The sequence below is a fragment of the Mytilus edulis genome, chromosome 4 (assembly GCF_963676685.1).
Source record: "Mytilus edulis chromosome 4, xbMytEdul2.2, whole genome shotgun sequence".
NCBI lineage: Eukaryota > Metazoa > Mollusca > Bivalvia > Mytilida > Mytilidae > Mytilus > Mytilus edulis.
The window spans coordinates 35,796,441-35,868,529 of NC_092347.1; the positions used below are offsets into that span (position 1 = coordinate 35,796,441).

The 72,089-nt window shown below is 31.2% G+C and overlaps 2 protein-coding genes across 2 annotated transcripts; both read right to left on the bottom strand.

The window, feature by feature from the left end:
- Positions 1-1,662: 1,662 nt before the first annotated feature.
- Positions 1,663-35,779, bottom strand: LOC139521351 (ATP-dependent RNA helicase DHX58-like). Its single transcript, XM_071314829.1, has 17 exons — positions 35,629-35,779; positions 33,836-33,964; positions 29,900-30,256; positions 28,509-28,574; positions 24,929-24,969; positions 23,298-23,424; positions 18,285-18,452; positions 16,465-16,632; positions 15,012-15,100; positions 14,276-14,524; positions 13,438-13,600; positions 8,667-8,765; positions 7,024-7,193; positions 6,225-6,366; positions 4,897-5,139; positions 4,023-4,190; positions 1,663-2,758 (listed from the first exon to the last, which is right to left on the bottom strand). The coding sequence occupies exons 1-17, from the start codon at positions 35,726-35,728 to the stop codon at positions 2,139-2,141; spliced, it is 3,099 nt and encodes a 1,032-aa protein (XP_071170930.1). The 5' UTR covers positions 35,729-35,779; the 3' UTR covers positions 1,663-2,138.
- A 4,515-nt stretch (positions 35,780-40,294) lies between these two features.
- LOC139519619 (interferon-induced helicase C domain-containing protein 1-like) lies at positions 40,295-62,720 on the bottom strand. Its single transcript, XM_071311812.1, has 16 exons — positions 62,549-62,720; positions 61,132-61,260; positions 59,189-59,536; positions 58,156-58,212; positions 56,704-56,744; positions 56,187-56,319; positions 55,294-55,461; positions 54,754-54,842; positions 53,974-54,222; positions 52,875-53,037; positions 49,894-49,992; positions 47,747-47,907; positions 46,998-47,139; positions 45,781-46,017; positions 42,920-43,087; positions 40,295-42,121 (listed from the first exon to the last, which is right to left on the bottom strand). Exons 1-16 carry the CDS (start codon positions 62,646-62,648, stop codon positions 41,487-41,489), a joined length of 2,919 nt encoding a protein of 972 aa, XP_071167913.1. The 5' UTR covers positions 62,649-62,720; the 3' UTR covers positions 40,295-41,486.
- Positions 62,721-72,089: the final 9,369 nt, after the last annotated feature.

Below are 72,089 nucleotides of genomic sequence, written 5' to 3' on the forward strand. Positions count from 1 at the left end.
AATCCGGTTCCTTACCTGGAAGAAGAAGAAGAAGAAGAAGAAGAAGAAGAAGTATTTTCCTAGCGCTAACAGTATTGAAGACTTGCTCGTTTTGAGAATCACTAGTCTTAATTTCACACGTTAAGATAGTCGGTAAGATAAATTCGTTACATAGTGTGTTAGTGACGTAATACGGTATATATGGGGTCAGTAAATTCCATATGGGGATTCGAGCTTCGCTCTCACCCCATATGGAATTTACTGACCCCATATATACCGTATTAGGTCACTAGCACACTATGTAACTAATAATATGTCTTGCATGTACCGTATACAATTGGATGATATAATACAATTATTGGAAAATGCAAATGTTAAACTGCCCTAAAACATTAGCACATGAACTGTAAAACATAGAAAAGGGAACAAGGCCAATAACCTCCAAAGATATGAGATCTGCAAATGTTAATACAACTGCATGCCAAACATCATCGACTTATAAGTACCATTAAAGTTTCATCTTGTCATAAGCTGACCGAATCAACCTTAACAGACTAACTAACTGTTTCATAGTCAACATACTGTGAGGGGACCAGGACAAATGATCTCCATTAAAATGCTATGTACTAAAGCTACCACTAGTGCTTCCATAAGTCGAAGACGAACTGACAAAGTCACAGAGGTGGGGATCTCAGGTGATAAAGAAGGTTGAGTAGATACTGCTTCTCGTGCTGCTGATGTAAGACACACATATGGTGTCAAATTCGAGCAAAAAAAGACATAATTGTGGTTGGGACAATTGGAATATATCCGCGTATCTGTGAAACAAATATTCTTATGGTTATCCAACTTGAGACGGAATCGGTTAAAATTCAAAGGGACCACAACTTTACAGCTTGAACTATTGTTATAATAGGTATCTAGTAAACAGCAAATAATTCATAGAAAGGGCAAGCTTTGGAAAATCGTATCAACTGTTATGTATACTCATTATGCAGGTGCAGCGAGAATGCACTACATAGAAATGGAAAGTTGGAAACTAAAATCATCTCTTTTGTTGTAAAGTTTATTTGCCCCAAATGACCCTTTGTGTGACGTTCTAGATGATAGTGAAGATGTGAAGTAAACAGAAGTTGTCCTGTTTGAACTGGTACACATTAGTCATGTTATAGCTTGCTGTTCGGTGTGAGTCAAGGCTCCGAGTTAAAGGCTGTGCTTTTACCATAATTATTTACCTTTTACATATTGACTTTGATGGAGTGTTGCCTCTTTGGAACTTATCGCATATTTTCTTATTTCTATATAAAGTAAGAATATAAACCAGAATTGATACTCCCCTAATAACAGACCAGTATACTGTTGACCTTGCAACTCTCAAATCAGAACACCTAGCAGTCACTTTTGGAATTTGATCAAAGGGAGCATAGCATAGAAAAAACAACATCGTCTGTAAAACTAGATATAAAAATCAACAAAAACCCAAATCACAAATCTTAAATGAAATCAAGTGTTCTAAAACCATCAGCATAAGAAGATCAAATCAGATTAATAAAAAAAAAATATCTTTTATTATTTTAAGGGCATATAACACTGTATTGTTATTTAAGGTTTATACATACAACTTTAGCCTTATAGGCAGAATTGCAATAAGCTATACTGTGGTTAGAAAAAATGTAAAAACAATTTTACTATTATATAATTTATTTATTTTTCTTAACAAATCACTTTGTGACATAACAAAAATATTCTTCTACATTACAACATCAATCTAATACATTTAATGATTCATGCTATTGACTTAATTCTTAATTGCTGCTAAAGATGAAAATATGCATAGAATAAGGCTAATAAACATGTAACAATGAAATCTTTGGAATGATTATTTTTACAAAAATGATGTTATGAGAACAAAATGAGAATTAGGGGTGCTAAAAATCAAATCTAATTTGTACTTTATTACTATTTTTTTATTTCCTTTAAATCATGTATTTGATTCAAAGCAATCAATAACACTAACTGGGCCAGATATTCTAGGATTTTTTTAAAACCTATACTGGGTGGCTTCCACCAAGACCATGAGGGCTGATCGCTAAAAGATGATCAGTTTTTGTTTGAAGCATCATAAAAATGTGAACATGCACAAATTGTATGATGTAAAGCTATGACACTTCTGGTGTTGTCAACTTTGGGAAAATTATTGCCAAATCTTTGTGATTAATTTCATCAATAATATATGGAACAAATTTCCAGTTTTTGTATTTTCTTAGTTTATCACCTTCCTTACATAAAAATGCATCAATCTTTAAAAGAGGCACTTCTAAATCGTGTATTAAAAATGTTTTCCCCAGCTTTTGTGGGCATTTTTTACAATAAATAATGGATTTTCTAATCATCTGATTTATTTTTTCTTCTTTAATATCCTCCTTTTTGACTCTATCTAAAAATTCCCTCTCAGCGGCCACATGATGATTTTGTTTATAAAGTTTTATATTGTCTCCATTTATCTCAGTTTCTTTGCATGTTGCACATACAAGCTTGAAGAAGCCTCTCTTTTTCTGACTCTGTAATTCTCTCAGTTTTCTTTCTTGCTCTTCCTGGTGTTGTAAGTCATTTTTTTGCTCTGTTAATATCATTTTCCTTATTTCCTCTTTTCCTTTCTGTTTCAATTCATCAAGTGCTCTATGCATTACAGCAGCTTTCTCCATACTGACAAGGTCCCTTCTTAGAACAGATTGATCGCTTATATAAATAGCCTGACCTCCTGCTTTCCTCGTACGACCTATAAAAGTATGAATGTCATCCTTAACCATTCATTTTAAGTATTGCAAATAACATTTCAAACAGTTTAAAAAAAATAATTGAACTTGTTTTAACGATCAAATTCATCTTATGTGTTTATGTATTTAGTGTTTACTTTCAATAAAGTCTACAACTGTCCTTGTAAATATGAAATTGTAAGAGTCTTTTAATATTAATATTAAATATACATATTTTCTTTGAAATTGTATACCATGAATCAACATCTATTCAAGAAAATAATAGTTCAAGTTTAAACAGACAATAATCACTTTTTTAATTTTTAATTTTATATAAGTAAACAAATTGACAAAGCTATGGCAAATCAAAGTACTGAAGTACTGATCGAATTTGGCGTCGGTATAGACGAAATAGTTACGATTGTCATACTTGGGTAAGCCTGCTACGGATGATTCCGACAACAAAATTAGGCGTGTTATACACTATTGTGTAGAAAAATCCATTTAGATTTACGGCATAACCAGTTTTAGTGGGATTGACAACCGAGAAATAGGCATATAACGGAATTTCGTGACAGGCTGACATTTAAAAAAAAAATGCAAGTTAAGTACCTTATGTTATATTAAGGTATATAGGAAAAAAAATTCTGAGACAAGTACCTGTACCTATATATACATATTTCTCACGACAAAACATTTTCATATTATCTATTTATGTTCTTAAAAAATATTTTCATGAGTATTCATTGGAGAAATGAATTGAAAACAAGCGATTAGGAATGCTATTTTGCAATCGATAATATTCGTGTATTTATACGAAATACGTAAGTTTATCAGTCAAAAGCGCAAAAGAAATTTCTGCGGCAACATAACACCCGTTTGACCTCTGAAGGTAATAATAAAATTAACGGTACCAATTTTCCTGCACCAGATGCGCATTTCGACAATACATGTCTCTTCAGTGATGCTCGTGGCCAAAATATTTGAAATCCAAAGCTTATATAAAAGATGAGGAGCTATAATCCAAAAGGTCCAAAAAGTATAGCCAAATCCGTGAAAGGAATCAGAGCTTTGCATGAGGGAGATACATTCCTTAATTTATAATAATTTCTATCATTTTGTAACAGTAAAGGAAACATTCGATGTAAAAATGACTTGTAATGTCAAACTATTTATAACTGTTATATACATGTGGTAGTAATCAAATTCCAAAATGTCTTCTATTTCATGCAAGCTACTTTTAATGTTAAAATTTTTTTATACTATTATAACAATTCATTGAATAACCTCTCATTTGTATAATGCTGATTTCATTTCCTGAGTAATTATACTTCATAACACTATTACACTCTGGAACATCAATGCCCTCACTTCCAACTGAAGTGGCAACCAATAACTTTATCTTGTGGCTTCTAAAGTCTTCCAATAACTCCTTCTTCTCATTTTCAGACAGCCCTAAAATTAGTTTCTTGTTATCAATTACAATATCTCAAATCATGCTCATATATTATTTTTACAGTTATGACATATGAATTATTAAACCATCCCTGGAATCTTTTTGATAATAGATGTATTGCTTTACTACAGCATAATGCTGTAAACTTCAAACAATCTATGTTTAATTGTAAATATCAACAGTGTTTGATGCAATGCAGGCAAGTTTTCAGTTAAGCAATATATTAATAGGTTGCATGTGTGGATCATGACAAAATCACTTATTCTTGGTTTAAGAGAAACTTGAATATTCAGTTTTCTTAGATATGTAAAGTCACATGAAGTATTGGTCAATTTCATTGAAAAATAAATGTTCTTGAAGTGATGGACAGAGTGATGATGTGTTCAGATCGTTAGACATGATTCATAGATATCAAATTATCTACGAAATTGCAAAGTGTAACTTTCAATTTTAACAAAATGAAATTTGTTTTAGTTCAAAATAAACAAATTTCAATAGGGATTGTGACTGGTCCTTGTATTCACTTTTTTTTTAAAAATATTGTATTTGAAATTGATCTGATTTTTTTTTATAAATATATAGAAGCTATTAATGCATTGATTAATTGCATACCATTAGATTTAATAATACGCAATTTATTTTGATTAAAACTGATATATAGGTTTGTAGTATTGCAACAAATCTTTTATTGTTTATCCAACTTACCATCACTTGTTTCAGAAGATTTGGAGCCAATGAATGGTTTAACAGGTATATCTATTCCCTCTAGTTTTTCATTAAGATATTCTGCTAGGGACTTCGCAGTTGCCCTGGTCTGAACAAATATCATTCCAAGTGAATCTTTTCCTGATTCAGTGGTACAGTAGAGCTCTTGAAGTTTTTCCTCAATAAGACGTAGGTTTGGATTCGGTCTGATACTTTTTTGATTCTCAAATTTCTGTATAAGATCTAAAAATGTAGGATATTCAATACAAATTGATTTCATATTGATTTTGAAAACATCACAGTAACATAGCAAAACTAAGGTTTATCATTGTTTGTAGTTATATTATTTCTATTAGGGAAAATCTATTTGAAAATTCAACGTCTTCTATTAAAATTGGCTCTAAATTGACTTCTTCTGATGGAATTTTCTTATATACAAAACCATATTTAGGACAACATATGTTTCTTAATCTTTGTCTTAATTTTTTTAGAAACCTATAAATACAATCTGCCTTTTATTGCACTTTTGTTTTTGCTTTTCTTTAATCACATCCCCCCTCGAAGTTGCGCTGTGCAGTTTAACTTAGTCCTAACAAGAGGTCTCATGGCTAAAGTCAATGTATATTAATTAAAAAGCTATGAGCGAATAAGAGTTTGAAAATAAATCTATTCAATAGGGGTACAATCTGAAGATTTTGATTTCTTTCTCAGTAAAATCCAGATACACTTGCTTTAAATTTTTCTCCATCTTTAAAAGATTTCAAGATAAAAAAAACTGTGAAATCACTAAAAATGAACATTTCCTAAATGGGTTGTCAGAAATTAAACAAATTCCATGGTAGATAGACCTTTAACTTTTTGCTATAACTGCTTTAGGTTTTGAGATATGAGATAACACTTTTTTCTCTTTACCATCAGAAGTTATCTTTTTTTTATGCATAAGATTTAAAGATACAATTTTTAAATTAAATTATATAAAGAAAATTAAGGACATGATAGTTTAGTTCAAACAGTATCATTAATGAATTATTTAAAGAAGGAAGTAGTACAGTGTTACATGAAATTCAATATGGAATTTGGAAACAAGTTTGGAAAAACTTTAATAAAAAAGGAATTTTTGGGTAGCATTTAAACTAGTAGTTTCAGAGAAGATTTACAAAAACTTATGATGACAGACAGACAGACAACAACTACCGATACCAAATGATGAATATTGGCCAGATGTGCTAAAAAATTTACAAATCTTTTAAGATTTAAAACATGACCTTTAAATAGAGAGACATTATTGATGATCATTCACTAGTAAGAAAAGTAAAAGTTTGTGTTACCTTTTCCAAAATTGAGCAGTTTTCTCTCTATAGGTATCAATTCATCTGGCTGCTGATTCTCCTCAACGTATTTTCTTTTCAGAAACTGGACAACATGTTCAACATTCATCAGATAATTTATATCTAGGGCTTCATGGAGTATCTGAAAAAAGTATGTTTAACTTTCAACAAGACCAATAATAATGAGACTAGACCTGTTTAATTGTTTGCAATTGATTGAGATAAAATGTATATTGGAATATATCTCATAATTACCAGAACAAATATTGAAATCTTTACTTTATCAAAGCATGTGAAGAAAAGTTTGACACACAATTTCCTTGCACAATATGTGTTATAAATTTTCACACTATCAGCCAACAGAAAATGGTTACACAGCAGATTTTAAAATTGCATACTCACTACTACTCAACATTGTCAAGCTGCAAACTAAATATTAAATCACTCCCTTTTATGGGAGCCATGACAAATTTGACAAAATCTTTCTTGTACAATCAGTGTTTGACAAACGTTTTCTTTCTTTCGGACGTCAAAAGGATAGAGTCACGCCCTTGCTAGACCTGCTTACGCCTTTGACAACTCGAGTAATACTAAGTTTGTTTTATTTTTTACAAAAATTTGTTGTTTATTTTATAGTAAAAATAATATTGCTCATACTATACAAATAAAACATAATGCACATTGGGAACAAGTATTCTATTGTCACATAGTTGCAGGGGGCATAAATGCAAACTACTGTTATTTTAATTCACTGTAGATAAAGTAAAATTATTTGAGAACTCAATGTAGAAATGCTTACACCGAGGTGGATAAGACAGCATATCATTTCTCGTCCAGTGTCCTGTGGCAGTGTTGTGTCACACATAATCTGATTCCTCAGTTTAATGATTGATTCGAGATATGTCTTGGAGAGGAATTCTCCCCCTGGCAAATTTTGACGGGTATCCAATATGTTCAATACTCCTTTTCCTATATTATATAAAACCAATCAATGATTTTTAAGTGAGTAGATCTGTTCTCCCGTTTAGTTGAACAACTTATTTCTAATAAGTGTATTTCAAATCAAATAAATTAGTTAATATTTTTAGCATTACTTAAGATTTACCTATAGCAATCTATTAATCTTAAAAGGCTTATCACATCCTGATTTTAAAAAAAGCCTTATTTTTAACAGTAATCAATCTAGCAATACATCACATGGCTTTTATTTAAAATAGTTTAAAATATAACTATTCATAAATTGAGAATGGAAATGGGGAATGTGTCAAAGAGACAACAACCAAACCAAAAGAGAAGAAAATAGTCCAAGTCCACCAATGGTTCTTAAACACAACGAAAAAAATTACACAACCGGTTTTCAGCGGGCTTCAGCTGGCCCCTAAACAAAAATGTGTACTATTTCAATGAAAGTAGACGTCATTCTAAACTACAAAACATATAAATGAACTAAAATTGAAATAAAACATACAAGACTAACAAAGGACAGAGGCTCCTGACTTGGGACAGGCTTAAAAATACGGCGAGTAAAACGTTTTGTGAGATCTCAGTCATGCCCCTATACCTTTAGCCAATGTAGAATTAAAAAAACACATTGTACTACGCATCATAGTAAAACTCAGCTTAAAAGAAGTCATAGTCCGATGTCAGATTAGGAAACAGAAGAAATTAAGCAAAATGGTAATGATACATAAATTGACAAAGGACTCCAAGCAGACTTACTAACATGCCAGAGCTCAATTAAACTAATTAAAAAATTATGTTTTCAGCATAAAAAATCGATCACAAGCACTAATGTTATGGGTTCAGTATCATGTATTATTATACAGTTATTAACACTTAAGTTATGGTCCTACATCTTCTATTTATATGTTGGCATTGTACAACGTTATGCTCTTGTCAGCATCACTTATGATGTCTTTTCACTTAATCCGTTCGAGGTAAGCTTCTCACCATATTAGTCAAATGAACGTGGTTATTTAGTAGTTGATTTTTTTTTATTTTAATTAGTTTTTAGCATCTGTAAGTATTCTTATATCGTTACTTAGTGGTTTTTTTTTATGTGTTCGCGTTTTAGGGATCTGATGAATAAAACACTTTCCAACTTATTTGTTGTTTGTTCTCATGTTGTGTTGTTATGTACACCATTGGCACAGGGAAAGTTGACTATTCTCAAACATTTTAAACCACCCACATTCTTTAAGTCAGGAATCTGCAATTCAGTGATTGCCGTTGATTTCTGTTTGTCACATTTATTAGTATACATTAGGCCATTGGTTTTCTCTTTGAAATTTGCTCACATTTTGTCATCACAAATCCTTTTATAGCTTACTTAACAATATAACATAATGATACAAGTATTTAAAATAAATAACTGACATAATCTGTATCAATTTCATATATCTATAGAAAGAAGCAACTGATAAAACATATAATATATATCACCTTTCATAGTTCCTTCATATAGTATCTCTACTTTTTTCATTTCTTCTTCAATGATTGTTCTACAAGGGTCATCATAATAAACTTCCATTCTTACATACTCTAATAAAATAGAATTAAATGACAAAATTAGTGATTTGTTATGAGGAGGTAACAAGGATTTACTATCAGAGACCTTAGTCATACTAATCTTGAAATATTTCCTCTCTTAATTTTGGTGGCCGAGTGGTCTAAGTACAAATGTAATATCACTAGCCTGTCAATGCTGAGGTTGTGAGTTCAAATCCTGCACGTACAGGTGTTCCCGATACAATCTTTATTGACTAGGATTGTCAGTATACCTATAGAAGGTAGGTGGTTCTCTTCGGATTCCTTCAGCAATTAAAACTGACCGCCACAAAAAAGCACAAAAGTGTTCAAAATGGCGGAAAACACCTATTAATCAATACATTTCTTTTCTTATTCATTGTTTTATGAATTGTTTAAATCACTGGAACTAAGTATTAACAGTTCTGTAGTTGCCACCGTCAATTGGCGATTTGAAACTCACAAATGAAGTAGCGGAGACAGTAAACGAAAAGCGATAATCAAATAAAAACGGACGATGACAACTCATCAACTAAATATGCACAGATACAGATTTGCTCTCAGACAAAGGTGAGTGCGACAGAGTGTTTGTGTTTAAAAGTATGTATTACATTTTGATGTTTGTTTTCATAAATGTAATATATTTTGATGTTTGTGTTGATAAACATAATATCTTTTAATGTTTGTGTTGATAAATTTAATATCTGTTTGATGATAAAAACAAAAAGAGAGTAGGTATTTGTGTCCATTTTTTGGCCTCAAAAATAAAGTTTTCAAAACTATTTCAAATTTTTACATAAAAAAATACAATCAAGACATTATAATCAAGAAATGTAAATAACATACAAAGGATTTTAATGTAATGATTTGATGAACAAAGAAAACTTCTGAATTCAGACACAATTTGCCATAGATCTGTATTTCTTTTGAAGAAGCATCATACACAGTCAAGAAATATCAAAATAATTTAGAAAAACATGATTTCGCTCAGTATACAGATGTTTCTGGCATGTGCACATACATTTCCAATAAAAAATTAACAGAGGAAAATATAAGAATTTGTAAATGATTATAAATGTCTTCAGCATTTGTTGCCATAGTAACATGATATCTGTGAATCATGTTTTTATTTGCAAAACAACTTGTACGTAAAATGTCAGATAGTTAGAAAATTTAAGAATATGCATGGTAATTTTTTAATATGCATTATTATGTAGCCAAAATAATGGCCTTAAAGCCCCTCTAATGCTAATAACTTTTTCAAGAAACATATGGTTGACAAATGTCTCTTTTTATGTGCTATCACTTCAATAAATCAACTTCTATTGTTGGGACTGTAAAAACGCAGTGAATGAAGTAATTCAAAAAGGTGAAAACAGAGACATATAATACAAGAGATTCACAACTCGGCGATTTAACGTAACTTCTCGCGGCCACTAGGAAATCCTAGTGTGATTTTAAAAAAAGTATTCATAGTACTCGAAGTTATGATAAATGTTTAAAATAACATCATAAACTGTTACGAAAAAGATCTGCTTTCAGTGTTAACATTATCATAATCAAATTATGTAACAATATAAATTGGGTTCCTATCTAGTTACTTTATTTTAATTTATTTGTTTATAACTGATTTAAGTTTTGTGTTATTGATATAGGATAATTAACAGTTGATAAATTGTATCACAAAGTATTTACCCTCCCAGAGTCAAGACTGTTTCAAAAAGTAACATTCCCGAAATAGAAAATTAAATAATATATCTTAAAAATAGTTTTGATTTATTTGTTTATTTATCGTTTATCATGATCGGCTTAGCCATAAACATTTGATTAATCATTGTGCTTATTGTTAATTGGGCTGGCATTGAGTTAATTTTAGAATTTTCGGTCAGTGTATGTTTTCTAAATGTGTTTTTGACAGTTTCATTATAGGTTTGCATTGAGTTGTGTTTTCTTTAATTACTAGTAGATATACTTTGCATTGAGTTGTGTTTTCTTTAATTACTAGTAGATATACTTCTAGAAGAATACTCTGATAACGAACTCTTTGTTGATAGCGAATATGACGAATGCATAAGTGAGAGATGCATCTATACATGTATATGTGTATCTTCTGTGCAACTAAAATCTGAAAAATTAACGTGGGTTTTATGGTCACACACAAAAGCAACATTGAAGATACTACTTAAAAAGTATTATATATCTCGGATTGGGTGTAGACACAGTCATATAATACAATTGTATATATGTCTTTGGCGTAGGAAAATATTTTATAACCTTATTTCCACGGGCTAATAATTTTTTTTCCCTTGACTGTGGAAAGGGAATGGCAGTTTTAAAGTAAGATTATTTAAGGTGGTAACAAAATCTTTAATTATCTCGTATATTTGTGTAGATTGGTAAAGTAACTGACACCAGTTTAATTCCTTTTACAGTTTCCAGATACATATCCTCACTACGGTTTAATTCCAGAAAATATTTGTCTTCATATAAATATGGTTCATGTTGTGAATGAGAAGCGTAGTCTGAAACGATAACAGATAAATTCAGCTCATTCATAATATGACGATCAGCAGTAAAAGGTTTCCTTTTTGCATGAAAATTTTATTTCTTTTGTTAATTAAATTACTGCCTTTCTTCAAATTACTGGCTTCCCAAAAATTAAAAAAAAACACCAAATAACTACAGATCGAATAGCACAAAATAAACAACCTTGCCCTATACAGGATGAACAATGCATAGGTTGCCCAACAAAATGCATGCTATAAATTTCGTAAAGCACAACAATTAAGGACTGAATTAAAGAAATTTGTCCATGAACAATTTCAATATTTAGCCAGTTTAAAATAAAAAAAAATAAAAAAAAAAAATATCTAATTTGATTTCTGTCTGATAATCTCAATTACACTTTGAAAAGACCAATGAAAACTATTCTGGAGTAATATAACTCCATCAAAATTTCCAAATTTTCGAATTTTACGAAACAGATTGAAGTACTAGCATAACTGGCTTTATGTATCAATAACACAATAATAGTCACCTGTGTTGATATTTTTTAGAAATAAAATAGGGTGTAAAAGTTTACGGAAGTGGTCTTATTTTCACGACAAAAATATTTGGAGTAATATAACAAGATAAAATTGTATATTTATTCGCATATTTCCAAGTTTTATGAGAAAGAATGGTAGTACCAGCATAATAAGAAAATACTAGTCACTTTTGTTGATATTTAAAAAAAAAAAATTACTATTGGATCAAATTTTACGAAATTAGTCTTATTTTTACGACATAACACTTGGAAGCATTATAGCCTTGTACTATTAAATATTTATTCACATATTTCTAAGTTTTATAAAACAAATTGGGAGATTATATAAGTTCTACGGCAAAAGGAGGTGAAGTACAGTCATTGGACAGCATTGAGTTCCCACTCAAAAAATGTCCTATCTTTTCAAATAAAATCAATATTTTCCCAAAAAATATTACCAATTAACTGCATGATTGATTTATATGAAATATATACCATAAGATGTAGAAATGTCTGAAGTTTTATTGTTTATTTGATGATGATACTATTCATGCTCATTTTAGTTTTCTGACAAGTTGAACTCAAAGAAAAATATTTCGTGAAAAGTTTGCTATGTATTCTAATCAAATTAAAATCGTAAAACTTTTCATTTGTGTTTAACCCATCAGATAATGACCACGAACCTCGCAAAAATTATAACCAAAAATCAATTTAACTTCAGACATTTCTACATCTTTTGGTATCTACTTTATAAAAATCGCTTATACAGTTACTGAGTAATATTTGTTTGAAAAATATCGATTTTGATTGAAATGATAGGACATTTGTTGAGTGGGAACTCACTTTTGTCCAATGACTGTAGAATATACCAAGTTTTGAATTTGTTTGTCTTTGATTACACTCGTTATTTCAACACATTATATTAGTAGTCCATTTTCATATTACCGACTTTTGACACGTAATGTTTTTTCGACTGGTTACCTCCCCTATGGGAGGACAACCTGGTACTCGGTCAAGCAAGAGCAACGTAACTAAGTAAATTCAAGATTTAAATCGGTACAATTTTGAGGGAAAGTTAACTGTTTAAATGCTTTCTTTACATGTCTAAATCATCGGAAAAAAGTAAATTTTCCCCAAAATTGCAGCGATCGTATACTGATTTTTCTTTTGTTTGTTTGCACGTAATTGACCGAGTACCAGGACGTCCTACCACAGAGTAGGGAACCGATTGAATAAGTGTAGAACCGGAAGTTAAAAGTCTACTACATGTTGTTAGAATTGTATTTTTCGTATCTTTTGAATATACAAGTACTTACATGCTTAAGTTGTGAAATGTATCGGCGTTATCGATTTGAAAAATTGATAGGCAAAGAATCTTCTGCACAACAATGGTTGATTTCCACATCATGCCAATCAAAAGAAATCGGTTTTCCGGTAGCCGATACATTTCATTTGCTGTTACTTAGATTCTACTAGAGTCTTGTATTATATGTCTCTGGTGGAAATGGCATGGCTACATAAAAACTGCAGTTTCTTGACATATTTTCAGGTGGTTACTCATAAAAGCTTAATCATATAGAGCATAAAACATGTCTATGACTAATGCAGGTCTGAAAATAGATTAGATTCCACTCATAACTTTTTATCTTTTACATAAAGTACCTTCTGTGGGAATTGCCACACATTTCTTCATTTCTTCTTTATTTTCCTCCACTGTGGAGATTTCATGCACATCTAAGTTACTGAAGATTTTGATCATATGAGTTATGGCACCATCTTCTGTGGTAGCTGCCCCAACTCCTATAGATGCGGTCAATCCAACAATCTTAATTAGACACAAAATATTATCTTTAACTGTAACAACTCTTACTTCTAGAGGGCCAGTTAATGTCAAAATTCAAGTATACTTTAACATTATTGGTTAAAAAAAAGTCTGCGAGAAATACTCTTTTTACATGGAAAGGATTCATCATAGACTTGGTTTCTAACTCCTCTTATTTAACTGTAAAATCAGAAACTATTGCGGGGTTTTGATTAAAGCAAATAACGGGACTGGATGAGTATCCAAATTAAAAAGAGATCACATTCTGAGATCTGACACATATATCTGTATGCAAAATCACAATAATTAATTTCACATTTTTGTCCATTTTTCAGACATCATATTGAAATGCGTGCACTTTGTTTCTGAGTTGATAGTATCAAGTTTAAAAGGTTCACTAATGTGCCAATTATGACAAGTTACTGTAATTGTCTAGCACCAATCTTGTTTTCTATATATTCAAAATTTTCAGTCCCTTGTCAAATAATAGTATATAAAATCATCATAGATACCAGGATACAGTTTTGTATTTACGCCAGACGCGTGTTTCGTCTACACAAGACTCATCATTCATGGTCTTTGAAAATCGGCAAAATATGAAATACTTGTAACACTGGCTGTATAATGAATCAAATTGAAAATCAAGTTATTGTACATGATATTACTGCAAACACTTACCTGTGGTAAAGGAATATCATCACAATTATGCTTAATTTTTAAATATTTTCTCATTAGGTTGTTGTAGGGTTCCCCTTTAGTTGTGTGATGGCACTCATCTAAGATCAAAAGTGTGAATTGTGGTATTCTTGTATCTCCTTTTTCTATGTTGTTAATAAGAATTTGTGGGGTGAAGAAAAAAACATCATTCATTTCCATCAGTTTCTTCAGAGGAATAGTTGACTTTTCATTTTTGTTTATAATATAAACCTGTAAAAATATAGAAGTCAAGAGTTTAAAACAAGTACCATATGTTGTTAAAACCCGCAAACATATTTAGGAATTGTGTTGTGCAAGGTAAATTTACAATAAACGCTGATTCGTTACAACAGTTTTCTGCTCAATATATTAAATACTACAGTGAATTGACATGTTTTGGAAACAGTACAAATGAAAGACTGTTTCATTTTTGTTATCAATTTTAATACTTTCCTGCTGATATATCATAAATGCATCACACAACTTGACAACATTTTATAGATATTCAAGACACTTGTAAGCAAATATTTTACCTTTAATCGAGTTTTAAATCCATTGCCTTCCAAGAATGGCTGAAATTGATGTATTCAAAGTGCATTGTTTCTATAACTCCATCGGTCCTTTGAAACCCTCGTTATATTCAAATTCATTGCAATTTTTTTTTATCTTAAATTAATTGATTGTTTTTAGATTTTCAGATAAAATACTATTAACTTGCCCTTTTGTCTGCAAGATGATGTTTAAATAATGTATACTGCTGTAATACTAATGGATTGGTTCTGGCCATAAATGCAACTTTTGGTGATTCTGTAACAGACAAGATTTAAATCAGTGTCATATGTGTACAGTTTTTACAAATGAAAAGCCTTAAATTTACCATTTAATATCACTTTAAAAATAATAAAAAATTCTAAAAGAATACGAGGCGCTCCCGAGTCTCTATCACTCTTAAGTGAAAGAATGCGAGTCTGCTAATCGAAATCTTTAAATGCACAAACTAATTATTTATTGTTTTACATTTTTAATCTTGCTGCAAAAGCATAATCATTAAAAAATGACAAAATCTTCCAAAAAACAGTTAACATTTGTTTTCAGTTTTGCAAGGCCATGTGTCTCAACTGCTATTGCTGTTGATAGAGTTAATGTTTTTATTTTGATAAACAAGCATTATGTAATTTATCTGTAAAATATGGGAAACATTTTTGTAAATCAATCTTTTGCTTTCAGATCTTCTCTTTATCTCGTAATCATAAAAAAAAAGCTTCAGTCAAAGTTCCATTTAATTCTATCAAGTTTCAACAAAGTTATTGATCTCTTAAAAAATAATCCAAAGTTATATCTAAAGGTTGACTGCAAAAATAGTGTTTTTGTCAGTAAATAAAAAATACAAAAATTCCTTTTTTTCGCTCTGTTTATTTGTCTTTTTGTAGTAAAAGTTCCAATTTCTAAATTTTATACAATTCCAGTAAGGTCTGACAAAGTTATTGATGCTTTGAAAAATTACAACACAGACTACACCTAAATGTTAACACCACCAATGACAATAGAATTTGAAATTATATGCCACACTATCGAAACAAAATGTTGCAAGTTCGACAAAAATCAATTATATTTTTTCTCAATTTATAGTTGCCATTTTGACATTGTTTTACATATTGTTTTAATGTTGTGTTTTAAATCAAATTTATGTGTTCAGTGTATATTTACTTGTTCTGTTAGTATTTCCTTTTTTTTATCGAATTAAAGCCATTTCAATAGATATTTCGTAGTGTAACTTTTTATGATGCAATGATTTACTACTGTTTCAGATTAGGGTGAAGGTTGGCGCCTCTTAAAACCCGCTGCATTTGTTTGCACCTGTCTTAAGTCAAGACCTGTTGTTCAGTGGTTTGTCGTTTGTTGATACGGTTCATTTGTGTTTTTCGTTTCTCGATTTTTATATAGATTAGACAGTTAGTTCACCTGTATGAATGGTTTTTACCATCCACATTTAGGGCACTTTATAGCTTGCTGTTCGGTGTGAGCCAAGGCTCCATTATGAAGACTGTACTTTAACCTTTAATGGTTTACATTTTACAAATTGTGACTTGGATGGAGAGTTGTCACATTGGCACTCGTATCACATCTTCTTGTATCTATTTCAACTGATCTAACTGACAATTTTACACTACCTTTACTGTTTAGATGTTCCTGTACTATATGCAGAGCCACCCATGTTTTACCAGAACCAGTATCAGCACATATCACAGTGTTTTTACCAGTCAAAGCTTTCTCAGCTAATTCAAGTTGATAATCGCGTAACTTAATCTCCTTTGGCTGAGAAAATATTTTTTCAGAAACTGAAAAAAATATATATACAAATGCACCACTTTGTTTTATTGAATATAGAGAAACATTATATTATAAGTCACAACAGTTAATTTTAATTTACATATACAATTAAGTTAAAGTCAATACAATTGTCTTATAAAATAAAAGAGAAATACCTGATATGATCTTTATTCTGTATGATAATATAAGGAGTAAATACGATAAAATGAACACTTCATCATAGCATTTTCTCACGGGAAGTCTGACTTTAAGTAAAAGTCGGGGAGTTTAGGATTTTTAAAGATTGGAAAGGTAAAATTTTGTTCGAAGTTGTGTATATAGTTCATATAGCTTTTCTAATATCTGATGTAATTGCTAGATTATATGCCTATATCTATACAGTCAGATTCACATTGTGATATTCCAACGTCTTCATTTAAACCAAAGGTATTATACTTTGTTGGACACCAAAATTCGTAGATAGAGAAACTCATGAAAAACATGAAAATTGGTACTCAACGAATTTAATTATTTTCACAGTATTTCGACTAATAATTGTTTAATGTTTTTTTCATCAGAATCAATACATCAGTCAAGATTGACGAAAATAAGGTATCATTTCCCAATAAAAGAACACATTCCATTTATAGATTGAAATACATCAAGTCCATGACCATTTATACTTAGTAAGGGGGCTCGCGGGTATAAATCATTTTTTTTTAATATAGGATTTCGCTATATTTTTCTATAAATGAACTTTATCTTAATAGAAAAATGAAATAAAAAAATGGGGTCACCGTTCATTAAAGCTCAAAATCTGCCTCCGAAAGAAGCATATATATTTTTGTTATTGTCCTTTTTTTCTGTTGAACTAATAGGAGAAATAGAGGTAATATCGAAATAAAATAAGAACTAAATTACAGAAATCGCTTAAATTTTACAATTATTTAGTAAATGTACAGCTTATTTGAAAACAATAATAAACAATATAGGTCACCGATGAGTTATAAAAAGATATTTCAATTTTAATGCCCAAAAATGGCAGTTTTGCACCAAAGGGAGATAATTTGAAACTTTTCCAATGATATAAACATTATAAAGGTCATCTGTGGCCAAACTGAATCGATTTGTTTGGGTGATTTTTGTACCATATCATAAGGTAATAACTAATAGTGTAATAAATAAAATTTGTAATGAAAAAACAAATGTTTATTTTTTTGCTGAAATTTTTATACCCGCGAGCCTCCTAAAGTAAAATAAGGAAAACAACTTGTAAATTTTAAATATACATTTCCTTTATGATAATAATAAAAAAAAGTTTCAGGCAGAGCTTCATTAAATTATATCGAATTATGACAAAGTAATTGATTCCTTAAGAAAGTTAACCCCAAACTGTATCTAATAGTTTACTGCAAACAATGTCTTTTATCAGTAGAATATGAAAAATGCAAAGAACGAATATTTCAATTTTTTCTCTGAATACAGTCTTTTGGTCATAACAAACAAATATCAAAGCTTCTACAATTCTAAGACAAAGATAATCATTTTTTAAAACCTTTAACACACAGACTGAACTTAAAGGTTGATGCCACCAAGGACAACTGTTTTTTTTTTCGTAACAAATTGTTATAAGCTAGACAAAAAAGTATGATGATTGATCCAACTGACAATGTAAAACTACCTTTACTGTTTAAATGTTTTTGTACTGAATGTAGAGCCACCTTGGGTTTTCCAGAACCAGTATCAGCATATGTCCCAGTGTTTTCACCAGTCAAAGCTTTATTTTCCAATTCAAGTTGAAAATTACATAACATGACCTCTTTTGGCTTAGAAAACTCTTTTTCAGAAACTAAAAAAGAAAACTATATAAATGCACCTCCTTTTTTACATTGTCAGCACATAGTTATGTTGTATAATATGCCACAAAAGGTAATTTTATTATATATATATATATATATAATAAGTTAAAGTCAATACAATTTAGTCATTTCGCCAAATGAACATTGTTACCTCTCATCAGATAAACTCTAAATGCTTTAGTGTTTGAGATATAAGTCAAAAACTGCATTTTACCACTATGTTATATTTTTAGCTATAGCGCCCATCTTTTTTGACGAAAAATAAAACACAGACTTTATTCTAGATACCCTAATGATCGTTCACTTTAAGTTTGGTTGGAATTGGTTCAGTAGTTTCAGAGGAGAAGATTTTTAAAGTTTGAAAACATGATAAACAAATTGTATAAAATTGTCCCTAAAGGCCAATAACTCCATATGGGGTCAATTGACAGTTTTGGTCATTAATCTTATTTGTAGATCTTACTTTGCTGACATTTTTGCTGTTTATCTTTATCATTAATTGTATTCAGGATAATTACCCAAAACTGCAAAATTTCCTTAAAATTACAAATTTAGTGACAGCAATCAAACAATGGGTTATTTGATTAATCTGAAAATTTCAGGGCTGATAGAAACTCACATAATGATCACTTTTACCTCATATCAGATTTGCTCTGTAGATGCTTTGTTTTTTGAGACATAAGCCAAAAACTGCATTTTACCCCTATGTTCTATTTTTAGCCATGGTGGCTAAACTGACGAAACTAAAAACAAAACACAAACTTTATTCTAGATACCCTAATGATCATTCAGATAAAGTTTAGTTGGAATTGGTTCAGTAGTTTGAGGAGAAGATGTTTGAAATTGTTTACACCAGACAGAAGACGACGGACGACGACAGACGACGACGACAGACGCCAAGTGATGGCTAACGTTCCGGTGAGCTAAAAAAGAATGTCAAATATGTTTTTTTCCGTATGAATACATTAGGAGTAAATATGATAGAATGAACACTTCATCATAACATATTCACACCAGAAGTCTGACTTTCAACGACATTAATTAATTTTTCATGAGAATAAAAAGGTTTAACGTCGGGGAGGTTTTTTTTAAAGATTAGATAGGTAAAATCTTGTCTGACTTGTATATATTTTATTGTTTGTTTGCTGATATTCGATGTATTCGGTAGTTTGTATGCCCTTATACATGCAGTCAGGCCAACATGGTGATCTTTCTATGTCTTCATTCGACCAACAGTTGTAATACTTCTCTAAACATCTTGATTATTGGAGCGAAACATGAAAGACAAGAAAATTGGTACCCTACGATTAAATGTACTTTAAAAGTATCGGGACTGAAAAAATCAATTTGTTTTAATGTTTTGTTTCATTAGACTCAAAACATCAGCCGAATTGGCGAGAACAAGAAAATTTCTGTTAAAAAATTGAAGAAAAACCATTCTGTTAAGTATTGTGATATTTTGTTTAACAAAAGGATTAAAAATTGAAAATTTAAAAAAAATGGTTAATTTAATTTTATTATCCCAATGTAGTCAATCAGATATAATGTTCAAGGTTTCATCACAGTTTTAGAGTTTAAAAAGTCATTGCATAAAATTTGTTACTGCTGTTGAAAAGAATAAAAATCATTTACTTTCTCCTTGACAACATATGTATAAAAAAGATGTGGACTGATTGCCAATGAGACTCTCCACAAGCGACCAAATGACACAGACATTAACAACCATGTACTTTTCGGCGATAAAGTGTATCGACAAGTAGTATGTATTCATATGGGCATTAACTGCGCCCATTTAATAGCAGATTTATTCCTGTATTGATATAAATCTCAGTTTATGACAAAATAAAGGCATAAGCAGTATACTGGTATTCAAAAGTCAAAAATCATTTGAGAGAAAACAAATCCGTGTTACAAACTAAAACCGAGGGAAATACTTCAACTACAAGAGGAAATGAACAAAACAACAAAAAACAAACAACAATGCAAAATACATAGAAACCCACTATTAAGTAACAACTGCCATATACCTAACTTGGTACAGGACATTTCAAGGGAAAAAAAAACGGTGGGAAGAACATGGTTTTGTGGCTAGCCAAACCTTGCACTATATTGCAATGTTAAATATATAGTTAAAATGACAACATTACATGACAGCAATACAGTTAATAAATACAAACACACTCAGGACATGGAAATGCCTAAATAATATAATAGTACATTTCGACATGTTCATCACAGAATAACAACGAATACATAAAATAAAATATGACAATACACAAAAACAGCATACTATAAACAGGGAAATTTTCACGGCAGTTGCATTTTCGCTATTTTCACAGTAAGAATTGAAACGCGAAAATAAAACGACCTTGAATCTTTCAAGGAAATCCAAGCACAAACAGGAAGACAATACGTGATGGTTTGTCAATTGGATATGTAGGTTTCCAATTGAATAGATCAGTTTTAAAGACGACATATTTATACCGCTAAACATAACTTTATTTTCAAAGAAAAGACAATGTTAGAAATCAAAATATTATCTCATGTAGCAAGTGTATCTCAAGTGGACATTACGGATATTGCTAATTAAACAACTATTGTTGCATTGATGTAAATGACACCTGTCAATCAGTTTTAAAATGATTACCCTTTATATTACTTAACAGATCAATCAGATAAAAAGATTTACTAATAAGCAGTAATTCTAACAGCATTTAATTCACTCAAATAAGGTCATATCATTATATTTATTGTGAATATGTTTTTACAAGAAAACAAAATATTTGAAGCAGACCAATATATTTAATCTAAACAGACAATAAAATGCTTCGCTGAGCGCAGCCTGAATACGACCGCAGAGGTCGAACCCTGAACAGTTGGGTCAAATTTGGACAGAGTATTCGAGCTTGATACTGTCTGAATTTGGATTGTGATAAAATTTTTGACATAATATAGGTTTCTGACACAAAATAAATGTGGTCAAAGATCTATCAAATCTATTACGCAATACTGTGCAATTGAAAATTTCTTCTTGAAACTTTTCAAAAATTTTATTTTTGGAAAAATATGAAACCCCTTAAAAATTTGGGAACCTCCACCAACTTTGTGAATCCCCCTTTGGAAAAATACCCTCAAACTCAATCCCAGCCTTTCTGTTGAAGTATGGAACCGTGTACAATTTTAGAGAGATCCATACACTTATACACACGTTATTGTCTGGAAACTAGATAAATGCTTGTTTTGGCCCCGTTTTTGTCCCTTATTCCTGTCTGTTTTGGACAATTATCCCCAAACTCAATCCCAGCATTCCCTTTATGATATGGAACCTTGTGGTACAATGTCAGAGGGGTCCATACACTTATTAATTTAGGGATTTCTTTACAATAAATTACTAAAAACCTCTTTCATAGATTCAAATATTTGATTAGTAAATTTGTTTGTAACTGTTTGTAACTGTAGAAAACTTAAAAATGGTAATTCACATCCTAAATTTAACTATGATAATATTGTACTGATATTGTACTAAAAGCGCGGAAATAACATGTGATCCGTGAAAACTTATCGAACCTTTAAACGAACTTATGTTTTTTTTTTTTTTTTTTTTTTTTTTTTTTTTTTTTTTTTTTTTTTTTAAATTATTCATACTTTATTGAAAACTTTCACATTTGTTAGTTTGATACAGAAAGTACCGGTACCTTATCCCGGCCTCGTTAAACATTAGATTGTATATTTAGAAAAATTGTTAGTAATTGTTAGTACTCAAAATTACAAAATATATATACAGTATATTATTGTGTATCAATTATTTCAATATTGATCAATAAAGTGAGAATTTTATTTAAGAGAGAATGTGAGAAGAGAAGAGAAGAGAAAATAATAAATAATTAAAACACAAATACAAAACAAAAAACAAAAAATAAAAACTAGAGAAAAAAAAATAATAACGAACTTATTAGTAAAGGTTATCGTATCAATGTTGTAATAAGATCTTTGAATATAGTTTACATTGGCACAAATATCGATTTTGTCATCAGCAATTTGAAACATTTTTTTTTCTTTAAAGAGATTCACTCCTAACTATCCTGCCTGTCCTTACTTTAATTTTTGGCATTTCACAAGTCATGTCTCCTTTAACTGTCCATGGCGTTAATATACTAAATCCATGGGATGTGTTAAAGTCGATTTTAGTCTTTGATGCATGATTCTTTAATTATTAATGTTGGGCTTTTAACTAGATTTCAGTAACTGCAAGTATTCTCAAATCGTACTTTCGTTTAATTTGACCCGTTGATACTATTTGTTATGCTTTTTTTTGTGTTATATATCTCGTCTCTTTAGTTTGAATATATGCCACCTTTGATAATTGTTTGGTGTGACTAAAAAAGTCACTTTTGTCCTCGTTGTATGAAAAACAAAATTATTTATTTTGTAAAACATATTTCTGTTCTCCATTTATACTCTATACCTTACAACAAAATTATTTTCTTTTACCTGTGTACATTATTCTATTTGGTCGCATTTTTTTCAATGATGAGGTTGTCTTTTTGATCACAAAGGATAATGTTCTATAGCATAATTGTGCTTATTGCAATAAACGTCTTTATCTTATCTTATCTTGTCTTTATGAAATTGTTTAAGACTTTTGGTGTCCTTTATAGCTTGCTGTTTGGTGTCAGCCAAAGTTCCGTGTAGAAAACCGTACTTTGACATATAATGGTTCACTATTACAAATTGTGACTTGGATGGAGAGTGTTTGCATTGGCACTCATACCACATCTTCTTATATCTAACTATTGATAATTTAAAAAAACCAGATTGCAATGATGGATTGCTACCTTCTTTCATATATTTTTCTTCCCCATAATCAGGTTCAGGTTTATCTCCACCTTCAGCGAGACCTATCGCGCTCAATTGTTCTGATAGTCCCTCTTCATCAGTATTGTGCTGTACTGGTGTCACAACCTATTAGACAATAACAAGTACTTTCTTTTGTTTTTTTACAACTATCGTTTTCTTCTAGTGTTGATTCAAATGATGAAATCATCTTTAGTAAAGCTTTTAATGAAGACAAGGAACAAATAGCAATTTCATACTACAATATTAGATTTAGTTTTCTTTAATCAAATCAGGTTTCTGTTTTACTAATTGTTCATAAAAAGAATTGAGTCAAAATGATGAGCTAATTTCCTAATGCTTGTAGATAAAAAGTGTGTTTTGGTTTGCTTGTTTTGCTTGTATAAATGTTTGATCAAGCATTGTTATTAAGATTGACATCTGTATACATTATATTTAAATGTTATTGGACAAAATCCTGCCTATCTTTTGACTGCAGATGTCATTCTTAAGTATAATGCTTGAATTGACATTTGTAAATGTCTGTACCAACTGAGTAATCATTTACTTTTGTTGTTAGTATCAGTTTCCGTCCATTGGTTAGTGTCTAGTTGATTTCAAAAAGCATCCGCTATGATTCATGCTTCGGCAATCAGTTGTGTGTTCTGATTTCCTGTTAGGCTGTGTGATACTGAAGGTGTTATGTTCAAATTGTTTTTTTAAATTTTCTACATGTTTGTTTTACATCAATTGACAAAAAATACACATTAACCTCTTAAAATCACTCAATATTAACATGACACTTATGCGGTCTATTTGTGAGCTACCATTATACAATAAACCACCTTTACAATCTACAGAAGGCTTCTTAAAGATAGCAATAAAATAAAACCAGGTTGGCAAATCTTTTTATAATTTTTCTATATAGGCACTACTCCTTGTAAGTTTAACAAGATTTTACAATACAAAATACTACTGAAATTCAAGTATAAACAAAGTTAGTCAGTGAATCGTGAAATATAAGTCAAACTAGTCCATTTTTACATTGAAACTTAGGGTGATATTTATACTTAAGTGCCTCAAACTAGTTCAGATCAATTTTTATTTCTATTGTGAACAAAAATCAATGATGTATGAAAAGTATGTCTTGTTGTCATTCTCTGCAATTACTATAATATATCAGATGAGATTAACCTAACCCTTTGATGCTTAAGTTTTGATGAAATGAAATTTTAAACATTAACATAAATGATCACAAAGCAAAAAAGTCATTGTAACCTACTAAAGACATGAAACACAAATCATTTATAAAATACAAATCCAAGCCAAAACAAAGTTTCCTCTCTGTTGTTGTTTGGTAGAAATCGAAACATACAGAGAATATGCACTTACGAGAAAGACATGTTCTAAGTGTTGTTGGGGTTAGTGTTGCTCAGTCAAAAGTTTTCTATGCTGTGTTTTGTGGACTGTTGGGTTTTTTTTTTTGCTCATTGTTTTTGTTTTTTTTTGCTCATTGTTTGTTTTTTTGCCATCGCATTGTCAGTATTGTCAATATGTTTTTGACCTTTGGGATCTTTCCATTCTCTTTCATATAATATACCACTATATAAATTGGAATAAGATAAACACATACCCTTTTTACAGCTGTTGGGTCATCAGAGATTCTAGTATGAACTGAAAAATAAATTAATGAGATATTAAGAAAAGCATATAACTTTCATGAAAATAATCTTCGTGATGTTAGAGGGTTGTGAACTTGACCGTGCCCTTCTTATAAGGAAATAATTATATTGATATGAACTGCAATTAATATTTTAACTTTTTATGGTCCCTACAGTATACCCAATGATAGATATTTTCAACAATGACTGCATTTATCTTGAAAAAAAAACATTCTCTTGTAAACAGTAAATTAGAATAATACTGAATTCCCAAGAAAATTCAAAAAGGAAAGTGCCTAATCAAATTGAAAAATCAAAAGCTCAAACACATCAAACGAATGGATAACAACTGTCATATTTCTTACATGGTACAGACATTTTATTATGTAGAATCAATAAAATAAACCAATTTAATCTAGATTTTCATGACAAAATAAATAAAAATCCACCAGAACTTCCTACACTAAATTTTACATTATGGGCCATGATTTTATAATACAACATAATACTTTTCATAATGAGCTAAATGAACAATTGGATGACTTCTCCTTTCCTATTGTAAATTTTCATATCTTTGATGCTAAAATTGCATCGGATATTCTTTTGAAATATACATATTTAAACTATGAAAATTAACACATAATACAGCCACATTTCAGGTTTCATTGATTTTAAGTCTTAACTTTTTTAAACCATTTTACAACTGGAAACCAGAAATAATAAACCTAAATATTTTACTAAATTTAATATTAATAGATGTAAAGGAATTTATTGCGGAAATACAATGATACTCAAAGCATGGAAGTATTAGGCCGTGTTCACATTGACCTAAATTTGGTGTTGTGTTAGTGTAACTCACACGTAAACTAAACACAATTGCGTTCCATTGAAAAAACTCAATGTTTACATGTAGTTTAAATCATGTTTTACCTACACACAGTCGATAGTCAATGTAGGCCTTGTGTAGGTTAAGTGTACACAAAACTAGGCATTTAGGACATTAGTTTTATCGTGTATATATTTAAGGAGGAAACTATTTTTGAGTAAAATTGATATTTTTGATAATTATAAGTTGTCTCCTTTACAGATTTTTTTTGTTAAAAAAAATTAACGTACTTTATTAATCCCTAATCAAGACTCAAAGCAGCATCATTGCCGAACCCATAAGGCAGCAACCAATTGATTTTCGGGGGAGGGGGGGCTATTATAGAGTATAAAACATAAAGGCAAGGGGGGTGGGGTGGTGAGCTATGGATTTTGTTTTGGAAACTAAAAAAGTTTCCAGTTTTTGGCCCTGAAAAAAATTTGTTTGTTTTACCCTCATCTGCCACTATATATAATGCTAAAATTGATTTCGACTTCTCACCAAAATTTGTCCTGAAAAAAATCAATAGCTCACGCCCCCCTCCCCCACCACAAAAAATGGAGTAAATAATTGTTGCCTAATTCATTTGAAAAGGTCTTCCCGAATTGACTTGACGTACACAGAAATATTCGCCACTGGTCATTACTCAAAAAACGATTCACGAATAAATGCATGACTAAAACAAGTGTGAGGTAAATGATATGTTTGTCTAGTATCTCAGATCCATTAAATAACACGTAAAATAAATATAAAAAAAAAGCTACCCTATTCCTTTACCAGATACTCCTTGGAGAAGAAATACCATTTGAAACGAACAGAAAAGATAAAAATGTAGTGATCCCTAATATCTCAATCCTTTTTTTTCGGCTGTAAGCACGCTGTTGCAGCTAACGTTTTCTAATGCGTTATCGAGACTTCTCTTGTATATTCAAACTACTGCAAATTATAAAAATGGCTTTCTTAAAGTAGCAACCACTAAACTTAAAAAAAGGGGGAGAGTTATTTTTTTTTTTATCTGAGTCAGATTTTTTTTCGCGCGTACGTTTTTATTCCTTTTTTTTCGATGCTGGTTATCAAATACTTTTTTTTCAATATTTAACACTATAATTTATGGGGACACTCTTGATTCAGAACATTTTTTTTTATCATCTGTATGACCATTTTTTTTTATCAAATTGGAGATCGGAATATTTCCATTCCCATCCTCCGCCCCCCCTTTTGAAGTCAATTGGTTGTTCCCTTACCGCTAGAAAAAATTTCCAAAAATTTTGAATTCAGTTCTACGTAATGAACATTTAAATGACATATAGTTTACAAGTGGGAACAAATCTTATGTACAGGTAGCTAAACAAGGTGTATAGATGTGAACAAATGTAATGTGAAACCAGTGTACACTACACTAAACTTATTGTAAACATGTTTACTCTACACGGCGTTTGGTGTGAACACGGCCTTATATTGACAGGAACTCCAAAAGCGGACTTCAAACGTTTATTCTGCGATGCCGCAAAATCGTTAAGTATTTGATAATTAACTCGACATGTCTTATGGATACATGGGTTCCGATCAAATTTTTTGAACCCCGTGAATGATCGTAATTACGGAACATACCGAAATAACCGGATGTGTACTAAATTGTCAAGGAAATGACATTTACTGGGTGAATGACAAATATGTCAGTTTTACGGGTTTTGCTGCTAAAAGCAAATAAAAAGAAAAGAAAAGAAATCCCCACGACTGTTTTCATCAAATAAAAAAACATACAAAAAAAAACATAAACAGTTATAGTAGAAATTAATATAAAATGTTAATTGATGCACCAAAACAAAACCTATATAGTCAGTTAAGTCAAGGAACCTTAAATGGGCTATGTCACAGATTTTGCTAAAAATTCAATACAACCTTAACTCCTTGAAAAATTTGAAAATAAAAAAACACCGCATTTTTCTAATTTTTATATCTGAAATTTTACTGATTATTTTTTTCAAAATTGGTTAACTTTGGATACAAAGCCCTTACAATTGACGACAATTCTTCTTAAAATTTCTAGTTAAATCATAGAATCATCAAATTTCTGACAACTAGTTTTTTCTTAAAATCTTTATGTTTTTGATACATCAGTTTCCGTTTTACTGATATAAAATAATCATTTGGTGGCCAACTTCGTTGTTTGTCTCATAATCAATGTGTTACTTTGTTTAAAGTGAAAAACATGAACGATTTACGTTTTATGGCTTACAAAGCGATGACTTAACGATTATTTTGATTTTTTGATTTTTTTCGTTTTTTCTATATCGTACTTTTTTTTTAGTGCATATCATTATTTTAATGAGATAAATGCATTTGTTTCAGTTATAGTTTAACAAGCCAAAGTTATGTTCCAAAGTTGATCAAAATCTGTTACAAAGCCTATGTCCTTTAACTTGTCCTCAAAATAAAAATTGATTTGAAGTTGACCTTAAATAAAAATGAATTTGAAGTTGCACTTATATATTAATTAATTTGAAGAATGGATCATTTATAATATAAGCCAAAAAAACACAAAAAATAAATATTTAAGAAATAAATGTTACAAACTATGCAAAAAATTCCAAATTATGACAATGTATGTGACTGCAACTTTAAGATTACTGTAGTGGTCGATGGAAGTTGTGTATATCATATAACATGTGCAATAGACTTCTTACTTTCAAAGATAGGTACATCTTGATTATTCTGTGAACCAACTGTAACACCAGTTCTCTCAAGTTCTTCTGAAATCCAAGAATATCAAATTTCAGGGACTTTCATAGTTTTATACAGGATATTCATACAATGGAGGGCGATGTTTTTTAAGCCTCCTCATAAGATGTGTAATATAATTTCAAACTGTTTTGCTTTGGCAATTTCTGTAGTTACTATTCAAGGAGTATGTATAACTAGGAAATAATTTAAAGTTAGGGTTTTTCCCCCATAAATTACTTAAAACTTTAACTTAATTCATTCACAGAAACGAAGATTTGGTAAATATACCTCACATCAAAATTCAAATTTAAAGTCATGTGGCCTATAGAGCAAGCATTTTTAGAAACAGTCAATATGAACTTATTGATCGTTTAAAAAAACTTATTTCAAATTATTATAAAACTTTACCACCCTAGTAGGTGTTATTGGTACTAACATAGATTTTGTTTTAGATAAATTAATCATTTAACTAACCCTTGCTAACTATATTAAGTATGTACTGTTAAAAAGTTATGAATATGCATAGTCTCACATCCTGTTTTCTATCTACTTAAAGGTTTGTCATTGCAATGTCATGCCTTTTCAAGCTATTTATTTTGTAGATATTTATTTGAAGTTGGTTTTTAAACTTTTACAAATCTACAAAATTTGAGTTACAAAATTGATCAGAAATATAGTCGTCATTTTAAAAATAGTTTTGTGAATGAAGAACATGACAAACAATGGTTAAATTTTTGCCTATCCCAAGTCAGGAATACATCATTCATTGATTGTTATTGTTTTCTGTCTATCTTATTTGTTTTCCATTAGTTGTTTTGTCATAAATCATGTATTTACGTTTCCTGTTTAATTTGTTTCCTGTTTGGTCATGTGAGGCATTTTTAGAGCTGACTATAGGGTATTGATTGTTGAATTGCAAACGGTGACCTACATTTGCTCACATCCATGTCAATTTAACACTGCTGGGTAGATGTTTCATTGTAAATTATATCATGCCACATTATTTATATAAGGAAGGTTAGTAACTCAAAGAAACTATGAAATTTTGTAGATTATCCTGCTGGTAATCCTTTTCATTTTAAGTTTCTCTTTATCTATAAAAGTTTTGAAGACATTTAAGGGACAAGAACTCCAAAATGGGTTGTTTGATTTTTCTTTAACAGTAAAGCCAATTTTCAAATTATTTAGCTTTGTGGGAGGATTTTCGAAATATCATTAACTGGCCAACAAAATTAGGACGGGAACCAATTGATGGAATTAGCTCACCTGACCATTAGGGTCAGGTTTTCTGAAAAAGATTCAATCCATTGGCTTTAAAATCTGAATAAATTTTAATAAGACTTCCTAACAGTACCTGGTGTTGCTCCTGGGTCCATCTTAGCTTTTAAATCTTCTCTTCCTGATTCTTTTAAAGCTTCCAAAAACAGACCTGGCCAGTCATCCCTTCGTCTTTGCATTAAGAAAAATAATTCTTGAAATGCGTAAAATTTGCCATTAGAATTACATTCTGATCTTAGTGCCTCCGTGTCACTCAATTCAAGGCATTCATTGCGGTACAAAAATCCACAGATTTCTGACATGTCCAATGGTGCTATCCTTTCAAGGAGGTCTCCCTTCATATAACAAATTAAAAATTCATAGTAATCCTGACAAAATTTTTCTCCCCTGTCTGGATATTCTTTATTAATACGATTAATGAATCTTTGATAACCTGAAATTAGATCATAAAAGGTGATATCGTAACTTTATCATCATTCTCATGATAGTTACACATTATTTATGATATTTAATAAACAGAAAATCTTACTCATATAAACATATGTTTTTGAGAATCTAACAACACATCAACTTTAATGGAAGAACAATAAACTTCTGATGCAGTGGTAATTATGTCTATAGTTATTTTTAAATATGTATTTCATAACTAAAAAACTGTTTTCATAGATCCAAAGATTTATTTTGGAAGATTGGCCTCACCTTAAATTAATTTCAAACGGGATCCTAATTATTACTGTGATGATCTTTACAGAGCATGGAAATTTATGCCCTAGTCACACTAGACCACGATCGCACCACGCTCACTGCGATCTAAAATAAATTCAGATCATGGTGAGGTCGCGATAAGAGCGGCATGAAAAGTAGATGTTCGTTGTTATCACGATGCTACTAAGTCCTCATTACGCTTCTATAACGATCCCGATACGATTATACAACGTTCTCACCATGCTTATTCTGTGAACTCACTACGATTATCACGATCTTACTACGCTCATCATGTTCTCAATACGACCATACCACGATTTATCCGATTGAAACACGATCTTATCACGCTTCTTTTGCAATTATAGCACGCTCTTAAGCTGGGATCTTACATTCCCGATTTTTACTGCCATCCTTGACAGGACTATTCCCGATTTAAATTTATCAAAAGTCTGATCAAGATCCTGTGAATCGTGGATGGAAATTCAAACTTTAATTAAAATTTGTAAAAAGAAATATTCAATCCCGACAACAATCAGATATTGTTCAGGAAGCGTCGATATTCAACCTTTAACCAAGCGAACTTGTTCCGATAATCCCGTTCCCAGTCCGATTCTAATCCGATTTGCATCTTTCGCTTTGTAAAATCGTCCCGACAGCGTCCCGAATCTACCGAATTTAATCCGACAGAGATCAGACAGTGACCAGACAGTTAACCGACACTGACAGAAAACTATCGCCATAATCGGGATGATCAGGAACTGTCGGAACGTACTCCTATCACGGTCCGCTGTACCGTATTGCAAACAGCTTTGTCTTGACTCAGTCGTATTGTGTTCTGTAATTGTCGGGACTCTGACGTGGGTATCATTGCCGAATTTCGTATTAATAACGGGACTTTTCTGAACGGTTTCGGCAAAGACGGTTCGCATTCGACAAGATCTGGATGCAATCTGGACTCAATCGGCAGGAAAAACAGCAATGACAACTCCAGATCATGCCCGTTCCACAGGACGCCATCAAGAAAACACAGAACATTGTTAGGATTTTGATCCGATACAGCAGAATCTGTCACGACAAAGTCACGATTGTAATCCGACTAGACAAATTCAGCTGGGTTTCCTGAATTTTACGGGACGCACCTAACTGTCGCAGGTGCATGGCCGACCTCTCCGGACCATTCCCGATCCGTAGAAATCTGTAACAAACGTATACGACTGCGTTCAGACAATGATAGGACATTCCAGAAAATTGAGGATAGTAATCCGAATTTTTCACTTTTCGTGTCTTATCGCTGTTTGATCTCAAACGGGAGTTATAATCGGCAAGGTGTGAACCCCGCATTACCACGATCATTCTACGACCGTTCCACGTTCATACCGCGATCTAACTACGCTCTCAGCAATAACGTCAACATCATGTTCCATATAAATACTGTTCCCGTCCTTCTAATTGTTATTAGTACGTAGAATTATCGAAAACAACACAGGCATGCCACCAAAATATACCAAAACTCGTGGGCGTGGTGGTAGGGGTAAAGGTAGAGTCAGAGGGGCCTCGCATTTCTGATCCATCAAATTCAAATGACGATATTTTATTGAACAATAGTGGGACTAATACAGATGTGTCAAGCATGGTTGATCTGTTGGAAATTAGGGACATGAGGTACATACAGACAAACACATCCTGGAGAGCTTTTATATATTTTATGTGACAATGACAATGAGCATGGCTAGAACTCGAAATGGTCTTTGTATGAACGTAGTCAGGTCGTAAGACGCGTGACGAGGACAGCATGAGCGTTCTAGAATCGTACTAAGGTTTTGAACAGCGAAGTATAAACGTAGTATTGTCGTTGTTGAAGCGGTGTTGGGTCGCGGGGAGAACGTGACGGTCGTAGCGAGGTCGTAGTAACGTCGCTGTGAGATCGTAGTGCAATCTCGCCGACTAGATTCGCGCTTTCGCTACGTTTTCGCTACGCTTTCGCTACGAGGGTACAGCGACCTTTGCGATCTTACCACGACCTAACTGCGCTCTCGCTACGCTTCTACTACGACCTAATTTCGCCACGACCGCACAACGATTGATGTGAACATGTTTAAAATTGGCCACGCTCATTACGATCATGAAGACTTCACCATGACCTTCCTGCGATTTACGCGATCGTACTACGATATTCAAAATTTGCATTTTTTCAGAGATCGTAGTGTGATCGTGGCCTAGTGTGACTGCGGTATTAGATACGATTTGGTTAAACTTATCAATCATTTAAATAAAATCATTCTAAAAGGTAACCAACTCAATACTATTATCTTGAAAAACATTTTATTGGTATAAATATTGATTTTGTTATAAGAAAATTTAAACTATACTAAATAATATTGTTATACCATCACCCATATGCACTTGCTAAGATCTACAATCTGTCGACACCTATTTTTTGGCATGATTAAGGTCATGGTTTTCTATGTAGTTAATAATGTCTTCACACTAAATACATTGGATGTTGGATATGTATTGATAGTCTTAGAAAGATGATTTTTAATTAGTTGTTATTGGCTTCTAACTAGCTGTTAGTTGTTAGTAGCTGTGAGTACTCTCAGGTTTGCATTTTGTGTTGTAAGGGATGTATAAATTCCCTGCCATGTCAGGTCCGTGCTTTTGTTAGTTATTTTACTACTTATGTCGATCTGATGAGTTAAGCCCTTTTCAACTGATTTTTATAGTTTGTTCTTATGTCATGTATGTTTTACTGTTACGCCACTAGCCCAGGATAGGATGAGGGGTGTCGTATGGTTGCCCTTAGTTGCAAACTTCCACTTCAATGAATCAAAGATTGAAGGTTGACTTATTTGCAATCATACTATATCTCCTTATTTTTTTTATTTTTTTTGCAGTTTAAATGGACTCTAAACTGTCGTGTAAATACAAACTTATTGTTCCTTTATATTCACTTATTCTAAAAGAATTATCAGTTCAACACTGTAAATACAAACCATATATGTCAACATTGACCTCAATTGCCAATTTCTGAGACTGATGCATTCACAGTAGTCCATGTTCTAAGTTTTTCAATTTTAATGAATTTTAATACCAGCAATTAATTCAGATGTGTTCATGATAAAAAAAAATATTGTTAAAATCTATAAGCAATATGTATTTTGGTTTGTAACCAATACTTTTTTTACACTTTTCTACCTTTTTTTTAACGGAAAACCCAAATTATACTTATATATCATGTGTCAAACAAAATTTGAGAATAAGTACTTTTTTGAGGCAAGAAAGAAAGGGTCATTATCTTCAACCTTACCTCCATCAGATAAAGCCACTACAAATTTCTCCGTCAAGTTTTCATTTACAGATACTGCATTTATAAGTAGCGCAACTGCTTCTGTTCGACTTCTTTTTTCATTCTCATGAATTTTTTCTTGGAGCTCCGCTGAAAATTAAAATTAAAGATTAAACTACTATAACCCAGGAGCTAATTATTGCATTTCAAGTGATAGGTTTTTATGCATTTTAACAAGAATACTAGAAGTTGATTTCTTGTTGTTATTTTTACTTTGAACATAGTATTGTATTGATGCAAATGTGACCAAAACATATATATATTGTGTTTCCTGCCTCTCGAACAACCTTAAAGTTTCATACCTGTTCTAAAACATTTGAAAAAAAATTCTTATTGAGCAATATAGCTGTTTAAGTCCTGATCATTTCCTTAATGCAAAGTCCATGCACGGATTTGTATAGTTGTCTGCAAGAGGCAGGTTTGTTTTGCATATATTAAGCATCAGCTGTATACCATGTATACAGGACAAATATGTAATACTTATATGAAAAAAATCACAAAAATAAAAACATAAAAACAAGAACATACGAAGAAAAAAATTCCCTAAGCAAATGACACATCCCAAATGGAAGTAATAAAATCTGAACAGATATCTACAACTTAAGATAACGATTAGTTGGTATATATTAGTTATTTTTGTTTTATTGATTATAGTAATCAGAGCATAACATGACAATTATTTTTGTACATCCTGTTTGGTCAACATCAAGAATGATCAACATCTATAGTGTGTGATAACATTGTGTGAGGGAATACGACGTTTGATGTACCACTGTTTACTCCAGTGCAATTTATGACAATACCACTGCATCAATCAGAATTATTTTTTTTGCAGTGTTTTAAGAAATGATTTTGCTTTGTTGTCGCGTATTATTTGTGAAACATTCAATGTTTTAAAAAGGCGAATTTTCTTTATAAAGTCAATGATTATGTTGACTTTTGAAGGCCAAACTTTCTACAGCCTTAAATACGCTAATGAAAGATCCAAAAACTATACCAATACATAACGACATGTTTATGAAATTATAACAAATCTATTGGTTAACAAATTTTTACTCGTTATTGCAAAATAATGAACTTAATATATCTGACATTTTCTCCCTACCCAGTTTACCCCTATACATTTTTATGATGTGGACTGGTCATTGTTATTGAATCGTAGGCAATTTGATTGGATTAAGTTGTTATTAGTTTACCTTCAAAATTGTTTAGGCTTTTCATACATGACTATTGATTAATTAGAACGTGCATGAATGTGTACGGTAACTAAAATGACCTTCAAACTGGACACTGGACGAGTCAATATTATGTTTTATCAATGAAAGTTAAGGTATGAAAGGTAAGAATTGCCACTTATTCGATTTTCACAAATTTTCGGAATATACAGTTGAAAGGTTATTTTTTAAAAGCCTAATGTGAAGAGTAAAGAGAAAGTTTACAAATAATACGTTTTGTTCCATTAAACAAGTCATTTTCGTTAGAGAAATACCGAAATATATTTTACGCACGACTACGGCAGGTAAAATTATTATTTATCATAATAAAAAAAAGCATTTTTCAGTCTCATTGGAATATGTTGATTACAATTAATCCCAAACTTAAGAAGTAAGTAACTAAAGTCAAAATATGTCCGATCTGCCTATTTCTGCACATCAAAAGTCAATACGATCGTTTTAAAGTCAATTTCGTCTACCTCACAAAATCTTGTTAGGCACTATAGTACAGTATACATCGTCATAATAGCATAGTTTTACCTGACAAGCCTTGTATATGGAAAAGTACATCAGATGGTTTCAGAAATTTTTGAAACTCTGGCAGCAAGAACTTGATTCTTTCTCGTAAATCGTTGTCCATGTTGTGGTGGAATGTCCAGAAATCCTTATCTACTTTTACTTTTGTTTTTCCTCTCGTTGTGTTTTACTCCTGCCAATAGGGAGCACCAAGTTTGAAATAAACTTGATGTCTACAACACACTCTTGAAATATTAAATGTAAAATTAAAGATTGACGTTTCAACCTCGATGTTCATGATTGGAACCTTGAAGAAAAACTTATTTTACCCTCACCCTTTTTCAAACAAACTCATATTTTTTTCTATTATTTCCGTTTTAAAGTGTGATGTTTACATAAATATGAGATAGAAATATCATTTGTTTCCTATTTACTATCAATTGTTAGTTTGTTATCAATATCGACCACTAAATGATAACAGATGTATATCTATATGTTATTCAGGTCTCAGACAGGGTATATACTGTGACATTCCCGGCTTAGAGTTTATATCCCCTGAGCCGAAGGCGAAGGGGATATAAGCCCTAAGCCGGGAATGTCACAGTATATACCCTTTCTGAGACCTGAATTACACATATATTACGGATTACCCCTGACTTAATGTTATTTTCCAGTGCAGGTATTTGTTGACAACACATATATATTGAAAAACCCAACCTGATATGTTCGGCATACGTGAAGGATTTTCTAATTTGCTGTTAACATAATTTTATCGTGTATGTAATAATTTATAATAACACTTTTAACATTAAATTTAAGTATTAAAAGTGTAAATTGCGTGATTTTGTATCAAAAATGTATTATTGACTGAAGCACGTCATTATTTTCCCTCTGTGAGCCTCTGACAGTCTGATAGCTTTTGACTACGTCACATAGTAACCGGTGTTATGATGACGTTTTTGAGGTTCCAATTGGGGATAAAAACGTCCTATATACCCCGGCAGTTTCCTGAATATATACTGACATCTCTGTGTTGTTATCCAATCACAAACCTCGACACATTTGTAATCCGTAATAATATCCAGAGACATATGCCTCTGATATATCATAACCGTTATTATCTTTTAATAATTTTCTTATATGTTACCAGCATACGGACTCTCATACGGATTCTATTTAACTTTTTCTTATATATCATAATATATTTATTTTTTAAATTTGACGTGTACCAGCACTAGAATTGTCTATAAGTAACTATATACACTAATAACAAAATATTTATTCAAAAAATTAAACGGGTTCTACCCCAGATATACATGTACATCCTTTAAAACTTGAGAAATAGCTTCGACATTTTTTGTTTCCCGTGTTTCATGGCAATGTTTTGATATATCAAAGTTAATGTAAGATTCTTTTGAGAGGTTTAGCTAGCTTTAAAAGCAGGTTAAATCCACCATTTTCTACATAAGAAAATGCCTGTACCAAGTCAGGAAAATGACAAGTGTTATTCATTCGTTTGATGTGTTTGAGCTTATGATTTTGATATATGCTTATGGACTTTTCTTTTTGAATTTTCCACGGAATTCAGTATTTTTGTGATTTTATACCTTTTTCATTTTCTTCAAGAAACCCCTGTATAAATAATGCATCATAAGAATATAACAAGTCGACAAGAAAAGCTAGGGACACCGTTTTTCCGATAAAAAGGTTAACTTTCTGTTGAATAACGGTTACACGTCCTTCAAACGTTACAGCTTTGTTGTCAATATACATGTACTAACATATTTAATGATGCTAGTTTTACAAATACTCTTGTTTGATTTGTATTTACAAATAGTTGATCCTCGCTATAACAAGATATATATTTATCTACTTTAGTCAATAATTTGTATAGTCTAACTATACAAAGTTTTGCTTTGATTAAACCAGGAACATATATATGTTAGATATTCTGTCCCCTGATTAAACTATGTATTTTAATCCGTCATAAAGGAATCAATTCATGTACCAAGTAAGGAATATGGCAGTTGTTATCCATTCGTTTGATGTGTTTGAGCTTTTGATTTTGCCTTTTGCTTAGGAATTTTTCGTATAGAATTTTCCTCGGAGTTCGGTATTTTTGTTATTTTACATTCCCCCCGATATGACTCATCTTTGTGACTCTCATATTTGATTTAGAACATACTAAAAACGTATATCCAAATTCTATAAAAATCCAAATTATTTCCAAACAATTCCAAAGGACAAACTTCGAAAAACCGTACATGTGTAGGGTTCTATAGATAGGGTCTCCAAACATCAACTTAAACTACCGGTTAACCGGTTAATCAGTCGAACAATTTTTCGAGTAACCGGTTAGTCAAAACTGTGTACAATTTGACAACACTAATTAATATATAGGTATTTCATTTGACCCATTCTTTTAATTCTTCAAATTGTTTTAAATTCGAAAATGCTAAATCAAAATTTTGGTCCGAATCAAGATGCTATATATCTATTACCATTCTTTTTTTACAATTCATAAGGTCGAACAAGAAGAATCAAATACGCCTGAATTTAAAAGTTATATTTGTAGGATTTGTGGCCAATAAAGTTCAAACTATAATTGCTTAGGGCAGTACGTGATGCAAATCGAATCATTTTTTTAAATATATGATTGTATATATATACAGAATACACTATTTTTTCGTCTTGGACCTGTGAATTTTGATAAATCAGATATAATAAGCAAACATTTCGGCACCCCAATGATGTCAGAATGTAAGATAATCACACGTAAGTTCATTTTGTACAATTTCGATATGATCAATAAGCAAAAATCGACAGGAACATAACTCCTAAAATAACAGGCAAAAATTATACATAATCTTTTCTTTGCCTTGTTGTTATTAAAAAAAAAGATCACCCAGCTACTAATAAAAACAACCAATTTGATCCTTTAATCAATGTGTCTAAAACTTGATTAAATATTTCGTCAATTCTCTAATGTTAGGTTAATGAACCATAACGGATTGGATGAGGCCATATAATCACAACAATAGAGATGTGCCAATGCTAATACAACTACATACCCAAATTCATTATATTTACATAAGAGGATCTTCTTAACTGAATTAATCATAACCATTATTGTGTTGCAAAATTTGGCAGATGATAACAAATAATTCGTTTCTATGTATGTTGGCGTTTGCTGTTATTTTTGCACTCCAGTGTTCCTGCTGTTTCTTTGTTTTCCTCTTATATTTAATGTGTTTTCCTCTTAGTTGATGTGTTTTCCTCGGTTTTAATTTGTAACCAGGATTTATTTTCTCTCAATCCATATCTGACTTTTGAACACCGGTATACTGCTGTATAAATTTTTGTTATTTGGAGAATAGTAATATAAAATGGTAAAAACAGAAGAAATGTTTGTAACCAGGATTTGTTTTCTCTCAATCTATTTCTGACTTTTGAACACCAGTAAACTGTTGAATAAATGTTTGTAATTTAGCGATTATTTATATAGAATGGTACAAATAGAAGAAATGTGGTATGTTTGCCAATGAAACAATTATCTACAAAAGACATAAGAACGACCTCGAGGATATAAACAACTACATGCATATATAATTTATTTTTTAAAAGTCAATGAACCCCGATGGAAGTTACAAGGCCAAGTGATCTCTGTGGAAATGGCAATATTAAGCAACTACATACCAAATACAATTGAAATATCATTAATGGATATAGGAAGATGTGGTATGAGTGCCAATGAGACAACTCGATCTCCATCCAAATAACAATTTATAAAAGTAAACCATTATAGGTCAATGTACGGCCTTCAACACGGAGCCTTGGGTCCTATTTAACTTACATATTAATAAGCTTTCAAATAAAACTATGCACAAATGTTTATTCAAAAGATAATGACTGAGGGGCTAGGATCATATAATTTTCGTACAAATGAGATGTGAGATAAGATGTGTATACAAAATATAATTAAGATTGGAGTCTCCTCCGTGCTGAATGGCTCATAGTTATACAGTAGTTAGATAACTTCCACCACCACTTGGTCCCCTATCGAGAGTTCTGTTTGTAGTTGTACAATAAGTTACGTAGACCAATCATTTGTACACTTTTAGACAGTAACAGTTTGTAAGTTAAAAGTTAAATTTTAAACCCTAAGTTAATTTCGATTAACAATGAATTCTTGAAAAATTCAAGAACCTTTATGAGCCCACTCATATTCCCCATACCTACACATTGCCACAGGGAAAACAAAATTTCACCACATTCCTAAGTTCAAATACAGCTCATATCTCATGTTTATATGCATACTACATATTATGTCCTCATTAACTAAAAAGCTAAATGAAATTATGTTGTGTGGTTTCAGAGGATTTGAGATGACAAACTGTTGCAAAAGAATATTTATACCAAAATTTAAGTTCAAAAGGACATGACTACTAGAAATATAAACAACAGACTAGTTCAAAACACCGTGCAAAAAATTAAGACTTAACCAAAAAATAGAGTAATATCTCGTGCTCTAGAAAGGTAAGCAGATCCTATTCCTCGTGTGGTGTCTGTCTTGTTGTTCATATTCGTTCAAATTTTGTTTGAGTATTACTCTCAAACTACATAAAACAAAAGATTGATCTTTATAAACCCAATCAAAAACCATGGATGAAATCAAAAACAATCAGCATAAAAAAAACTGAAACACATTTAATATTGTTTTATCTAAAAGTGCATAACAGTGAATGATCATTTAAAATTTATCAATTAAAGTTTGTCTTACAGGCTGAATGACAACATGATATATTGTGGCAAGATAAAAATGTAAAAACAATTCTACTGTTATATACATGTAAATATTTTCAAATCACTTTGTGCCATAACATATTTACTCAATTCTACTACAATACTACACAAATCCTATAGAATCTATGATTCATGATATTGATATAATTCTTCATTGCTGCTACAAATAAAAATTATTTTGCGTTGAATAATGCTTGTGAACATGCATTAATCACAGAAATCTGTTTGAGTGAATTAAAAAATGACCTTATCATTTGAAGTAATTCATAGGAAAAAAATACAACTTCAAGATTAATGATGTGTGAAAATCCAATTTGATTTGTATTTTATCCTTATTTGTTATCTCCTTCCAATCATGTCCTTTACTTAAACCAACAAATACAGCTTTAAGGTGATGCATGTCTTCGGCATCATTTGGTCTCTGATGGACAATTTCAACTTTATACTTGTTTGGCTTTTAACTATTTGACCTGAGCATCATTGATGAGTCTTACATTTGTATGTAGAAGAAACGTGTGTCTGGCATATGAAATTATAATCCTGGTACCTTTGATAACTATTTATACCATTTGGTCGATGCCACTGCATCCTGAGGGTATCACCAACCCATGCCCAGTAGTCAGCACTTCGGTGTGTGTTGACATGTATATCAATTATATGGTAATTCTTAAAAAATATTTTAGCAAAAGTGTGAATTATTCGAAATACTCAGGATTTTCTTATCCCAGGCAAAGTACCTTAGTAGTATTTGGCACAATTTTTTTGGAATTTAGGTCCTCAACGCTCTTCAACTTTATACTTGTTTGGCTCTCTAACTATTTTTATCTGAGCGTCACTAATGAGTCTTATGTACACAAAATTGTGTCTGGCATATAAAAATATAAGCCTGATACCTTTGATAACTATTCCCACTGGCAATCATACCACATCTTCTAGTTTTTAAAATAACAGTGCAGTAGATTCCAGAATTTTGTCAAAAACTATACGGGGAGGATTCTTCAAGACCATGAGTGTTGTTATTTAAATATTTATATATTTTTTGACTTTGAGCATTGTAAAATTGTAGAATAATGCACACATTATTTACTGTAAATCAATGTCACTTCTGGTGTTGTGGACTTTGGAAAGATCACTTCCAAATCTTTGTGATTGATCTCATCAATAATATATGGAACAAATTTCCAGTTTTTGTATTTTCGTAGTTTATCACCTTCCTTACATAAAAATGCATCAATCTTTAAAAGAGGCACTTCTAAATCGTGTATTAAAAATATTTTCCCTAACTTTTGTGGGCATTTTTTACAATAAATAATGGATTTTCTAATCATCTGATTAATTTTTTCTTCTTTAATATCCTCCTTTTTGACCCTATCTAAAAATTCCCTCTCAGCGGCCACATGATGATTTTGTTTATAAAGTTTTATATTGTCTCCATTTATCTCAGTTTCTTTGCATGTTGCACATACAAGTTTGAAGAAGCCTCTCTTTTTCTGATTTTGTAATTCTCTCAGTTTTCTTTCTTGCTCTTCCTGGTGTTGTAAGTCATTTTTTTGCTCTGTTAATATCATTTTCCTTATTTCCTCTTTTCCTTTCTTTTTCAATTTATCCAGTGCTTTATGCATTACAGCAGCTTTCTCCATACTGACAAGGTCCCTTCTTAGAACAGATTGATCACTTATATAAATAGCCTGACCTCCTGCTTTCCTCGTACGACCTTTAAAAGAATTAATGACAACTCTTAATCATTTATTCTAGTTGTTTCAGTTAACATTTCAAACAGTAATTTGTACCAATTAAATGGAGGTTGTTTTTACTATCAAACTTATGGTATGTGCTTATGTCTGTAGTTTTTACAACTGACCTAGTAAATATCAAATTAAGATTCTATTTGATAATAAATTTGCTTTATTCCATATTGATAAAATTTTAGTAGGTTTTTCTATTTGAATGGGATTTTGAATAAATAAAATTGGGAAAGGAAATGGGGAATGTGTCAAAGCGACAACAACCCGACCAAATAAGCATATTCACCTGCAGAAAAAGTATATTCTCCATGCAAAACGTTGCATGCTTTTACATGCATAATTTTGATATTGTGAAAGACTCAAAAAGACATTTCACCCAATTTCACCATTTTCCCGCCAAAATTTTGGCTTTAGGGCAAATTAATTTTTTTTCCCTTATCGGTGACCTATATCTTTTATTTGCTCATTCTTTGAAGCAATATTTCAGCTTTTTATATTACAGTTTTGGACCAAGTTTCATAGAACGTTTTTTGACATCCCGATAAAAATATGTCAACACCTCTATTTTCCCTATCATTTCATTGAAAAACGATCCCTTTTACATACCTCTTTAAAAGTAATTTTCAGCTTAAATGGTCTGAGACCCCCTATTTATTTTCGACCAATTTGATTCACTCTCTATAAAGATTAAAATAACAAAAAATACGGCACTTCTCACAGAAACTTTGAATAGGCCCAAGCCACCTTAAAACTATGCACTGACTGACCTCTCATCTGTATAATGTTGATTTCATTTCCAGAGTAATTATACTTCATAACAATATTACACTCTGGTACATCAATACCCTCACTTCCAACTGAAGTGGCAACCAATAGCTTTACTTTGTGGCTTCTAAAATCTTCTAATAACTCCTTCTTCTCAGTTTCAGAGAGACCTAAAATTAATATGGTGTAATTAATTACAATATCTAAAAACAATTTCTCTCACACTTTCTTGAATTGATACACCACACTAGTAAGGACAAGTTACTGCCCTGGATTTTTTTTTAATATTGAATGTGTTGCTTTTCTACAGAATATTGCTGTAAACCTCAAACAAATATATGTGTAGTTGTCAAAAGTAATATGATGTGATTCAATGAATGAAGGCAGGTAAATGACATAAAAATCTGTTTTTGGGACAGGACATAATTACTTTATAATAATTTTGGTTTTAGAGAAACTTGACTTTTCAGCCAAAGCAGTATCTAAGTTTTCTAAGATATAAAATCAAATGAATTCTTAGTAAATTGAGTTTCAGAGAAGGATAGATGATTTTTTGAATTGATATAATGAGTGATTATGTGTTATGATCATTTGGCATGATTCATATTTATCACTTATCCTTCAAAATTGAACAATGTATTGTGAAAGAGTGGGGGGTGAAATGTGTTTCTTAATTCAAAATAAACAGATTTCATTAAAGATTGTGTCTCGTACAATTGTATCCATTTAATATCACATTAAAATCAGCACACTATATAAAGTGAACCTCTTTGACAAATAATGATTTTAAGAGTGAACTAACGGCGGTGCGGTGAACTATTTATAATAATTTACACATAAAAAGAGTATTCCCAAATAGGATTTTTGTTAGATATGCAAGAAAAAAACACAAATCTATGACAGTAGCTAGTACTCAATCACTATTTTTTTTTTCAATGATCGTATACAAAATTTTGATTTTAATTTGAAGTTCTAATCCTGAAATCAAAAGCTTAATAAGTTGAAGTTTCACTGGTTATTTCAAATACAAACTCACACTATGATATCAATAGTGAAATGAATCAAACATTTCATGCAGAATGATAGCTATCATAAAATTTATTTGTTTGAAATAGTACTTGCAAGCCTTATGATTTTTGGACATACAATAAAAAGTAAAATCACAAAACTACTCTGAGGAACATCAAAAAAGAAAGTCCCTAATGAAATGGCAAAATCAAAAGCTATCAAGCCACTCATTCAATAAATAATATTATTACACCTCAGTATGTTTTTTTCTATACAAAAAATAATGAAATAGTTGTGCTATTTCATTCCACAGACTATCATGACTATTTGCCAGTCAATAGTTTCAAAGACTATTACCCCATTTAATAGTTTCATCAACATATTTCCCGTACTTTTTCATACTTATTTTTCATTAGACAATAATGACGTCATAAACTTTTCTGCTTGAATTTTTGCACTTGGCAATGTCAACTATGATATCATAAATTTTCAAACTAATATATCACTTACTAAAAGCAATAAAAAAAAGAATAAGAAAATCTTTGCAACACATTTTTAAAGATCTAAAAAAGAGTAAATGTATTCTATGGGTCTGTATTGTATACCCTCATTAATAGGTGTATACAGTTTCCCTCAATAACAACTAGGAACATTAGTTATAAGTTGTTTGTCTTGTTTTGTTGTAATGCAAAAAATAACTTCTGATTTACTTTTTAAAGATTATTTCCCATCTTATGTTTAAACAAGAGTGCACACACTGAAATGTCTCGCCTTCTTTACTAATCATTGAAATTATGTTGATAGTCCTAAGTATAAAGCTTATTACAACTGTCACATAAACTTAACATTAACCAAGATAGCTAAACAAAGACCAATGAACCATGAAAATAAGGTCAAGGTCAGATGAACCATGCCAGGCAGACATGTACAGCTAACAAAGCTTCCATACAACAAATATAGTTGACCTATTACTTATAGTTTTAGTAAGAAAAATAGACCAAAACACAAAAACTTAACACTGTGCAATGAACCGTGCAATTGAGGTCATGGTCAAATAAACCTGCGGGACTGACATATAGATCATAATATATTTCCATACACCAAATATAGTTGACCTTTGGCATATAATATTAGATAAAAAGACCAAAACTTAAAAACTGAACTTTGACCACTGAACCATGAAAATGAGGTCAAGTTCAGATGACATCTGCCCGCTAGACATGTACACCTTACAATCATTCCATACAACAAATATAGTAGACCTATTGCATAAAGTATGAGAAAAACCGACCAAAACACAAAAACTTAACTATAACCACTGAACTATGAAAATGAGGTCAAGGTCAGATGACAGCTGCCAGTTGGACATGTACACCTTCCAGTCCTTCCATACACCAAATATACTAGCCTTATTGCTTATAGTATCTGAGATATGGACTTGACCACCAAAACTTAACCTTGTTCACTGATCCATGAAATGAGGTCGAGGTCAAGTGAAAACTGTCTGACGGGCATGAGGACCTTGCAAGGTACGCACATACCAAATATAGTTACCCTATTACTTATAATAAGAGAAAATTCAACATTACAAAAATTCTGAACTTTTTTTTCAAGTGGTCACTGAACCATGAAAATGAGGTCAAGGACATTGGACATGTGACTGACGGAAACTTCGTAACATGAGGCATCTATATACAAAGTATGAAGCATCCAGGTCTTTCACCTTCTAAAATATAAACCTTTTAAGAAGTTAGCTAACGCCGCCGCCGTAGCCGCCGCCGTTGCCACCGCCGGATCACTATCCCTATGTCGAGCTTTCTGCAACAAAAGTTGCAGGCTCGACAAAAAAACTTACCATCACTTGTTTCAGAAGATTTGGAACCAATGAATGGTTTGACTGGTATATCTATTCCCTCTAGTTTATCATTAAGGTATTCTGCTAGGGACTTCGCAGTTGCCCTCGTCTGTACAAATATCATACCCAGTGAATCTTTACCAGATTCACAATAGAGTTCTTGAAGTTTTTCCTCGATAAGACGTAGGTTTGGATTTGGTTTGATACTTTTCTGATTCTCAAACGTCTTTATAAGCTCTAAAAATACAGGATATTTAATACAAATTGATCTTATATTTATTCTGAACAGTTCATAGTAATAATCAAAATTGAAGTTCATCATATTTTTAGTTTTATCATTTCTATAAGGGAAATACAATTTGAAAAGTGAACCTCTTCTTTTCAAAACAGCTCCATAATAGACTCCTCATGATTGAAATTCCCTAAATTGAACTGTAAGGACAAACATTTTTAATAACAGTTGTTTAATGATAAGGTGTATTATTTTTTTCCTTAAAGAATTATAAAATTAATACACCATAATTCATACCATTGACCTTTCAGTCTTATTTTGTTTACCTATTCTTTCATCACAGTTTTTCCCTTTGAATTTTTGTGGTGCAGTTTCCTAGAGCTAACAAATCAATTATCATAGTTCAGATCACAGCATATAGAAAAGCTATTTGCCTAATTACACTTTTGGAAGACAAAATTTCATAGCAGTACATTTTTGAAGATTCCATGTACACTTACCGGTACTTAAAATTTATCTTTATAGATAACAATTTTCAAGATGTAATAAACATCTGTGAAATTGGCAAAAAACTCCCAAATGGATTGTCTAACATTGTGTTTTTCTGAACATTTCCATAGTAGTTAGACCTTGAACTTTATGCTATAACTGCTTTAAATTTTGAGATATAAAGCCAACTATGTTTCATCTATACCAACAGTAGTCATCTTTGTTGATGAATCAAATTTAAAGATAAATTTTTTAACCTAAATTATCTAAGGAACATTAAGGAAATGTGGGGTAACATTTAACCTAGCAATTTTAGAAAAGATTTACAAAAACCATAAGATGATAGACAGACAACATTAACACCAATACTAAATGAATGCAATAGACCAGGTGTGCTAAAAACAATAATTAATTTTATGATTTCAAACATGCCCCCTAAACAAAGAGAAACTATAGATGACTATTAACTGGTAAGAAGAGTATGTGTCAACTTAACCTTTTTCAAACTTAAGCAGTTTTCTCTCTATTGGTATCAATTTATCTGGCTGCTGATTCTCCTCAATGTATTTTTTATTCAGAAACTGGACAACATGTTCAACATTCATCAGATAATTTATATCAAGGGCTTCATGGAGTATCTGAAAAAAAGGTTTAGTATGTTTAACTATTAAGAAAACCAATATTGAGACTGAACTGGTTTAACTGCATGCAATTGATTGAGGTAACAGATCAAATATCAAAATCATTCCCTTCAATAGGAGCCAAGAAAAGTTTGACATAAATTGTGATTGTACAATGTATGTTGTAAAATTTCACACTATCAACAAACAGGAGATGAAAATATTGCTTACTATCATAACTTGCTTTATCTCAACATTATCAAGCTGAAGACCAAATATTAAATCAATCCATTTAATAGAAGCCAAGGAAACTTTGATGAAATGTACAATGATTGTCTGACGCAAGTTTTATTGAAGATGGACGGACAGAGTCAAGCTCCTGATAGACCTGCCACCACCTTTAGTAACAGGTAACAAGAATTTTGTTTTTCTTTTTTTCAAGATGTTCTATTTTAGATTTTATAGTAAAAAAATATTAATCATCGTAAATACCAATGTAAAATATATAATAAAGAAGAACACTTTATCCCACTTAGTTGCAAGAGGCATAATAACAAACTACCTCTATTACAATTAAGAGTAGATAAATTATAACTGTTTGAGAACTAAAAGAAATAATTCTTACACCAAGGTGGGTTAGACAACATATCATTTCTCTTCCACTGTCCTTTGGCAGCGTAGTATCACACATGATCTGATTCCTCAGTTTAATGATTGATCCCAGATAAGTCTTGGAAAGGTATTCTCCGCCTGGCAAATTTTGACGGGTGTTCAATACTCCTTTTCCTGTGATAAAACCAATCAATAATTTTAAGTGAGTAGATTGTTTCTTCCATTGATTTGTATAATTCATATTTCTAATTGGTGTATTCCTTATTAATTGAATAAGTAAATTGATAAAAAAATATGTTTTAACTATAGAAATCTATAAATCTTATAACAAATAACTAACCACAGGATCCTAATTTTCATGGTCCAGTTGTTTTTTCAGGGTAAAAAGATACGATCCATATAAACTTTTTTTCTTTTTTCAAATGAACTCAAGAGTAATAAATTTAGCAATGTAGTAAGATCTTCGAATATTGTATGTAATGGTACTATATATAACATTGCTTTATTTTAAATAGTTTAATACATAACCATGCATGTATTGTACAAATAAAGACATCAACACATATGTTCCTACATATGCTTCTATTCTTGAGTTGGCATTGTACAAAGTCATGCTTTTCTCAGACTCACTTATGATGTCTTTTCACTTAATCCTTTGGAGGTGTTCTATCATTGCCTTATAAGTCTGATGAACTTAAATTATCTTGAAATTTTAACTTTTAACTAGCTTTCAGCACCTGTGAGTACTCTTAGATCATACTTAGACCACAGTTTTTTAATTTGTTGGTTTACGGATTTTCTCCATGAAAAAGTCGGGTCGGTCAGTCAGGAAAAAAAAATCTTTCAAGACAGAAAAATTTCGAGAGAAAAATATGGATTATGCCAAAAAATTGTATATTTCACCTTTCTAATAATATGTTTGTTATGCTATTTTGTTATCATCTCTTAAATTTTAGTTGAAATATTATGTCCAGCTGTCATAAACTTCACACGAAATTGTCTAATAATTTCCCGTAAAAAAGGGGGGTGCACAGACAAAGACGAAATTAAATCAAGTCACAAACAATAAAGACAGATTCGCGTAACTCTTAATCAATTCCAGAAAACTTGGTGAATAATGATCTTCAAGCACGAAAACTGATAGAGAAAAAAGTGTAACGTCGTACGAAAATAAGTTAGTTTCAACACACGTGTCAAAAGCGTAATAGACTCGTCCACTGGAAATATGAAACACTTTGAATATCGGGTTAATCTGTTGTCATGCATTCCTGTTTTTATCCAAATGGATGATATTTTTTTTCATTATCTATGAAACAAAAAAAATCAAATGATTTGTTAATATTCAGTACTTTTAACTTGATGTCTTAAACTTCCACCTGTCCACATTTGGACAAGTCTATTTCTATGAAAAGATGCATCTTACGGACTGGTGACAAATAAGGGAAACAAACTTATTGTGTAATTGGTTTTAAACACAGGTTTCGTTCCACAAAATTATTTGCGCAAACGACATTTCAAGGTCAGTTATAATTGATTTGTCTATTTTTAGAAACGTAAACTGGAAGTTTTATTTTTTACAACAGAAAGTATGAACAATTCTGTTAGTGATTAATGCATTTCATTTCATAAAAAAGAATATTTTAATTATTTTTCAGGGATAATGCATTAGTTAGGGTCGGTGGTAATAAAAAAAAAGCATGAAAAGTCAATTTTATCTTTATTCTAGAAATCGGCAAAAATTGGGTCGGCGAATCCGTAAACCAACAAATTAAAAAATCCTGGCCTTAGTGTTGTTTGTATTTTTGTTAATTTTTTTGTGTTTAGTAGGGATCTAAAGCCCTTTCGTGATTTTTATTTTCTTCTTATGTTGTCTTAAAATTGTTATGAATATCATTGTTACAGGGAGGGTCCCAAGTCAGGAATCTGTAATCAAGTGGTTTTCATTGGTTGATGTCTGCCACATTAATTTGTATAAATCAGTTCATTGACTTTCTCTTTTGAATTACGTCACATTTGTCATACTGAGAACTTTTATAACTTAATATACAGAATAACACAATGATATTTACACAAGTATTTATAAAAATAACTGACATTATCTTTTTTGATTTCATCTATCTATAGAAAGAAGCAATTAATAAAACATTAAAACTATATTACCTTTCATAGTTCCTTCGTATATTGTCTCTACTTTTTTCATTTCTCCTTCAATGATTTTTTTACAAGGGTCTTCATAACACACTTCCATTTTTACATGTTCTGAAAAAAATTCATTACAAAATTAGTGATTTGTTATGAGAGGTTGCAAGGATTTTATATCAAGAAAATCATTCATACCAAAACCAATGTGATGGCAAGAATAAGATAAGAACATCTTAAATATATAGTCCTTGTACATATAAAACTAAGGTCATCAATTTTAGAGAACTTAGTAATAATAATCTTGAAACATTTTTTCTTATTATTTTTTTTATAAATTGTTTTATTCATTGGATTGACCCATTTTTGTTATCCTTATTTTCATCTATTGAATAATTTACCTGTTAAATTTTATAAAAGTTTCATTTGGAATAATTTTCCCACAGTCAATCTACTCGATCTCATATATATACAAATACAAATTTGTTCTCAAACAATGGTGAATACAACAGTGTAAGTAAGTAAAGTAAGTAAAGTAGGTAAGTAAATTTTATTTAGAGTCAGCATATATATATACAAAATAACAGACAAAACATGAGCTCTGGTGAGCTCTTTAACCGTGTTTGTGTTTATAATTATATCAATATTTTTATGTTTGTGTTTATTACGTCTTTCCACTTTTCTGTGGAAAGACCTATTGTTTTTTTCTGTTTTTTTTTTTTTTTCTTCTGCCAAATTTTGTTCTTGCGATAAACATTTGTTTCGCAATATGTCGCTTAGATATTTGGTATATGATATCGAACAGTTTATGCGCTTTTGAAATTTACCCTGCGTAACCGAATACTTTTCTTTGTAGGAGTTATCTCCCAAACACTGTTTTCCTTGTGATCACAACTCCTTCGCAACCGTAAAAGATTACGACAAAGGAGCAGGTTCGATAAGATCCTAAAATGGCCTTCTATTTTACCTCAAATTTCAAATTAGGATTAATTGACCAATATCACAAGGAATCATAGCTAATACATTGACTAGATAGGAAATAAGCTTATTTGTTGAAAAATTACGTTCCTGCGTTCTACTGATGACGTCACAGACAGTACTCATTTTGATTTCCCACGAAAAATCAATGAAAATTGGTAAATTTTGCATTGATTATTGAACAGGAAACATAGAGCGCATACGTCGACAAAAAAGATTTTTGAACACAATGTTTGTAATGACATTTCACATGTTTAACTTGAATATTTAGTTTGTCGTCGCCTGTGCTCTATGTTTCCTGGTCCCAAATTTGGTTGAAATCTGGCCAATTTTGTCAAATTTCGTCAAAATCTCTTATTTTGACCTATTTTGGATGTACAAATCAACGCTTTAAAATAAATCTTTGACGCAAATAGTTAAATTTTACTTTCTAACATGTCTTTAAGACAATTTCAAACATATTTTATCTTGTACAATTCAATTTTATAATCGGGGCTAAATATGGCCCTTACCGAACTTACTCCTTTATTTTATAAAATTGCTCGTTATATCCTTCTCATGATTTGTCCAATTTCGACCGAAGCAATATGAACGCTCCATATGAGAGTTATTTCCCTTTTTGTATCTGAAATTTTGAAATGTATTTTAAACTGGAACACCATAAGTGATAGAGACCTAGGATCTTTTGATTTGAGGTCCTTGGTCCAAAAAAATGAAAATTAGGTCAAGGTCAAAGGTCAAGGTCATATTCTAATTTTTGAATTTGTCTTATTTTCACTCATTTTCATTAACCTTATAAGATATCGACAAATTATTTTGTATAAATTGTTAGTTGCAACATGTGGTAACTAAATAATTTTAGTTGAAAGGGTGCGTAAACAATGAATGGGAGTTTTAGCCCCTATCATATCTTAAATTATGTTTAAAGTGATATCACTTATTAACCATACATATAAGAGACTAGGGTCTTATGATTTGAAATCCTCAATTTGTGACCTTGAAATTAAGGTCAAGGTCATAGGTTAATTTGACGTTCTAGATTTTGACCGTTGCTTTAAATTCATATCTATACATCATAAAGCCATATGAACTGACATTTTAGACTGATTTTTTATATTTTAATATCAAAATAGATATAAACTGGTGGAAAGGCCTTCAATTGTTCTCTGAACAATTGGTTTTTAATTAATATAATATCTGCTTGAGGTTTACAAAAGAGTATGTGAATTTAGGCCCATTTTTGCATAAAAAAATCAAGTTTTATAAACTATTTATAACCTGCTCCTTAATCAATACATTATAATCAAACAATATGAATGAAATGCACAGGATTGTAGATGTTTTTTTGTGATGAATGAAGAAAACTGCTAAATTCAAGCATTTTCCATCTATCTTGAGGAAACATCAGAAGTAGACAAAGAAACAACAAGATAATTTAAAAGAAGATTTGTAAATATCTCTTTACACAATATTGCTAAATATAAAGATGTTTCATGTTCAAATATATTTTCAATAAAAAATAAATTGAACAGATGATGTAAAAAAGGAAATTTTATGAACTATAAAAATTTCTTCAGCATTTGTTGCCATAATAGCTGGATAAACGTGAGATGTGTTTTTATTTTCTGAACAACTTGTATCTTAATATAGTTAGAAAATTCAAAAACATGTATGCCTACTTTTTGACTGGCAACATTATTTGACCAAATAGGGTCTTAATGCCCCTTTATCCTTTCTATGCTTATATCTTCCTCAAACATAGTTAGTATGTTGGAAAATTGTCAAATAGCCTCACATTTTGTTCTATCATTATAACAACTGAACTTTTAGTGGTAATAATGTAAAAATGCAGTGAATGAATTTCATAATTCAAACAGGTGAAACAGCATGGCTGATGGCAGTTCCATGTCATATTTAACAGTTGGTCACTTATAAAAGCCCACATGTTTTGTCTAATGCAGGTCTAACAGAGAGGTGGTAATATCCATTAGAAGTCACTGAAACTAATTATTCTTTACACATACCTTCAGTGGGAATAGCCACAAATTTCTTCATCTCTTCTTTATTTGCCTCCACTGTGGAGATTTCATGCACATCTAGGTTACTGAAGATCTTGATCATGTGTGCTATAGCACCATCTTCTGTGGTAGCTGGACCAACTCCTATAGATGCTGTCAATCCAACAATCTAAACAAGGGTAAGACTTCAGAATTAGTTCTTTAATATTTAATCCAATCGAAATCTAGTTTTGTAAGTAACACAATACTGGTAATGTATTTAAAACAAGAATGTGTCCCAAGTACACGGATGCCCCAAACGCACTATCATTTTCTATGTTCAGTGGACCGTGAAATTAGGGTCAAAACTTTAATTTGGTATTAAAATTAGAAAGATCATATCATAGGGAACATGTGTACTAAGTTTCAAGTTGATTAGACTTCAACTTCATCAAAAACTACCTTGACCAAAAACTTTCACCTGTAGCGGACGGAAGAACAGATGCACAGACGGATGGACGAACGGAGGCACAGACCAGAAAACATAATGCACCTCTACTAGGTGGGGCATAAAAACTTTTAATAGCTGACTATGCGGTATGAAGGCCATACGGTAACCTATAGTTGTTAATTTCTGTGTCATTTTGGTATCTTGTGGAGAGTTGTCTCGTTGGCAATCATACCACATCTTCTTTTTTATATTGGTTGTTTTGTGAATAAAAATACAAACAGGTTTTTCAATACTGGTAATAACTCTTATTCCTCTGACTCCCTTAGTGCCAGTAACTGTCAGAAAGTTTTTTTTTATTATTCTTTCACAGAAATTCTGATGGCAAAATACTCTTTTACATAGAGGTTTAAAAAAAGATAGTTTCAGTATCATAGACTGAGTTTTTATCTCCTCTGGGTTATCAAATTAAAAAGGTTAACTTATGTACCAATTTTGACATCATATATACTAAATACAAATTCCTTTAATTGTCTAATACTAATCTTTTCTTCTACATGACTTAAATTTTCACTTCCTGTCTTTGACAAGTGCCCTACATATGAAATACTTAGACCACTGGCTGTTTGAATTAAACTCAAAATTATTACTATACATGACATTACTACAAATACTTACCTGTGGTAGAGGAATATCTTTATTATTGTGCTTAGTTTTTATATATTTTCTCATTAAGTTGTTGTAAGGTTCCCCTTTAGCTGTATGATGGCACTCGTCTAAGATCAAAAGTGTGAACTCTGGTATTCTTGTGTCTCCTTTTTCTATGTTGTTAATCAGAATTTGTGGGGTGAAGAAAAATACATCATAAAGTTCCATTAATTTCTTTAGAGGGACTGTTGACTTCTCATCTTTATTAATAATGTAAACCTGAAAATTAAAGAGGTCAAGTGTTTAATTCAAGCACCCCAGCTGGTTTACCCTAGCTGGTTAAACCAGCTGACTTATTTAAGGATATGTGTAAATCATGGTTAACTTTTTAGAAAGGCTATGCCATTCTAACAATTTCTGGCTTAATATATTCTTATTTGATACTACAAACTAAAGCATTGACATGTTTTTGTAACAGTTTGAGTGGAAATGACATGACAGACTGTTTTTCTTTTTCTTTTTTTATCATTTAAATAATTTCCTACTGAGATATCACAAATACATTATATTACTTGATGAGATTCTATAAATATTAGAGACTCTTTTGAGCCAATATCTTATGTTTGAGTAACCTTTTAATTCATTGCATTCCTAGAATTGCAGAACTTAAAGTCTTGAAAATGTATCCTAGCTTTCTCAAACTCAAGCAGTCCCATAAAAAATGGCCACTTTAATGAAATTCATTGATAAATAGTATCTTTTCAAACAAATGTATGTTTAAGGAGCTCATTTCAAGTAAAAGTAACTTGCCTTTTTCTCTCCAAGAAAATTTTTAAATAATGTATACTGCTGTTGTACCAATGGGTTTGTTCTGGCCATAAATGCAACTTTTGGTGATTCTACAAAAGACATGATTCAAATCATAAGCTGATGTTTATAGTTTATATATGAGAAGCCTTTAATCTAACATTCAATAGCAGTTTGCACAAAAATAAGTCTCAAAAGAACAAAAGGCCTGTATTGCCAGTCTGCTTATGAGAACCTTTAATAAGCATGATATGTAGTTGTGTCTTATGTTGGTACTTGCTGAAAATTTTTGCAATTTTCACTTTTAACATAGTTCCTAAAATTTTTGAGAAACAGTGAAAACAGCAAAAAGAAAACCCAGTATACATTTGAAATAGGTTCATAATGTTGGAGTTTCTACAGATTTCCTGACAGTTTGACAAAGTCAACTTTAACCACAGACTTCTGAATGTAGAAATGCTTTGTCTTGTTTCTGTGACAAGATATGTCACAAGTGCATTAAAACTGTATTAGGATTTGATCTAACTATCAACTTTAAAGTACCTTTACTGTTTAGATGTTCCTGTACTATATGCAGAGCAACCCATGTTTTACCAGAACCAGTATCAGCACATATCACAGTGTTTTTACCAGTCAAAGCTTTTTCTGCCAATTCAAGTTGATATTTACGTAAATTGATCTCCTTTGGCTTAGAAAACTCCTTTTCAGAACCTATAAGATATAAAATGTACCCAGTTACAAATATTGTCTATATAGAGTTATAAAGTAGTCCCAAAAGCTAACTTTTATTTATGAGATGCAATTTATTTTAGTAAATACAATTTGTTTATTTCATTTAAAACTGTAGAGTAACTTTTTAAATTTATTTTTTAGACAAATTCAATTATTTGATTGATCAATCAGTAACTTAATTGATAGTTAATCTAGTTATATATTTTGATCAAACAAAATCTTTTAAATTTTTTTGTTTCAAGTTTTAAAAATCTGTCATGATTTAAAGCAAAATCAAAGTTATAATAATAATTACTCAATATTAGAAAAAAATCAATATGTGAAGCATTCTGATATTTTTAATGATAGGAATAAACAATTTAAATTGAATATTCAAGAGTTAAACAAAATAAAACAATTCAAGAAATTTCCAATTACGATGAGACATTACATAAAATTAGATACTACCGTACTGTTGAAAAAGTCAATAACTATAGAAGGTATAAGTACAGGATTCCAGTAATGTATTTCTATAGATTACCCTAGCCGTATTTGGCAAAACTTTTCAGAATTTTGGGTACTTTATGCTCTTCATTTTTGTACATTATTTTTGTCTTTTTAACTTTTTGATTCAAGCATGACTAATGAGTCTTTTGTACTAAGACAAAACAGGTGTCTGGCGTACACAAATTAAATCCTGATCTCTATGATGATTTTATTGTTACCTTCTTTCATATATTTTTCTTCTTCATAATCAGAATCCAGTCCATCTTTATCTCCATCTTCAGCCAGACCTACAGCACTTAGTTGATCTGATAGCACTTCTTCATCATCATTGACCTGTACTGGTGTCACAACCTATAAAGTAAAGATAATAATGTGTGCATGATTTTTTTCATTTTGCATATATTTTTTATTTATCATTGTTTCAAATGACTGAGCACTGAAATCATCCAGAGAAACCCTTTAAGCTTAAGTTTTGATGATAAAAATTAAAAAAATCAGCATAAAAAATTCACAAAACAAAAGTCATTTTAACCTACCGGTACTCAGGATATGAAACATAAATCATTTTAATACAAATGAATGCTAAATTGAATGATCCCCTCTGTTGCAGTTTGTGAGAAATTGACCCATATACTAAACATGCTAAATACTGATTATAGTTACTGTCTGACAACACAAAAATGTGATCTTTATATACTTTTACATCATCTAAATTTGTCTAAGATAAACACATACCGTTTTTACAGCAGTTTGGTCATCAGAGGTTCTGTTATAAACTGAAAAATAAATAATTCATATATTAAAAACAAACATAACTTTCAAAAAGAACATACTTTGTGGTTGGTTGTCCTTGGAAACTTGACTATGTCTTTCTTATTGGACTACTTGGTTTCTTTACTAATATGAATGGCAATTTATGTCTAAACTTTTAATCGTCCGTACAATATACCCAATGATAGATATTTTCAACAATGCCAGCATTTATCTTGACAAAATATCCTGCTGTAAAACTAGATATTTGTGACAAAATAAACGAGAATCCATCAGAACTTCATGTAACACCAAAATTTTAGATAAAGGACCATGATTTTAAAATATCACATCATAATTTACAAAATGAGTTAAATGACAAATTGGATGACTTCTCCTTTCCTATTGTAAATTGTCCTATTTTTTATGGTGAAATTCTATTGGATATTTTTTACGAAGTGTACATCTTGAAACTAGGATGATGAGCACAAATTACAGTAACATTTCATGATAGAATGTCTTTACTTTTAAAAACAATTTTACAGCTGAAATACAGATATATTTTCTTTTTTTAAAATTCAATCTTATTTAATATCAGATGTATAGGCATTAGTTGTGAATACAGTATCATTCAAAGTAATTCAAAACAATGTGCTTTATAGCAGTGCTTGAATGATGTGGTAAACGGTAATGCCAGGTTATCTTATCAGGGGGTGAAAAATAACTCTACATATTTAAATGAATACAAAGTCCCTTTTTCATTGAAATCTTACTGAAATAACCTTTTAAGAACATGAAGAAGGTGATGCAGATACATCATTCAAAAAGAAATTTCATCATATAAAACAACTTTAGATGTTAACTGATGCATCAAAACAAAACCTTAAACAATCAGTTGAACAAAAAAATATTATGGTGTAAAACTAACAGAGATGGAGCATTTATGATTGAATACTAAATAACATAAAACAGCTGAGAACAATTTAAGAAACAAATGTTACAAATTATGCAAAGAAAAATAAACTACTAGGGATTAATTTATTTTCTTGAAAAGAGGAAAATTTGTACTTTCATGGTTATTAGATTTTATGGTTTTTCCAAAGTTTACATGTACATTTGTATACCAGTCTTTTACAAATGTATATTCTTTGTTGATTACAGTATTTTTCTCGCTGGGTTGTAGACCCACTGGTGGCCTTCTACTGTTTTCTGTTTTTTTTGGTCAGGTTGTTATCTTTTTGACACATTCCCCATTTCCATTCTCAATTTTATTCCTTGAACATTTAAATTTGTTGTTTACATTTACCAACAAAGCCCACAGAAGTTGGTAACCCATGATTAAAAATAAATCCACAGTATCAGTTATGTGACTTTAAAATGTAATGTAGTAGTCAATCGAAGTTGTATATCATATATCATGTATAATAGACTTCTCACTTTCTACATCTTCATTTTGCTGTGAACCAACAGTAACACCAGTCCTCTCAAGTTCTTCTGAAATTCAAGAATTTCAATATCAATAATCTGGTAACTTTCATAGTCTCAATAAAATATTTTAGTTTCATACAGGAAACTTTTATAATGGATGGTAATGTTCCTTTGGACTCCTCATAAGGTACGGTTTGTTATAACATCATGCAGTTTCTGTAGCTACTATTAAAGGAATGTAATCTGAATATGTCTAACTGGTAAATTATTTATAGTCAGCGATCCTGTTAACACAAATTACTTGAAAATGTTACTAAATCTATTCATATATACCATGTATTCAAAGATTTGAAAAATGGAATTTTAGCTGTACCTCTCATCAAATCCTAATTTTTACTGTGATGTTGTTTATCGAGCAAACAATTTTAGAAAAAAATCCATTTAAACTCATGTCAGATCCTTATAAACTTATTCTTTATGGTTATAGAAATTAAGTAAGATCTATGGATACTATTTTTATAAGTTCTAACATTAAATTGAGTAAAATCTTTGGATATTATTTTTATAAGTTCTAACATTACAGATGGCTGTTAGACAGACAGAGACAGAGTGCAAATAGATGTTTGGCAGCCAAAAGTAACTTTGAGTAAACCAAAAGAAGCTTTCCATCAATAGTTTATAACAAGAATATGTCCACAGAACACACATGCCCCATCCACACTATCATTTTCTATGTTCAGTAGGAAACATGTGTACTAAGTTTCAAGTTGATTGGACTTCAACTTCATCAAAAACTATCTCAACCAAAAACTTTATTTAAAGTGAAGCGGGACAGACGGACAGACAAACAGACAGAGAGACAGGTGGACGAACGGACGCACAGACCAGAAAAAAATAATGCCCATAAATAGGGCATAAAAATTAATGTGGAAAGACCTTCAACATGTTCAATTGTTCTCGCCATTAGGGTCAGGTAAGCTAAAAAAAAGATTCAATCAATAAGAGTTAAACCTGCATAAATTTAAAGACTTCTGTACAATACCTGGTGTTGCTCCTGGATCCATCTTAGCTTTTAAATCTTCTCTTCCAGATTCTTTCAAAGCTTCCAAAAACAGACTTGGCCAATCATCCCTTCGTCTTTGCATTAAGAAAAACAGTTCTTGAACTGCTTGAAATTTTCCATTAGAATTATATTCTGATCGTATAGTCTCCATATCACTCAGTTCAATGCATTTATTCTGGTATAAAACCCCACAGACATCTAATGGTTCTATTCTTTCAAGAAGATCTCCCTTCATATAACAAATTAAAAATTCATAGTAATCCTGACAAAACTTGTCTCCCCTGTCTGGATATTCTTTATTAATAAGATCAATGAATCTCTGATAACCTGAAGTAAAATAATATAAAGATTGTCAATTTTCATGAATTTTAAAACCAGCAATAAATTGATAAATGTATGTTTTGTCAAAATCTGAGAACTATGTACATGTATTTTGGTAGGCAACCAATAATGTTTTACACAGGGAATATCATAGTCAGAAATACTTGAAGTAGTAAATATTAATATACTTATATAAGTAAATTTGTAGGATACTTATTCAAGTGCATTTTATTAACTTGTATAGGTAAATTATTTTATGGACTAATTTATGTCCCTTAGACATTCAGAATTTTTAACTTATAAACACAAGTAACAGTTTTTTACTTATACAAGTAAAAAAGGTCATACTTCTTTTCTTGAACTTATCTGGATTTCTTTGCTCTTATAGAGTTTTTAATAGTCTGTCCTTTGCAGATGTCTTAATTAATCATTTAAGGAGGGGTATAAAAATTTCAGAAAAAAATTAAACATTTTTTTTCTTTACAAATTTTTTTACAAATTTAAATAATTACTACATTTGTTTCTTACTTTATCATATGGTACAAAATTCATTCAAAAAAATCAATTCGTTTTGGCCCCAGATGACTTTTAAATGTATATATCATTAAAAAAAGGTCCAAATTATCTTCCTTTTGGTGCAAAAATGCCATTTTTTAGCCTTAAAATTGAAATATCTTTCTCAACTCATCGGTGACCTATATTTTTTATTATTATTTTCAAAAAAGCTTTACCTAAACTAAACTATTGTAAAATTTGAGCGATTTCTGTAATTAATTTCGTTTTTTTCTCTCGATATTACCTCTATTTCTCCTATCACATGTATCAGTTCAACAGAAATAAGTACCTTTACGAAAATGTATGCTTCCTTCGCAGGCAGATTGTGAGCGTAAATGAACGGTGACCCCATTTGTTATTTTATTTTTCTATTAAGTATAACGCTCATTTATAGAAAAAATATAGCGAAATCCTACATTAAGAAAAAAATCGATTTAGACCCGTAAGCCAACTTCAGTGCAACTTCATGGACAACAAAAATCTCATTTGTCTATCATCTTTAGAATACTGATCATTTACAAGCCCTCAAGGGGCAATTTATGAAGGCCTTGCACAAAAACTTTTAAAGATCTTTGCACAATTAGTTTCTTTGTTGAGTCAATGAGATGAAACATTGAACTCTAATAAAAAAAATGATGAGCTAACCTGAGAAAAACTGGTTAAAGACTTGTTTTTTTACATCTGAAAATTTTAGAATTTTAGGGATTGTAAAAAAACTGACTTATACAAGTTAATTTTTGAGAAAACTGAGGGAGATTATTCAAACAGTATAATTAATTTATTTCATGTATTTATACAAGCATATCATTATTTACTTCTTGTACAAGTGGTACCCTTGACTGCATGCCATATTAGAATTACAAATTTTATCTTAATATCAATATTCATTGAAATCCTAGCAAACAAAGATGTTTACATATAAATCATTTACTTTTTTTTTTTACTATTTTGAATGCATATTTTAATTCTATAATTTTTTTGAACTTAATTTGAGAATGATTATTTTCAAAGGCAAAACAAAAAAGTAGTCATATCTTCAACCTTACCTCCATCAGATAAAGCCACTACAAATTTCTCTGTTAAGTTTTCATTTACAGATACTGCATTTATCAGTATTGCAACAGCTTCTGTTCGACTTCTTTTTTCATTTTCACGAACTTTTTCTTGGAGTTCCACTGCAAATGAATATAGAAAATTAATCTACTATAGTACAGTTTCTGAGTTTTGCATTTCTAATGATCATGGTGATTGCTTTATAGGCCTTTTATTATGAATGCAAGTAGGTTATTTCTTGTTTTTTTTTATTTTTACTTTGAACATTTTACTGTATTGATGCAAATGAGGCCAAAACAAAAATATAGATTGTTTTCTGCCAGTGCAACCTTTAAAAAATTTCGTGCAATTCATGCTTATAGACCCTAACACATTTACGGTATTGCACATCCAGATTGAGCAGTAGCTGTTCAAGTCCAGATCATTTCCCTCATATATTGTCCATGCAAGTATTTTTGAAATATTATTTTACCTTAAACCTATTTTTTCTGCAATGAGGCAAAATAGTTTTTGACTGACAATCATCTGCATGCATCACAAACTATGTAATGCGTAGATAATAAATCTGACACAAAAAAAAACACCAAATAAATGGGGAATGTGTCCATGGGACTCATAGATGTTTCCCACGTGCTTGACTATCATATAAAGTTATAAACATGATAAAGGGGTATAACAATGATCGATCATGATGATAACTGAAAGGTGGTAATAGTACGTGTCCAAATTTGTACATTTTTTTTTGGTACTTGATCTGAGTTTTGTGGTAACAACAATTGTGTATTAGTTTTATAACATTTGATAGAGTCAAACTTAAGTAAAAGACAGTGGCGGATCAAGAAATTTTCATAAGTGGGGGCCCACTGACTGACCTAAGAGGGGGCCCGCTCCAGTCATGCTTCAGTGATTCCCTATATAAGCAACCAAATTTTTTCCCAAATCCGCCTCTGAAAGAACAGAAACGAATAATATCGCGACTGGCTGACATTTTCAAAAATGCAAGTTAAGTACCAAAAAAAAATGATGTGTTATATTAAGGTATATAGGATTTTTTTTCTGAGACAAGTGCCTGTGATCTGAGGCAACTATATAACACATAGCCATCTCACATGTCTCAGATCCCAACACACCTTTAAAAATGTGCACTTTGGATGTTAAACTTTAAATCATGTTAATTTAATTTATTAAACATAAATATTGACAAGATAATTATAATTTGTCAAATGCAAATAACTGTTTTACATATCTATACAATACTAATAAATATCTATTAATAGTCTTTTAATTTATTATGGTAAAAGGCATATATATATATATATACAAATTTAAATTATGTCAGTGTTGAATGTAAACAAATTAATTTGTGTTAGGCTAATTATGGATTGTCAAAATGTATCATTATAGTTTCACCTGACAAGCCCTGTATATTGAAAAGTACATCAGTAGGCTTTAGAAATTTTTGAAACTCTGGCAACAAGAATTTGATTCTTTCTCGTAAATCGCTTTCCATGTTGTGGTGGAATGTGAATATTTCCAGAAATCCCCATCTACTTTCACTTTAGTTCTTCTCCTTGTTGTGTGTAACTCCTTCCAATAGGGAGCACCAAGTTTAACTTGACATTTTTAAAGTCTGTGTATGTTTATAATCAATTTACACAATCTGAAAATGTATAATGTAAATATAAGAGTGACGTTTGAACCTCAATTTTCATGATCAGTCGATACCACAGCTGTTTGGGGGACCGTCGGGAAAATATTTGTTTGACCTCCCCCTTTTTTATTTTTGGGGTTTGCTCAGAAAGATTTTCATAGATCTATGAATTATAAATATCACGTGTTACTATTTACTATCCATTCCTAGTGTACTTTTCGTTTCCACCACTGAATGATAATGTATAATTAAAAAAAAAATAGGAAAAAAGGGGGAGAAAAATTGGTTCCAAGGCATGTTTGTTTATCAGTAAAATTTTTAGTAAGTATGTTGTCAATAAATACGGGGGGGGGGGGGGGGAGAAATAAAAAGCTTGGTGTTTGCATAATGACGTATTTTAAATTGCAAAGTCAAATGTACCAATAAAAGCTATGATTACTTCTCATACATTGAAGGAATAATTTATGTTTTTTACGTTTTTACATTTATTTGGTCAAGACCACAGGTATTTGGGGCATGGACCCCCCTTTTTTGGACCTCACTAAAAAAAAAAATTGTTCGGTGTTTTTTTTTAATTTATTTTCAATTTTCTACAATGTACAAACATATATCAAGTCCGACTCAACAATCCATTGCTAGTCGATTGCAATAACTTTTTTTACTATCCATACGAGCCCCAAGTGAAAAAAGAACACCAAACAATTTTTTTTTTACTGAGGTCCTCTTTTGTTCAAGTGTTATTAAATATGCAGCGATGGTCGCATTCTCACTACATAAAAAATCCAATTAAACGACCAACTTTCAGACTGAATGTGGCTGTATATCTATGCACCTTGCACAACCAAATAATGTCCTCTTTTAAACATAGATTTTTGCTGTCAAACAGCTGCCATATTGCTATATCTCTATACATAAATCAACCTTAAAACTTAAACTTAATTATAACTGAACATTCCCTTTCATTGAAGTCATCTTTTGGCAACGATCCCGCTAGCATGTTTAACCACGCTAATTATGTATGTATGCGCCTTCCCAAGTCAGGAGCCTGTTATTCAGTGGTTGTCGTTTGTTTATGTGTTACATATTTGTTTTTTGTTCATTTTTTTAATAAATAAGGCCGTTAGTTTTCTCGTTTGAATTGTTTTACATTGTCATTCGGGGCCTTTTATAGCTGACCATGTGGTATGGGCTTTCAGCGGCTAATTGTTGAAGGCCGTACAATGACCTATAGTTGTTAATTTCTGCGTCATTTTGGTCTCTTGTGGAGAGTTGTCTCATTGGCAATCATAAATATTTGCTTGAATTTGATAGTTTTTTTTTAGTTTGTGAGTTGCATATATCATTGGACATTGTTTCAAAGCACAATTCTTTTTTCATTTGGTGTTTCCATACAACAATTTGGAAACTCGAGGTGACATGGTTACTACAGTTTGAAAATGAGTAAATAAGTAGTGAACATTTGTTGGTTATGCAATGATGCAATGAAATATTATGTGATACTTGACTTGATAAAACTGTACTCCTGCCAAGTATTTTTTTATTTGAAACGAAGATAATGCACAGAGATATGTCTTGTCTGTCCACATAAAATTCAAAAAAAAAAATGTTATCAGGACATATGACTCAACATTTTGTTATTTTGATAATGCAAATGTAGAAATAAAAAAGCAATATATTTAAAACATGTTACATAAGTTATGCAAATATTCAAAGTCAATGAACCATTTCTGAGGTACATGGCTTAACAAACTCCATGTAAATGAGATGTGCCAATGCTTATATATGCAACTGCATACCAAATATCATTGACTTATTATACGTCGTATCTTTTAAACGAACCTATAAACACACACATTAACTTGTAAACTGTGTAAAAGTTTCAACGTCAATGAGTAATTACGAGGGGATGGGGCTATATAATTTTCATGGAAACCATAACTTGCAAATGTCAATTAATTGCATACCAAATGTCATTGACTTAACATTGGCATTTCATCCTAAACTGATCTAATCACAAACTAACACATGTTCACTATTCAAAAGTTAAAAGTCGATAGGACATGATTTAGGAGCTGGGTCAAATATTCTCCATTGAAATGAGATGTACTAATGCTTATACAACTGAAAACAAATTAATTGAGATTGGCCTACCTATATTGGTTCCACTTGAACCGAACTAAGCACAAACTCAAACTAACTCATGTGAAATAAGCAAAACTTTCAAAGTCAATAGACCATGACTGAGGCGGGAGGACCAAATAATCTCCATGTAACTGAGATATGCCAATGCTTATACAACTGCATACCCGTTATAATTGACCTAACTTCAAACTAATACATTGTTGACGCCACTGCCGCCAGACACAGCATATCTATGTCACGCTTTTTGACTCCGTCAAGACGAGACAAAAACCCCAATCTGATAGACAGCAACATTGCTTATCATTTCAAAGTCACTGGACCATGATTTCGTGGGCAGGATATAGAAATTATCCCAAAACTGAAATGTACAGGCGGTAATGTAACTGTATAGACAATATCTTGGTCTGTTGTGATTAGTTCCTTTCCATATAATAATCAGGAATTTTGAATGATGAATTTTCTGCTGAAGTAAGTTAAGCAGAAAATTCAAAATTGAAAATTACTTATTATTTAAGGTCAATGGACCATGACCTTGATTAAACACAATTCAGCAGAAATACACTAATAATTGCTTATCAATTTAGAGTCGCTTACCCTTCACCTAGGGGACAGGGGCTCGAATAGTCATCAAAATTATATGTACTGATAGTAATGCAATTTAACATTAAATATCAAGGATCTATCACAAGTAGTTCCTTTCAAACTAACTGAAGCAGAAAGTTAATGGTCAATTAGTAACGCTGTCACCATTGCAATCCCCATGTCAGCCTTTCCGCGACTGTCGATACAGGCGAGACAAACATGACATTATACAAAGACTCATTGGAGAATAACAATGAATTATATCACTCCTTGTGCATGTTGGTTTAATCAACCTTGCTAAAAGTCACAAAATTTATAGTTGACATCCTACAGATGAAGCAGGCAATTTGTTTTTCAATTCATTAAGTAGTTTCAGAGGAAAATATTTTTTAATAAAGAAAAGTTTTCAGACAGAAGGAGCATAGATGCATATAGTGATGGCAAAAGCTCACATAGCCATTTGGGATAGGTGAGCTAAGGATCATTTCTATTGGATATTTCAATATATTTATGTGACCTATTCTTCTTCTTTTATGGTAAGCATTATTACATAAAATTAGACGTGCATCAAGGATGGAAACTGTGAGTGGGTGTTTAAAGACTATTTTGAGAATTGTAAGATTGCCTCATTTTAAATGTGCCTTTCTTTGAAATCATATCATTTTAAAGTCCTAACCTTTGAATTCATATAAGTTTTAATGGAAAAACCTTAAGCAGTTGTTCTTAATTTAAAAGCAATACCAAGAAGATACTAAATTTAGTTTCTCTTCTGTGTACATTTCAAAAGTATGTCTTGATTTGCATAAAATAATTACATGTCTAGTACACACATAGTATCGTCAATCTGTATGCATCTCACTGGTTTCCAACCTGTCAAAAAAACAAAAAAAAAACATGCAAAGAGATAACAACCCTATACCAAAGAGCAGAAAACAGCCGAAGGCCACACATGGGTATGCATAAAATGATTCCTATAACATTAGTAACTTATAGAAAAAAAAGAAAAAACAGTTTATACAGAGGTATCCACTACTCTTAACTGTTAATAGTCCAGTCTATCTAGCCCAAAAAATCACCCAACCTCAAACAAATTGCAACAAAAGGTTTCTTGATATAATTCGATCTATTGACATATCCTATTGAACATATTAAAAATCGACAGAAATCTGGGAAATTTCTTATATCTTATTATAATGACAAAACGATGATTGTAAAAATAAGATAACAGTTATGAGAACTACCAATAAAAGTGGCATAATTGGGGAAACAAGTTTTGAAAAAGAGTAATTTTGGGTTAAAAACTGCATTTTTGTGACAAAAATCGGCAAAAACTGATTGTTTTCTATTAATGATAGTAAATATATAAAAAAATCGGGTTTTCACTTTATTTCAGACAGAGAAACAATGTCACATCTTCATATTAAGAAAAAAAGGACTTATTTAGGTAGTTGCCTTCTTGAAATCTAGAAAATATAACTGACAATAATATTTAATATTTGTTTCAACTTGAGTCAAACATAAGTTCATCAGCTGCTAAATTAATGTCACAATGCATTGAATTAACAGCTCTGACCACTACATTCGCCACACGAAATGTTACATGTTTTCTACCTGTGCAGCGACGAGTATCACAAATAGTCTTCCAGTTGCAACGTATAATTGAAAGGAGTCTTTGTGGAGCGGGTTGCTTTTTTGTCTTGATAGGCATAAGTTTTCCAGTGACCAGTAACCAACCAAAATTACAAGGATCTATCTCTTCTCCTCCGATCCATGTCTGAACTTGTAAATAAGTCCTTAAGCAATGATATGTAGCAGTCTTGGTATTTGGCGGGCGAGTGTGTATTTTGATCACTTCTTTGTAAGTTAGAACTCTGTTTGCAAATTTTTTGTAGCTCAGAACGTCAAGTCCTTCGATCGGAGCACCTCCGTACAAAAACGTAATTATTTTTTCCAAGGCATTTATAATGTCTTCAATAAGAGACCCTTTTAAAAATATCTTAGCAAGATCTTTCAATATTTGACTGTCGATAAATTTCTTTAATGTAACTACCTTTCCTACACCATACAGCTTTATTTGATGTCGTGTCACAACCGCTTATTGCGTGAATGATTTGCACATGTTTTGTCCAAGAACGCCTTTCGTTTTATTTATAATATCCCATATTTTTGACTTTAGATATAGGAAGATGTGGTGTGAGTGCCAATGAGACAACTCTCCATACAAATAACAATTTAAAAAGTAAACCATTATAGGTTAAAGTACGGCCTTCAACACGGAGCCTTGGCTCACACCGAACAACAAGCTATAAAGGGCCCCAAAATTACTAGTGTAAAACCATTCAAACGGGAAAACCAACGGTCTAATCTATATAAACAAAACGAGAAACGAGAAACACGTATACATTACATATATTATATTTGTCTTCTTATCATGATTTGGTTTAAAGATCATATTCATAGATCCAAAATTGTTATAGTACAACAGAAGTACCAACAGGTCAGTATCTTCACCAAGGAGTATTGTTGGGTGCGAAATGGCAGATTCTACTACAGTTTTAGCGATCAGAACGTCTGCATCTGCAGAAGCATGCTTTGTTTCAATCCGTTTGTATGCATATGTCAACTCAACATTTCAATAAAGTTCTGTTTATTTTCATTATTAGCCAAAAATAATTCCTTTATAGACTTAAAAGGCGTTGTCTCCGTAAATGTTACTTTTGAACCAAATATTCCTTTGGTTCGCTTAAGATGCATTGCATTTTACGTATCAGGACCGGACACGTATCCATCAAATACTACAACAATCGAGTCATAACACTTTATGGAATCAATATACCTTTTACAAATTTCTCCAAATGTCAACCCACTTTTCCACGGTATTTTATGAATAAGTGATCCGCCATCAACAACATAACTGTAGACAGTATCTGTATATTCTGTACTGCAGTCTCCAAGATTCCAAATCGCATCCGGTAGAGTTGACTTTGATGCTGCCCTCATAAATCCGGATGAATCAAACATAGAACTTGATCGACTAGACAGTTCATAAGCAAATATTTCAGATTGGTCATCATATATACTGTCTGCTGCTACGATAAATCTATGAAATAAAATTTGCGGGTCCATTGATCACGGCCGACACTCGGCTAACCGAGAGATTGGTCGGTTAATCTATATTGAGTATGCGGCTATATGGGAGATTGGTCTGTTAATCGGGTTGGCTATACGTCTGTTAAGAGTAAAACGCACAATTTAATGTTAAACTCTATCAAATATACAGATTCTTGGCATATTATAAGAATCAAATCAAAAAAAGAAAAGTGTCTGACAAAATGATATCTATCATAGAACATTTTCCACCTTTAAAAACATTTCATAGTCTGCGCAGTTTTCAGTAAAAGTAAAAGGCGTCGCGCAAGTATGTAGTATTTATGACTACACGCATAGCAATTTTTTTAATAAAAGGCGAAACCAACAATTTTAGATATCATTTGAAAGACACAAAATACTACTTTGGTTCTTGCATATAAATTGACATTAGTAAGTATTTTATAATTGTAATATAACGTGAGTAATACCACGTTTTAGTGAAAATTATGGGTTATAAAGTCTGTTAATGGGTTGGACAATTGAAATTGTGTCAGTTAAGAGTTATTTAGCCACGAAAATAGTTTTGCTACCTTTATATTTTCCCATTGAAAAAGTTAAGAATGAGAGATTCTTGGGTAAAAAAAATGATAACACGGTGCAGCACTATCCTTCCAGTAAACGCATTTTTATTTTGACTTTCTTTGCATTTTATTGAAGAGTGTGTCACTTCAATATAGCGTGATCTGGGTTGGCCGCTGGAATATGCATGAATTTATTATTAACGATTTCAATCAGCCTTAATTTTTGTGTCTGCAAAAAGTAGCATGTTCTCAAATCCGACTGAACGTGTCTTTCTAATACAACACAGGGTACATATTATAAGTTATCTACGTTCATATCCGTAGATATGGATATTTTAACACCGAAGGGTGTACAGGGTACTGAAGGGTGTTAAAATATCCATATCTACGGATATGAACGTAAATAACGAATTTATCCCCGGTCTTAGTCCGAATCGGGCGAGTTTTATGGAAATTCGGGTACAAAGTGTAACTACATTTGGTTGTATTCAGTTTAAAAATCATGTTATTCCGTATAGTTCCCTTTCTACATATGTGCAGTGGAGAACTTCAGTTGTCCACATGTAAACTTCAAGCATTTGTTACCAATATGAGTACATCGCAATCCGTTACTGTTTCTTTATTCTTAAACAATTATTGTTTTTTTCTCTCTTTTTTAGCAATGCATCACTCTCTACTGTCCTTATCTTTTATTTATATTCTGTATCGCCATCCAGATTCTCGTGTATACCATGAGGGTCCGGATTGGGGACGTTGATTATTTCTTTAAATTGTTATGTTACTTTTCTATACATTTTATTTATCTTACTCATTATTCTTTCTCTATTCTTTATATTTAGGCATCCCAATATATTTTACTTACTGATGTTTAGTTACATTACGACGTTAATCTCTGATTTATATACTGGTTACCAAAGTAGATGACAAATTGGTGTCATTCATGACAATAAAACAGAATCCACAGAATATATGCGACTCGGATAAAATTAATTTTACTTTAATTTAACACTTTTTGAAATCACTTTTATCAATTTTCAATATCCATTGCCTAAATTGTTAATTGTTCATGTGTTTTGTTTCCGTATATTTTATATTCCATAGCTCCTGATTTGTTTCCGTATATATTTGATGTTCCATTGCTCAAGTGTTGTTTCCGTATATTTTAGCCGCTCGTCTTGAGCCTACCAAATTAACACACTATATAGTAATAAAATTATACTGTTATTGTCATTCATAACTCTTAACAGACCAATTAACAGACTGGGTTTTATACATCCGACCCATTAACAGACCAGGTTTTTAAAAAAAAGATTGATTTATGTCACCAAAATACGGATTTTCGTGTAGATTTTTCACACAATGATATCAATTTGGTTAACACACATAATGCCTGTCTTTTTTCGATGTTCAAAATATTGCATGCAAGTAAATTCAACACAAGTGTCATTTTGTGTATATTTTGTGTGTGTAAAATGTGTATAAATTTATTGATGAGTAACTTGCCTTTTCATTTTATAGATCGTACATAGAAGCTAGAAAAATAATAATTACACCACTGGATTCAGTACATTAAATAGTTTTGTTAGACATAAATATTTTTTATGATAAACATATATTTAAAAGGTTATACAATGAAACATGCTGAGTTTTCAATGATTTTCTCGATAACACCTGATTAACAGACTTTAGCCAACCCGATTAACAGACCAACCGCCGATATAGCCGCATACTCAATATAGATTAACCGACCAATCTCTCGGTTAGCCGAGTGTCGGCCGTGTTGATGCTATTTCAGGTTCCGAATTTACGCGAATAGGTTTGTTTTGAAGTGTGATAGCCTGGTATTTTCTTTTGAAAGTAAACTCTGATACGCATTTACCTTCCATCGATTTTAATATACTGAGTCCAATATCTTTAGCTCTTTCTGCATTCACATCTGATGTTGCTGATACATCCGTCTCTATGTTTCTCATACCCTCTTCCTCAACAAATGGGTTTCTCTCTTGAAGAAAGGAAGCACATATCATCGTATCTTTAGTATCCCGTTTTTGGCGACTAACGCCATCTTCTTTATGTTGATCTGGGGAATAGAATTTTGTCCCGGTAAATGACATCATTACATTATTTACCTCAGCACAATCAGGCATAGATAAAATCTAGATTGCTCTCTGGCTTTCACTCATACCTCGTCCTCTGGTAAGCCCTCCTGTTGTCTTAATGCTTCGCATTATTTTTAAAAAGCTTGCTCAATAGCCAAATCAGACGAAATACCTGCCCAATATTGATCTGTTCGTCTGATCACATGGTATCCTCTTTCAAATAGAGCTGCTACTTCTGCATTTTTTGCCTTGAGACATTCCATTTGGTTAAGATAAATCCATGCAGACTTTGCATACAGATTGTGACCAGAAGCTGTAAAGTATGCATGGTAGCATGGCCTTGAGGGATTCCAAATGTAAATGCCAATTGCCAGTCCTCTCTGCCTTAAAGTGCCTTTATAAAATCTCGAAGGATGCATATGGGTCATTTTCAAAAAATGTCGAATTTTGAAATTGAAAAAATTATTAAAAGTTACTTATTCAAACAACCCTCTACATAAGCAAATCAAAACAAACAGTACTTTAAGAACAACATATTAAAAGGTGCAATCTTAATGAGGTCCTACAAGAATATCTTGAAACGTTTTGATCGGTGGTACAATATTTTGTCTATCCTGTTACCATTTTCGAAAGAAATTTTTGGTTATCAAGAAAAGGTTTAGATAAATGTAAGACTTGTTTTACGTAGCCATTTTACTTTGCATGCCGGTATGTAGATATATCAATGATTACTTCCCGTTCATGTAAAGAATACGATATTTTCAAGTTTTTACATTTATTTGGTAAAAACGTTAAAATTCAATAAG

Excerpts from the sequence above, each read along its gene's own strand:
- LOC139521351 (XM_071314829.1), bottom strand. The coding sequence starts at position 35,728 with ATGGACAACGATTTACGAGAAAGAATCAAGTTCTTGCTGCCAGAGTTT. Across the intron at positions 24,970-28,508 it reads AGATGTACCTATCTTTGAAA|TTCATACTAGAATCTCTGAT; the intron begins GTAAGAAGTCTA and ends TTTATTTTTCAG. Across the intron at positions 15,101-16,464 it reads GGAACATCTAAACAGTAAAG|AATCACCAAAAGTTGCATTT; the intron begins GTAGTGTAAAAT and ends TGTCTGTTACAG.
- LOC139519619 (XM_071311812.1), bottom strand. The coding sequence starts at position 62,648 with ATGGAAAGCGATTTACGAGAAAGAATCAAATTCTTGTTGCCAGAGTTT. Across the intron at positions 54,223-54,753 it reads ATTTTCTTGGAGAGAAAAAG|GTTTACATTATTAATAAAGA; the intron begins GCAAGTTACTTT and ends TTTAATTTTCAG. Across the intron at positions 43,088-45,780 it reads ATCTTCTGAAACAAGTGATG|GTCTCTCTGAAACTGAGAAG; the intron begins GTAAGTTTTTTT and ends TATTAATTTTAG.